This window comes from Atractosteus spatula, chromosome 7 (assembly GCF_055471065.1).
Source record: "Atractosteus spatula isolate fAtrSpa1 chromosome 7, fAtrSpa1.hap1, whole genome shotgun sequence".
NCBI classification, from domain to species: domain Eukaryota; kingdom Metazoa; phylum Chordata; class Actinopteri; order Semionotiformes; family Lepisosteidae; genus Atractosteus; species Atractosteus spatula.
This window is the reverse complement of record NC_142712.1, coordinates 54,431,625-54,503,713: the sequence shown is the minus strand read 5'-3', so window position 1 is coordinate 54,503,713 and position 72,089 is coordinate 54,431,625. Positions and strand designations below refer to the sequence as shown.

General features: G+C 36.1%; 2 protein-coding genes across 2 annotated transcripts; both read right to left on the bottom strand.

Moving 5' to 3' along the window:
- Positions 1 to 19,367: 19,367 nt before the first annotated feature.
- chrna3 (cholinergic receptor, nicotinic, alpha 3) lies at positions 19,368 to 34,655 on the bottom strand. Its single transcript, XM_088921838.1, has 6 exons — positions 34,595 to 34,655; positions 32,298 to 32,437; positions 27,903 to 27,947; positions 22,019 to 22,128; positions 19,970 to 21,086; positions 19,368 to 19,496 (listed from the first exon to the last, which is right to left on the bottom strand). The coding sequence occupies exons 1-6, from the start codon at positions 34,653 to 34,655 to the stop codon at positions 19,368 to 19,370; spliced, it is 1,602 nt and encodes a 533-aa protein (XP_088777964.1).
- Positions 34,656 to 46,406: 11,751 nt separating this feature from the next.
- On the bottom strand, positions 46,407 to 54,898 carry chrnb4 (cholinergic receptor nicotinic beta 4 subunit). The gene is made up of 6 exons (XM_088920025.1): positions 54,850 to 54,898; positions 51,966 to 52,111; positions 50,854 to 50,898; positions 50,164 to 50,273; positions 46,997 to 48,005; positions 46,407 to 46,547 (listed from the first exon to the last, which is right to left on the bottom strand). The coding sequence occupies exons 1-6, from the start codon at positions 54,881 to 54,883 to the stop codon at positions 46,407 to 46,409; spliced, it is 1,485 nt and encodes a 494-aa protein (XP_088776151.1). The 5' UTR covers positions 54,884 to 54,898.
- Positions 54,899 to 72,089: the final 17,191 nt, after the last annotated feature.

Sequence of the window (72,089 nt, the reverse complement as noted above, 5' to 3'; positions counted from 1 at the left end):
AGATAAGGCATCGTTACACCTGGCCATCTGCATACAGCCAGTTCTTTAATTAGCCCCAAGTCATCAGCTTTGCTCACATTTCAGAGACACTTCCACTCCTCCGTAACGAGTTCTGAGTTCTGATAGGAAAAGGCTTTATAAGTTCCACTCAGCAACAGAATTGACAGAGAGGACATTGGGGGAACAAGGATTGTACCATTTGACCCAGGAGGGGACTGTGACACCAGGGACTCAGCAGGCGGCAGTAGACAAAGGCTCCAGCATCATGTTCCTCCGCTCCAACCTGAGGCTGGACTCGGAGAAAACAGGGTAGGGGGTAGCATAAGGGTGCACATGTTTCTGTATGGCTGGGCCTGAAGAGGATGCCTAATCCCAAAGGACTAAACAGAGTTTCATCCCTTTCTTTGGCACGGTCGAAGGAGGCACATCAGGTCAATGACTGGATCTGGTTTTTACGATAATAATGGTGCTGAATTTTTGGGATGTTGGGTTTTGGTAACTGAATCCATGAGTGTTCATGTGCCCCTTGTGGATACTTTGTGTCATGTGTTCTGTGCAGGGGGTAGACAGTGATAGATATTATTACTGCTACATTAGTAGACTGTAATACCAAGATTATCTTAGATATCTGTCTTGTCTGGTCTACAGTATGTGTGCAGTGGTGGTTTTAGGATATACTGTACAGTATAAAGAACCTGTTGCAGGGGAAAAGGGGTTCTAGCACCCTTAAAATTGTTAGTCGGGATAGTCAACTACAAAGTTCAAAAGCAGTTCCTGGGTCACCATCCATGTCATTATTTATCATGAATACTCTTTTCTTGTATTAATTTTAATGTGTTAATATTATAGTGTAAGTGTATAGATTATAGTGTTTATTTAGTTTTGTTAGCTGATTTCTCCTCATACTGTACCTGCTGTACAGTTTTAACAAACCTAAATCGAAAATTAATACATAAATAACAAGTTGAAACTGGACATCCCATCTACTGTTACTGATATAAGTAAGTGCTACTATCAATTGAAGCTAATTTTGCCCAAATTTTCACACAACCAGAAGTCTTTAATTATCTGTGTTTGTTGCGTTCAGTCATGGATGTACAATAAGATAAATGTTTAAGTTAGGATAGAAGTCACCTTAGAGGAAAATAACAGGGGGAAATTGTGGTTCATCACTGTGCCTGATTTAAAAGTGTCCTCCACGCTACACCAGTTTTTGTTTCACCTTAAAGCAAAATAATTAATATGTGGCTCTAAAAAAGGACCATAATACAATTTGATATTAAGATCTAATCAATTTAATGACAAAGACTAATAAATTGACAAAGCCATCTAAATAGAATGCAAAACATTCTGGAGGAAAACATTACATCATAATTTTATTATTGATTCAGCTGGAAAAACAACAAAGAAACTGTGTAAGAGGATCCTGGAGATAACTAACACTCATTTATCAGTGATATTTACATAAAATCTTATATTTACAGTTTTATATTTACAGATAAAACTGAAATAAAAGAATCTTCAATATTTATGAAAATGCAATCCAACAAGCTTTTGTTTTACTTGAATATGTGGATCAACATAAATACAGTAGGGCTCATGTACACTTATGGTTTGTCTGCTTAGAATGGCCATTGAGTTGCCTGGATTTTCCAAGGCCCCTCTAATAATAAAATGCATTTTCTAAGTTGTCAGTTTATTTTCAGGCTCTGAATCCTATGCTAATATTTTAATATTGTGTAACTCAACCCTTTAACAATTTTAATATAAGCAGATGTGTGAGGTTACCCAGGTTTTGCCTATTGTGTGTTAAAGCTATGTGGGAACATGTGATGTTAGAGACAACATCATTGCAAATTCAAAAACAAGCTGCATGCAGAGTCCAAAACATTTCTCACAGGATCCAACATTTTGTTGACCAACTATGTGATTCCTCGAAAGGTTTTTTCACTACTGGTGTATCTCTTGCATGGCAGTCTGTAGAGTACGATTCTTATAGCCTATAACCATTTCCATTGTGTGACTGGACCTCTCTATTTACATATTTACATGCTAAAGAACATTTTAATGCAAACTCACAAAAAACTTAATTGAGAACAAATTGTCGTGTCGTTTTGTATAAGTACTGTTTTCTTCATGCTGGTCTCTTTTTTTTTTGGATGTCCTCGTGTGCATAGTAACTAGCAGGTAACTGCTGGGTCACCGAATCTGAAAATAATAATAAATTGAAAAGATGCAAAGCTATAAGAGACAAACAATGTTTTTTACAAGCAATTCACACAGGTTTGGCTGTAGTTCCAAAATGCTACTTTGCAACCTTAAACCTTCAGAACATATGGAGTGAAGTGATATTGACAGACACAAAATACCAGACCATTTTATTTCATGGCGCAATCAATGCAAAACAGTTGTTTTTCAGTTTCTTGAAAGTATATTAAAAATATAAAATAGAGTTTTATAGCATCAATTGACACAAACTTGGAAGGTATACTACTCATTATTACTATCTTCAATATTTTACATGTTTTTGAAAATCTTTATTCTTGTAAGAGTGTGAGAGGGGATTTACCACAAAGTGGTATTTGTCAGTCATGAAAAATACTGGCATAAAATTCTATTTGCTATTTGTTTGAGGTGAAGGCGATAAAGAGTTGTTTATTTGTTCTCAGATTCTAAGTATGTCAGAGTTACACAATCACAATGTTAGTACGTCATTTTTGGATACATACAGTAGGTGTGTGGTAGATTTTCTGCTTGGGTGGTACAGTGTCAAAGGTAGCACCACTAGTTGCCACTAAAGAAACCGCTCAAAACTCTTTTCTATTGTATGTTATTCACCTCTGACTGATTGCTAATTGAACATTTAATGGGTCGGAATTAATTGTTTGATTTGTCACATGGGGTTTGGTTTGTATAAAAGGTTGTGTTTGTGCTTTTCATTGTTAGATGCAGGATTGTTGGAAAAAAAATGTTTTTAGAAAGAGGCCCATTTCAAGTGTAGTCAGTGCTCTAAAGGAGCAAAGTTTTATTTTTGAAAGTAAAATATTTTTTCAACCAGAATAAATCCAGAAAACAACATGGACTTTTGTGGGGAAAATCCAATTAGTGACCTTTAACCTAAGCAGTTTACCAAAAGGAGTATAAAACCTAAACCTTTTTGTTTTCTTTTACTTACACATTTAGTGAAAACAAAACATATAAACTTATAGTTCAGTATGATTTTTGAGTATTCCATTTCCTGTGGGACAATTAATTTATCTTTGAAACAGGCTGTGCTGTGTTGATATGTTATACATTTTACATACTCACATTTGGTTACTGGCTACTGTTTGTCCTGTGAAAACCAAGAAAATCAAGTGAGACAAAACACGATTGGTGCAAAAAATACATTTATACCAAATCTGTATTACAGGACAACCTACCCCAGCAGTCTGGAATTTCGCTGTATTGACCCTCCTCATGGTCATATATGGTATTGTCTTGATCCCATGTATACAGCTCTAACACAAGGGAACATTAGAGGAGAATGAGCATCACAAGAGTAAGGAGAGTAAAGAAAAGGAGCAGCCAAATAGCTGGCAATAGATGAGCAGAGAGGATTTAGTAAAGAGACATAAGGGATTGGAGAGGGAAAGGGGAAGAGTGATGAGGTGAGTGGCAGGTTGGTAAATTGATCTTTAATTGGATACAGCCAGAGATTGGTACAGTAGCTGCTGAAAAGTGCTCAGCAGAGGTTTTGCATGAGTCAGAGCTGATAGATTCAGAATACAAGGAGGTTAGATTGTTAGACATTTACAATTTTCCAAAGCATAGAAAACAAGGGCTTTGAGGAGGAGCTGAGTGGATAAACTCGTTGAATGGGAGCAGATATTATAGATATTGATTAGGCAGACAACAGGAGTATACCAGAGAAGAAATGTGCTGAGAGTAGAAAAGAGAAGGATCTAGGATAAAGCCATGTATTTTAGGGGCAGAGAAAGAAAGACAGTTTAGACAAAGATGAAAAAGTCAGACAATGGGGAGGAAGTGATAATGAGTATGTGATATTTTAAGAGGATGAGTTTGATATGTGCATCTGGTAAAAGATTGATTATCTGCACAGAAATTTTAGAATTATAAAATAAAAAATATGCAAGCCTATTGCAGCTATTGCAGTATATATATTACTGTATATTGTCCAAGTAATTCAAAATACTGTTATTTTCTATGGCTTGGTACCTACTCACCATTGGTCTCCATTATTTCAGAGTATGCACCTAAGGTTTCTTGGATGTCACTGCAGTAAAACAAGCAGTTAGAATGTGTTGTTTGTATTAATGGACCCCAATAAAGAATCACAAAAAGCATGCATCATTTAATACAAAAACAATTTAATAAGATCAAGCCACTATTATACAAACATAGTTTAATATATATGTTATGCACATTGTAATTGTCACATTAGTGGTCTTAATATGAAATAAAAATGAAATATGATATGTTTTTAAAATGTGAGCGGAATATGCTGGAACAAATAATTGAAAGAGAATAACATAGACGGCATAACATGAACTTCTGATATAACTTGATACTTCTGGAGAAAATCTTTTTTCATCATTGTGCTGGTTTCCCATGCATTGGCAACTGCCCTACTGTGTTCTTCATTTGTCACATTAACAACTTCTTGATAGATAGACCAACTGATACATTTCCCTCTTCCGGCAGATTTCATGCATAGTGAATTCTCAGATGAACAAAATCTGCTTACCATTGTTGGTCCACTCTTAGTCCCTCTGTATCTTTATAAAAAAGATGAAAAGAGAAAAAAAAACGTAATTCAGCAAAAAAGCTTAAAATTGCAGCATACAAATGATCTAATAAAATAAAAAATCTTACAAGATGCATCCATTGTGTGAGAATTGACTTCATCTTCATCCCTAAGCTGACTGAAAAAATACAAACAGCAAGTTGGCCTCTCACATTTTACTGTGAAGGTTTCTTAACATTTTGATGAACATTCACACTAAGCAAACTCACCTTTGGCTATCCACTTTTGTACACCCTGGTAACAGAATAAAAAAATAAGTATTTTTTGATTACTTATTTTATACTTTTATACTTTTGACTATTAGTCACATTAATACACATTAGCTACATATAAAAAAAAGATTATTTTCCTTCCAAAGGACCCCTAAAATAAGATTGAGCTACTGAGATGAAACTACTGTGCAATAGGGATTGACCATAACAACAAATTCCTATGCCTCACTGTCCAGTTCCTGGCACCTTTGATCCAATCGGTAGAGACCTCCACATAATGTGAATATACAGAGTCCAGCTAAAAAGTGAGAAACTGCTCCCAGTTTATCACTTAATCTCTTTAGCTTCACTCAGACAAGCCGATCAGATACATTTCTAGTACTGTTAGATGCCAAGACTGAATGTATAACAGAATGTACTGTATGTGATCAAGGAATATGCTTGTTTTGAGTGCTGTAAAAAAGAAAAACATTAAAGTATTCTTGAAATTTAGCCTACCTTGTTTTGAGTGGCACCTGTACTTCCAAACGATTATCAATACTGCCAATATTGGCAACTGAACAAGAGTACACAGAGTCACTCTCAGTGCTTGGCTATCTGCTAAAATATGAGAATGATATAATCAATATTTGAAACGTTTCTGATATATGTCTATCACATGTCTACTGTATTGTATACGTATATGTTTTTACTTAGAATGACTTCAGAAACTTATTTTTATTTGCAATGAAGGAAGACACTAGCAATAATGGAATGTATATTATTCTTCACATTGAAAATGTAAAGGAAATTTTCAGTGCAAGATAACTGCGTAAATGATAAACAAAAAATTACCATGTACTCCATGCAAAAATGCCATTTTTAAACAGTACAATATAATTTATGAACCTTAAAGTTACAGTAAAAAGCAGCAATACAAACCCAAAAGGTCACTGACTGGTTGCTTTGTGGTGGTCCTTTCTCCTACAAATAATAAACACATAGAATAAAAAGAAGAATAAAATATACAGAGAAATATTTCTACCATATATATTGGAAGTTGTGAATTCATCTTCTTTTAAGTTTGTGTCCTATAATAAGAGATTACGTATTGAAATGCTTGTACAGTAATGATTAATTAGAAGGCACTGAAATACAGTAATAAATGACACGGAAATTCTTTTCCACCTCATAAAGTGTATATTATTTCTTACATAACATTAAATGAATATAATAGTGTTTAGCTGTTTGTTCTTAGTTTAATATTTAAAATGAGAATAATTTTATACATGCTAATGCTGTTACCTCCATCAGTTTCTGTGTGGTTTTAGTTTCTACTGTAAATATACAAACACTCAAAATACATAACTAAATTAATCAAAGTTAAAGTTATTAATCAAATTCTAAAAGGTGTAAACATAAAACAGAGCAAAGTTATAAACAGTATACAGTATATAGTGTTGAAATGCTGGAAATAATTACAGAAGCAATGGAAAAAAGTATATAATATAAATTATACATTAAAATACTATAAAATACTATTTTATAGTATTTTAAAAATAAATGTCACTTAACAAAGTGCTATATAGTTCTATACTGGTATATGTAGAAAACCATTCATAAAGTGCCACACACCTTCATTGCTTAAAAGTACAGTAAATTGCAGTATATCATAGTTTCAACCATGTGATGGCTCCGACTGGGAACAAATCTCACAAGATGAAAGAAAAGTAATCAAACAGATGCCTATTGATAAAGTACAAGCCCAGCTTCACATTTCACCCAGTCCTGTCATCATTGGCTATCCCTTGTGGCCAAGGATGATTGATTTTGAAAGTGACTATTAAGACAAACACAGGGCTTTGGCAGGTTGAGGAGGTGTTACTTTGGTAGATATCTTGTTAAGTAATGTGCTAGCATACTTCAATGCTCCCCAGTCCTTTAAAGCGTTTTCTTTATGTTATCTGTGTTTTAATGCTTCTGTAAGGTAGAAATTATGACTACACTGTAGACCATCAGTTATGTATATTCAGTTGTAATATCAAGATCTTCAGAAAACCCACACTCTCTAAAGCAGATGTCAACTCACTCAATGTAAAGTCTCTAATAGTGGATCCTTACAGATCTTAAAAATAACTTTGCTGATGCCACAGGAGTTAATTTGTTTTATTATAGCATTATTTTACCTGAGCATACAACGGTCGTAATGGATATATATACAGTATTTGAAAACCCCTTATTCGGGGTTCAGCACATGGAAAAATCAAAATATGCATTTTGAAATTCTCATAATATACTAGCATATGCAGGATGTATACATTTTTGTATCTGGATTTTCAGAAAATGAATTTTTACTGAATACTTTTAAAACTCAAATCTATTAGAATTAAGGTTGTTCATTGAAGATTGATTCACAACAGGTTCCACCAGAGGACTGAGGGAAATAAAAGAAGAGAATAACCATGCTTTGTTGGAAGTGGAGTCGCATAGGGTTCAAAACTGAATCCATTGCTCTATATTAAAATAAATCTGGGTGTCAGGAGCAAATTAGTGATTAAATTTGCTGATGATATGAAGTTGAGGGAAATAGCTAACATCCAGGATGTAATTAGGTCCATGTATTCATGCATGCAGCTCATATTCAATTCTGAGCAATGGGCAGAAAAGCACCAGAGCTACTCTTGACAGAGCAGAGTAATGAATCTGGCTCACTTCATTACTCACAGTTCACTTCCTCAAGGGAACCTGGAATCAAACTGTGGGTGATGCAATTTATAGATCTCAATCAAACCTATCCTGCATGTCTCTGGAAGATGGGGAAAAACAAATGTACCCAGATAAAACCCAAGACAGGGAGAACATTCTGATCCCAAAAAGCAGCTACCAATATTAAAATCAAAACTCTGACTGTGGTTTGTGAGAAAGCAATGATCAGTAAATTGCCAGCATGCTGTCCAATTAAATCAAAACAGATTTATTTAGTTGAGGTTCAGAACTTAAATGGCCAATGAAATTAAATGTACTGTATTAAATATTACATATTGTATGAAGATCACAGAAATTTAATTCAAGAATTAGAAAACTAAATATAAAGGAAGTTTATGGGTTGTAGTACCTTCATTTCTCTCAATGTCTGATTAATGGGCAGAATAGAAGATAAATATAAGATGTAATATATAGATGTTATGCTGAAAATGTAAAATGCTGTAGTGCGACCACATCTGGATTGCTATGTACACTTCTGTTCTCCACATTAAAGCACAGATAAAGAAGCCTTAGAAAAGATCAGAGAGGAGCAACAAGACTCACTCCAAGGTTTAAACTTGTGAGCCAGATCGAAAGAACTTCAAGTTTCTCAACTTGTCCTTTCAGTTTCAATGAAGAACAAAAATCAAAAGGGGGTTTTAAAAAGTAAAGGAAACAAATTAGGAAATTAGAGAAAGAAATAAAAATACAATTCCTGTAGTTATTTCAAATGAAGTGAACTGGAAACGTGATAAACAATTTTGTGACGATACAAGATGTGAAGATGTGAAGTGCTGGAATCCTTCAAAAAGAAGGGTACTGAGAACTATTTAGTGTATAGGAAAAGGACAAACAGTGGTAGGCTGAATACATTTTTCTTAAAGAATTACATTGGAAGAGCTGCTTACAGAATCACATTTTACTGCATTACAGCTTTGTTAGTGTAACAAATAACAGGCCTTACCGACCACTTGAAGAAAGACAAAATTTTGTCCTTCTGGCTTAGTCACATTGCTAGGAGGCAGTTTTTCATGGCTGTACACACAGCTGTAATTACCAGAGTCTGCCCTGCTGGCATTTACAATGACAAAAGTGACTCCAGTAGAATATTTTCCCCATTTTAGAATTTTCCCTACTCCGTCTTTGCAGAGATAGAAGTGTGTGGTGGAGAAGTTTCTGTATTTCAAATCAGATATTTTACATTTGAATTCCACTTGATCCCCTTCTTTCACTGCTGTCTCTTTGAAAAAAAGTTTTGCAGGAGAGATGTTTTCTGAAAGAAATAAATGATAAACATTAAGAACACTGAAGCATATTCATGACACGTTTACTGTATCTTCTTTTGCGGCACCAACATTTGCATTCACTAATAAGCAAAAGCATTTATTTCACTAATTATCACTAATAATTCACTAATTATCACTCTAATTTGTCTGAGGATCATGTAAGGATATCAAAAGATATTTATTTACTGTATGTACAGTACATGTGTATTGCAGTTTCATTAGGAGAGAAAAATACAATATTCTAAGACAGCACTGAAGCACTCTTTAAAGCAAGGGTGCCATGAACTGGAACAGCAAGAGTACCATGTCAGTGAAAAGTGATATTTTAAGTAAATTAAAACAAATGGGATGACCTTACCTATCACCTGAGCGATTTTCTGATTTTCCCACTCACATGGCCTCTATGTAGATTTAATTGGCTGTACACATAGCTGTAATTCCCAGAGTCTTTCTAGCTAGCCCTTTTAATGATAAAGCTTACTCCAGGATTATTATTCATGTAGCGCTCATTTTCCCTGCTGCGTCTTTTCAGGGGTAAATATAATACAGTACGGTAGTTAGGATTGTGCTTTCCACCTTAACTCCACTTTTTAACTCTCTTTTTCTCACATAAAATGTGTGCAGGGTGAGATCTGTAAACTGTAAAACAAGTTCTTTTGTGTGTTTTTATCTGAGTTCTTTACTTACATGTAAGAAATTTGAGTTGGGCAGTTACTGTAGTTCTCTACATTATATCTTAAGTATTAATACAGAACAGTCTTTGCTTATCAACAGTTATGGATTATAAATTAACACAGTGCTGGGAAAAACAATTTACCTTTGTTACTAAGACACAAAGCTCATGCTTCTAAAAACCAAATCAAAACCAAAATCATATACAGTAGCATAGCAAACCAAGATAATTAGTCTATATCAGTAAAGCAATATATTAGTTAGCAACTACGGAAACTTATTAATGCCACAGAGAGAAAAAAATAACTAGTTTATACGAGGTAGTATCTCATTTATACGAGACAATTATTGCGTTTATATGAGAAACATATCAAATTTATACCAGCAAAAATATTCTGTTTGAACACCAGAATTAATTAGTGAATAATGTTGCCTACTGTATTAATACTTTATAACATGGATAGTTCTGGTCCTGAAATCTGATTGGCTGACACGCTTTCGAAGCCGTGCTATATTCTCTGATATACGCACACCCCGGAAGGAATTTGGACTTTTTACTCTGTGATAAAGAAATATCAATGCGCTGACCGATAAATAACGGTCAATCAAATTAATCGCATAGGCTTTAAAGACTACTTCTTAGCGTAGATAAAAAAGCTTGAAATCTCAGGTATTTGATACATGTATCTTCTTCTGCTGTCTTTGTTGCAGTCTTGAGGATCCTTGTGATTCTTTGTGCTCTTGTTGAATGATAGTGTCGCATAGTTTAAATAATTTTCATTCTTAGAAGTGATCAAACACTCAGTTTAAAGCAAGGGAGATTATGTCTGTTATAGTGGACATAAAAACGAGAGTTTGCTACGGTGTTATTGGAAACCCAATTTTAATGACAAAGCGCTAAAGTGATATCCTGGCAGGCACTGAAACCAGCACCAGTGGGAGCACTCCCACAGCTAAAAAGAAAATGCCTGACGAACTAGGGATTGGACAGTTTTTCACTGCTTGTACAATCAATGGAAATGTTCAAATAAAATATACTTTATTTCCAAAAACAACATCTCGCAATAGCAACATTCTTGTAATTAGTAAACATTCTAGTAAGGTTTAAACTTAACACGCAATATATACTTTCGGAACAGGGTTGATTGTCAAGTGGATGATGGGGCTAGATTTGCTCAATTTAAGTGTCCTGTACAGGGCCCAAAGTCCTTTCCAGCGCTCCCTCACTGTGGAGAATCCCCATTTGGCGACGTCATGCTTCATCTTCCTTCTGAGGTCCGCAAGGAAACACGTGTGCCGGGGGCAATGCGGATTCCTGGTGAGCGAGTGTCTGTAAAATACCTCTCTGGTTCCCAGCCTCTTGTGTATGGCCATCAGCTGAGGTCCTTCAGCTTGTTATCCAATTCCTTTGGCTGCGTTCTTTCCCAGACTTGTCTGGGACTTGTCTGGGAACCTGCAGCCTTTCGCCGGTGACCAGTTGTCCTCTCACCTTCTTGTACAGGGCTCTGTGGTTGGTAGTCTCGTGGCCTCATATCTCCTGCTCCACTTGACAGCGTGGGTGTAGAACTCTGGTCACCTCTCTGCCTTGGGCCCAGTGATTGTCCACTGGACCAGGTGCCTCATCGGGATGGAGAACCACAGCCTGACAAAGTACTGGTACTTGTGGCTGATGGGCTCCTGCAACGCCAGGCAGAGGTTGCAGAAGAGGATGCAATCGAGTTTCAGGGGGAAATGCAGTACATCTCTCCCCCCTTCCTCGAGTCGCTGGTATATCTGGTTCCTCGTGATGTACTCGTACCTGCTGCCCCAGATGAACTTAAAGACCAGGTACAGCAGGTACACCACTGCCAGGTAAACCGCCAGGATGTTTGCTTTCAACACCATCACTTTCCCTGTGAGGGACAGCGACCGCGTTTTCCACAGGCCCGGCTTCTGGCTCACTCTGGCAATCCTCTCGGTCCAGTTGATGGTCTCATTGTCCTGGCTGTGGAACGAAACCCCCAGTATTTTGAGGGGCTCCTTGCAGAGCTCAAGACACTGCGCGCCGTCGTCCTGTCCTTCCAGGGTCAGAAGAACTTTAGTTTGCTATTTCAGTGGTTGAGCTTCAACCCCAAGGCCTTGGAGTATTGCCGGAGTATAACCTGCACAGCCCTCTTCAACCTCAGAAACAGTGTCATGTTGTCTGCATACTAGAAGATCTTCAGAGTTTTCTCTGAAACCCCCAGGAATAACCAGACCATTGATGACTATATTTTATTACCACCACAACAGCAACGACAGTAGAAAACAAAAACAATGTAACTTGCCTATAACAGATTAGCATCACTTGGGGTACAGGTACATAAGTATAGGCTGGTTAAGTGGGTACAAGTATAAAAGGGTGTAAACCGGGGATAACTATTTATATGACAACCCAACAGCCCACAACAATGTGCAACTGCACCAGATGATCAACCCACGCTGTCCAGTAGCTCTCAGTCTCCCCTTTGGCTCCTCCTCCCATCATGCCCTTCTCTGCATACCTCAGCCGGGCGCTCTTCGGCCACAACGCCAGGTGAGGGCGCCACAATATTAATATTGTCCCATGCAAAGTAGCATGTCAGTAAGCATTCCCAAGTTAAACACGTAATGTTTTCGCCGTTTCTCTGACGAGTAGAAATTACACGGCTTTCCAAACATATGTTCTTCTTGATGTGAAGCAAACTGTCAAGTCATCATAAATGTACTCCGTTCAATGTTTAAAGAGCAAAAACCCATGTACAGTAAATGTTTGTGCAGTTTCACGTGTTCTGTCTTTTGGATACATGAAGTAGAGCGTCAGAGCATCACTGAGTTAAACACGTGTTTGTCGCTGTTTCCCTGACAAGTAGAAATGACATGGCTTTCAAAACGTATTATAGCGCTCTCGGGTTCACGTGGGTATGTGCCCTCGCAGCTGCCGCCTCAGGTCGGCTCCCTACCACTGGGGACTCGAACCCGAGCTTCCAGCGTCACTCAACAGGGACCCAGCCAGTTGAGCTAAAGGGAAATCTTCCCTCAGCCCAGCGGTTGAGGTCCCTGCTATTCGCAGGGAAGGGCGGTGACATCACTGCACTGGTAAGCCAGCTCGCACAACCTCTAATGTCGGCCGTATGTGTTACACTATGCTATTCTTGTGAAACTGAAGAAACATACTCTACGTGGGTGTTTGCAGACTCTTTAAACATTGAATGGAGTACATTTACTGTACGATGACTTGACAGTCAGACATAATACCAACTGTTGGCTGTTACTGTTATTGTTTGTCAATCGTTAAATCCTCAAAAGCCTACAGTATATGACATCAAATGCATTTGAATTTGAAATTACACAGCAAAATGCAGGAAAAGTATATTTCGAAGGGAGAAGAAACAATATTTATGTGCCCGGTTGCACAGACGTGAATGTAAAGAGATAGGGTGATGCCACACAAAAAGAAGAATTACAGGACGGCACACAACCCCTTATACAGTTTGTACGTTGTTGGCTTGCCGTTTACCGTTACCAGCAATAACAGTTGGTATACATCTTACTATCAAGTCATCGTGAATGTATTCCGTTCAATTTTTAAAGAGTAGGCAAAAACCTACTGTACTGGATGTACAAGACATGTTCCTGCAGCTTAACATCAATAAGAACATGCGCTTGGAAAGCCATGTCATTTCTACGTGACAGAGAAACAGCGAAAACAATGTGTTTAACCTGGGGATGCTTACTGGCACGGTGTTGTACTTCATGTATACAAAAGATAGAACAGGTGCTGCTTTAGATTTTCTTTTTCCAAAAGAGGCATGTGACGATATTCTGCTGTTGTTAAAGTCAATGCATCTTTGCACAGGACAATATTATTGCATATACAGTACAATGCAATGTACAGTATTAATACAGAAGGCAACATTGTTCAATAATTAACTATTGCGTTTAAACACAATACTTTTCTCGTATAAACGAGATACTATCTCATATAAACAAATTATTTTTTCTCTGTGGCTCTAATAAACTTCCATAAGAAATTACACATGATCAAAGATCAAAAGATCTTTACAAATACAAATCAAAAGAAAAAATCTGAAACATCTGCATGACTGATATTCATTCTAATAATAATAATAATTATTATTATTGTAACGCTTACGGCCGACAGGCACTGTGTAAGAGCCGGCGTACCAGAGCAGGTGACGTCACCGCCCTTCCCTGTGATAGCAGGACTACAGCTACTGGGCTGTAGAGAGATCTCTCTTTAGCTCACCGGCTGGGTCCCCGCTGAGTGACGCGGGAGTCCCGGGTTCGAGCCCTGGACGGTGCGGGGCCGACCTAATGCGGCAAGGGCGCCCGCCTGAGCCCCTGTGGCGTTACATTATTAACAAAAACAACTTGTATTTATAAAGCGCCAAACCTAAGGACACTGTACATCATGAATAAAAGAAGACAAAAAGACAAAAAAAAGTACAATAAAAGTAAATGTGAACAACTATTTTCTGCTTTCCAGATGAAAAATTACACACTACAATAGGAAAATGTAAATGGAAATTTCATTTTTTACATTTTTATATTTAAAAATTAAACATTCGCAAAATTATATTGAAATTATTTTCTTTATAGTGCAACTAAAATGTTTATTGCTATTCTGATGTACCACAGCTAGTGTGGGTTTTTTCCAGCTAGTCCAGTTTCCTCTCGTTGTCTGAAGACACGCATTCTAAGTTAATGTGCATTTCTAAATTGTCCTCCATTTAACTTAATTTAAATCAAGTTTCCCAAAGCTATTTGGGGGTTATTTTAGGATGGAAAAAGTTTAGCAAATTAGACAATGTAGAAAGACCGTGACAGTTGATATCACAGCAATTCCAAGAGAACCAATAAGCTTGTTTACTAAAGAAACCCAAGACAAACATACTGTATATGTGCACAACATAAAATTAAGTAAGATTCCATTCATACCTGTAAAATTAGTTTCCACGTGTTTTATAGCTGTAACTTTGAGGAAAAGCACAATGCAACATTAGTTCTAACTCAGTTTAACTACTGTTAAGTACAGTTAAGTACTGTTGAGTACTGAAAGAATACTTCAATGTGGTGCATTGACAACTATTACAAATATAAGAAAAAGGAAAGGCAAGGCAAATCTATCAACGAAAATAAACAATATTAAGTATATTTAATAGAATATATCTTAAAGACAAATATCAAATACAATACATTTCTTTTTCTATTATATACTACATACATATACACTAAATAAGGCACATATGTATATTTTTCTATTAATTCCCTTTGTCCTCTGGAACAAATGTCTTTAAAAAACATTCTCCCCTAAGTTAATTTTATGTAATACTGTATGTAATTATTACATATATATGGATATAAAATCTATTTTCTGAAAATATCTATAATATATATTTAAAAAGTATTAACTATTGTAAAGTATTAATGCATTATATGCACATTATGCATTATTAATTGTAACATTATTAATAGTATCATTGTAATAATAAACTAAGATCTCTAGGCTAAACAAGAAGCACAGTCGCTAACACCAAAACTACAAATTTCATGCATGCATTTTATTTTTTATTAAATATTTTGGAATGCTTTTGCTTCCCAAGTATCTAAAAATCAGATCATAAAAATAAGTTCTTTTAAAAATCATACTTCTTAAGAAGATTTTTAATATTTCAAAATCACTTACAAATCATCAGTAGAATCAGAGTCATTGCTGATGTAGGTGATGTGAAGCAAATAGTAAGAGACTTCTCAGAAAAAGAATAGTGGTCTGGCTTGAGAGAAAGAGGTTATGAGTATGTGTTCTATTTTAAAATAAATAGTGCTAGATAACAATGGACAGGAGTGAGGTAAAAATACATATACAAAGCACCACACACATTTCATGTAAAAGGTCAACTGACTTCCTGTTACAAAGTTTATTTGAGTTAATTTCTCAGAGATGAGGCCATAAACATTAATAGAAAAAGTCCAGCACAGGAACCCACAAATCACAATCCTTAAACATCACCAAGTTAAAGCAGTTTTGTAAAGGGAAATGGGCTAAAATTGTTCAAAACTGATGCAGGAAATGATAAACAGCAATATGAAATGTTTCAAGTTAGCATTTGAATGAGTAATCTTGCTTTGTGAAACAGCCCTACCTTTATGTGTGATATTTAACATACTGTCCTGTGATATATAAAACTGATAAAAATGTTAATAGTGTAGAAATTAAATTTGATTACTGGACAAAAATTATTCCTCATGGGGTGAGAATTGGCTGGGATTCTGACCCAGGTGTTTCATGTGACAGCCAGAATTCTTCCACCTGCCACAATAAGCATTCACTGTGCCAAATGGCAGTTTTAGAAAAGTAGTGCATTCCTGCTTCAGAATATTAAAAAAAAATTAAAGGCTGTTGGGCATTACAACACGTTGTAACCCAGCATTATGCTTTGCGCATTCTGACTGGATGGATCTGTAGATATTTCCTTTCCTTAAAAGCTTGAACATAAGAAATTAAGAAATGCCATAAACCAAATAATACAAACATGTTACAACACAATTATGTTGTTAGTAGATGAGTGATCCCAGGATCTGTTTCTTGAAAGGAACCAGGGTATCAGCCTCCAGGTGATTCAGAAGTCCACTTGTTTGACTTGGGCTTGTCCTCGAGGATTCTGAAAACTCAAATCAGATCTTCTTGTGGTCTTCTCTCTTTGAAGACTAAAAAAGTTCAATTATTTTACCAGTCCACATGGGCCTTTCTTTGAGCCCAGGAATACAGTATACAGTATCCGGTTGCTCTTATCTGCAGTGATTCCAGAGCAGGAATATATTTTGTGTACTACAGTATTTGTATGTGTTACTGAGTACTTGTTTTCTTTTTATTTAATCACTGGCTTCACTCAAGCTTAATTCTGTCCTTGAGTTATCAGAATGATTTTAGGATTTTCTAGTTCAACATAATCATTTGATGCTGTTTCTCTTTTGTACATTTACAAATACAGTATGTGCACATCTGTCTGTAGAATAGAGCCAACTAATGATGGATGTTAGTCATTTTTGATTAGAAGTAAAGATTAATGTTTTCAATTATTTTGCATAAACATTGTGTATTATAACGTGTATTATAATTGTGTATACACTGTGTTTAGATATTGTGGGACTGAGATGTTAGTGCAATAAGTCATAATATTTTTTATTTCTCTTTGCAACTGGGTTTTTTTATACATAAATAGGATGGACACAATGTGCTTTTGGAATAAAAAATGCTCTTCATAGTTGTTTTATTTTTAAATGAACCAGAAGTACAGTGTTTTCCAAAGATGGTCATTTATTTTTTCACTAAAAAAACCCAGGTTCCAAAAGAAAATGCTAAAGTTTTAGTCTTCAGGTTTTAAAAACAACATTAGTTGGATAAAATTTTGGATAAAATATCATAAAGTTTTGGGATATTTAATGTGAAGATAAACTGATTGGTCATCCAGGGCATGTTTGCTTGTTAAAAGGTGAATAGAGCCTATACATGTATTGCAGTACATTTTTAAGAGATACAGGTTTTAATATGCCATGCACAGTTTCAGTACAGACGTGAAATATATTATACTTGGTAGAGAGTCCCCCTCTGGTGGTGGCTTTCATGTATTAAACTAATCCTGTCATTTCTGATGTGACCTACTGTATTCTTACAGTGCAGAATATTACTTTACTCTATATAACTGCGACCAGTGTACACCTTCAATGTATAATGTTCTTGTTAATTCTGTATTATAATAAAAACCACTTGTGTGAAAGATACACCATATTTATTATTGAAAGAAACAAGTCTTTTGCTCAAAAACAATGCTGTGCACTTGAAATTCTGACAATACAGTATACAGTACAATACCTGTATTGTGCGGTTTACTCCAACTGAAATAAACCATTCATTTATTATAATGAAAGTATGAATTACATTGAGTTTTTATGTTTTGTAAGAGGAACATGTTATATTATCTATAGAATGTTCTCCATGTGGTGGTGCACCCCTTTCCCACGAGTTTACACGTTCACATTTTTCCACTTTGTACAGCAGCAGATAATCTATTGGAAAGATGATCACCTGGCTATAAAATATTAAATTTGCTAACACAAATCATACACTAAATAGGACATTAGTACACTAACTGGTAACATAATATATTCAGCTTGATCTGTGCATTGTGTTCTCATTTTCTTGTGTTTGATGTAGTGCACTATTCTTGGAAATTCTAAATCAAGTTAATATTGATTTCCTAAAGCAAGATTGGGATTATTGAGACTAGAAACAAAATTAGAAAAAAATAACCCAAGTTTAGATATTTCTTGAAAACCATCAGTTATTTAAAAGCAATCACATTAAGAAACATTTAGGTCTACACCAAAAAGTAAGGCTGATTTGCATGTTTGCATTCAGGGTGCTTAATATACAGTATTCCTCACTTATTACTCGTATTTATCCTTTTGCTTACTCTTAAGAAACACCATAATCTGGGAATGTAACCAAGGTAAGATGTGCAAATAAGGCTGCTTCAATGGTAAACGTCTAGCCACATTATTCCCATGAGCTCTAAAAAGTGCAAAACATCTCTAGAACATGTCGTTCTAGCTTTGTAACATGTTCAAAGAGGATTCATTTTCATATGCATTTCATGTCATATACAGGCTTGCATATACTGTAATTGTGCCTTTTCAGGCATCATCCACTTGAAGTGTAAGTGCAGAGAAAACAATGTCTGTCTTAACTTGTAATGGAGAAAAACGATTTATTCTCATATTTATGGAAATAAACCTGACTTTAGCAACCAATTTCATCAACATAAAAATGCTCTGTTCCTACCTTTTTTACTGTTCAATAACTAGTATCAACAACATGCCTTTATATGCACTAAAGGTTTTGCCACTGCATATTAATAATTGTTTACTGGTAATAATTGAATAGTGGATTTTATTATTTTTAGGCACATGATACATATTTCTAAGTACCAGGCTAGCACGGACATCTTGCTTTTCAGTAATAAGAAAACTAAGACATCAAATGTTCATTTAAAGCATTCGCAATATAAGATAAATTCCAAAAGTAAAGTATAGTGCAACGTTTTATATAAATTTCATCGCAGACTTCAAAGCCCTAAAAGATAAGGCAAATATTATTTCAATTTAAAAGCAACAAAAAAAGCTGAGAATGAACCTAAGCAAATAAAAAACATAGCTCCTTTAATTACAAAATCAGAACAGAGCAGCTTCATGTTGTGCCTAAAATGCTTTATGCATACATATTGAATGATGTAAAAAAGTAAATAAAAAAATATTTAACACTACAGAGTGCACAAAAACTATAAAAGAGGTAACACTGACCAATATGATTTCAATATTAAGTGGGATATAACATCAGAGATATCAAGTGTATGTATTTTTAAATGTTTTTTTATATAAAAAAAGCCCTTTGAGGAGCAAAGTGTTAAAAGTATGATAGCCAATATTTCAAATTTTAATTTGATTGAAAAATGTAAAATGCAAAAAATGAATTTCAGTGATGTCTTGCTTGTAGTTAAAGCCCCTGCTTCTTGGGATACTTCTAATACAAAATCTGAAAAATAGAACAAAGTAGAGGGAAATATACTAATAGTACAGCACAGACAGTTAACTATCGTCTCCTATGAGCAGTGGCTGGAGGAAGAGGCCAGCTGTCCCCAGGATGCACACCAGTATGAAAACCCACAGGAAGATGCGATCTATCACCATTGCCACATATTTCCAGTCATCTTGGATCTAGATTGAAATAAAAAAAAAAAATCAAATAGAATGGTCAGTGCTTTTACTTAACTTGGTTCACTACCAGGAGACTCATACTGACACTGTGGAGATGAGACTGTATATGTTTTGCCCTGAAATGTCAGAGCCATCTGTCAATTTGCTTTACCACCATGCCAGTGGCACCAGCGCTGTTGGTATGTCCAGACATCTGCTGATACACTGGCCAACTTGTTAATCACCACTTGTAAAATCCTGACCTTCATAATCTAATATACACAATGCCGACTAGAACATGTGATTCTGAACTACAATATAGGGCTCAATGTGCACTTTGAATAAATATCTGTACCACACGATCCCTCAGGTTCTCAGTTTTGGTTTGAAGTAGAGAATGTGCATACCTGACTCTAATATCTCCATTTCCATAGTCATGAATGAATATTTTTTTCCTTTATAGTAACATGGTGGCTGTGCTTGCCTCTGCTCACCTCCTTTGCTTCATTCTGTAGCCTCATGTTCTCAGCAATGTATTTGACACTCTCAATGGCATCACGCACTTCAGGTGATAGGGCTGACATGGAGATCAGGGCATCCAGGGACTCGGAGCTGGAGTAGGAGCTACCAATATCACCACTGCCTCCTCCTAGGCCTCCATCAGCTGGCAGTTTGGTGGTGCGCTGGCGCCAACAGCAGTTGCAGCGGCCTTCTTGACAGAGGTATCCATCCTTAGTGCTACACTTGGAGTCTCCAATGCCAGCCAGGTTGTTGAGATTGGATAGCTCAGTGCTGATGAAAATGCGATGTCTGTGATGGGTGGCATTGGAATTCTGCTGCTTCTGCTGGTTGTGGGTATGAGGGTAAGGCTGTGGTGGGAGATATTGGCTAGTCTTCTCAGGTTCTCTCTCTGGCCTGGTCATGAACATGACTCTTGGGAGGATGCCAAGAAACACGGTTCTCACCCATTGCGGCATGGTGTGGGTCTTGGGTGTTCGGTAATGGACGTTGAGCACAAAGACTGTGATGACGATGGATAATGTGACAAAGATCATGGTGAAAAGAAGGTACTCCCCAATGAGAGGGATGACCAGAGAGGTGGAAGGGATGGTCTCAGTGATGACCAACAGGAAGACGGTCAGGGAGAGCAGAACAGAAATGCAGAGGGTTACCTTCTCACCACAGTCTGAAGGTAAATAGAACACAAGCACAGTGAGGAAGGAGATGAGCAGACATGGAATGATCATGTTAATGGTGTAGAAAAGGGGAAGCCGCCGAATGTATATGGAGTAGGTGATGTCAGGGTAGATCTCCTCACAGCAGTTGTACTTTATATCATGTTTGTAGCCCGGAGCATCTATAATTACCCACTCGCCACTCTCCCAGAAATCCTTGAGATTGATGGTCGAGCCAATCAATACCAGGTCGATCTTGGCTTTGTCATAGGTCCAAGAACCAAACTTCATGGTGCAGTTCTGATAGTCGAAAGGAAAGTAGGTGACATCAATCTTGCAGGAGCTCTTAAAGATGGCTGGTGGGATCCAGGTGACATCTCCGTTGTAGTGCAACAGGGCTTTGGTCTTGTCATCCACTTGGAAATCCCCCACCGCACTGTGGAAAAAATCAGATTAAAACAGTAGAACACACCAATTAATAGGGATTACAGAAATGCCAATTAAAATGATTGGATCTGATCTACTGCTGTACAGAAAGTAAATGAAAAAGTGAAAACTTTAGCATTCAATTTTTTCATTCATATTGCATTGTATTTGGCAGAGGAGCCGAGAAAAACACTAAGGTACTGTTACAATACCACTTAAAAATACTTTTATGCATGTATACTGCTGTAATTAATGTAAGAAGTATATGATGTCTGTTTACAAATGTTATCTTTTATGCTGCAATTAGTATCAAAGAACTGTTTTTTAATTGAAACAAACATAAGTGACTAAGAAAGGCCAAATGGTTTACTACCAAAGTATACCTTAAAAAATTATTAATGATGCCTTCAAATAGGATTTATAATTGATTGTATTACTAGCTGTAAAGAGAAAGCAGATAGCACATCTACTTTCACTTTTTACTTTCACTTCATACTTTTTAACATAGAATTGACTATAATCGTTCCTTTACTACCATCTACTTTCCTTTCTTCAGCAAATCTTTCAAAATTAATTTGTTCAAACAGAAATCATATGCCCTTTAAAACACATTGTGTAAAGAAACATCTAAACAAATAAACTGAATCAATATATTAGATATTACAATTTCAGAACCAAAGCATTAATGTTCTTTCTATGACCCAAACAATTGTCCTGCTGTTAGGATAGCATGAAAGGAAAATGATAATACATCAAGTATGGCAATGCGTATATCCTTATAAAACATCACTAATGGCCTGGGAAATGTTTCTGTTAGCACAGTCTTCACAATGATTCACTTACGTGATGGAGAAGTGTGATGGGTTGAAGTATAACAGACTTTTTGAAAATCAAAAAAGCTACAGAAAATGGATCCCTGTGGCTATGGGAAATTCTGCTTACTTGTTATATAAGACAATATCAGGCTTCCAAATTTTATTTGAAGGCACTCGGATGAACTCTACACCTCCAAATTCACTGGGATCCCACTTCAGTTTATAGTCATTCCAGATCTGTGAAGAGAGAAAATGAGATTCATCATTTTCTACAGAAGTGTAGTTATTTGCTTTTTCATGTATTTTATACATTTCCAAAATACAATAACTCATTTGTTATTACATTTTCTTGTTTCCAAACAGTGTGATTCATAGTCTCAGCATAACATTTCCTATCACAATGTTAAAACTATAAATATCTCAGTTTCTCGTATAACACTTGTTCATCTTTTTTTCAGAAATATTCACTAGAATTCACTGTTTTCTGTAGTGTAATGTAAATGTTATATTATATAGTACAGAATATGAAATGGCATTCTTCCTTTGGCGGTAAGTCTATTCTACTGTTTAGTTAGCTGTCACGCCCGACATCCCTCCCTAGAGGGCGCTCCACTGCTCCCATTATTGTCCTTGTGATTGTTAAGCTCCCCAGGTGTACCCTCTTAGGTTTATTATTTATAGACTAGCTCCTCCAGTCCTCAGGGCTCATCATTAGGGTAAGGATGTCGCGAGGCCCGCCTGGCACCACGAAACCCTACGTCCGTCTCCTGACGGCATAGGCCTCATCCCTGACAACTCCCGATTCCCGAGCCCGGGGTCTGGAGGATCTCGCCCCGTCACCCTTGGACCTCCATGTTTTGTCTGTCCGTGTGTTCCCCCCTCCCGGGGATTTTAACCTTGTTGCGTCCCAGGATGGATCACTCGTTGATGGACTCTCGGACTGTGCCCTGACCTGCCTTTGGACCCGTTTGGATTTGGATGCCATTCTTTGTCTTCCCCGTTCACTGTCTCACGGATTGTCACTATTATTTTGTGCACTATTAAACCCCTGTGTGTTCCCTTTTACCACGCCTCCTGTTTTCTCCAGCTCTTACCGCATCGCATAGGGTCTACTACAAGATCTGACACGGATCTCAGTCTGTGTTCGTGACATTAGCAAGCCCCCCTATGCTTCTTCTGACTTCCTAAGCATGTAGCATGAAATCAGATTGAGCTTATAATACTTCCCCATAAAGTTTGATCAGAAATAATGTCCATTATAAGATCATGCAGTCCGTTTGTTCCACAGTTCTCTCTGGAGTTTTTGACGGATGTAGAGGAAGTCAAAGGCCAGTTGGGAATAAGCAACCAAAACTACCCTGAGCAATTCAGTTCTTTGTGCTTTTTACTAAAATGTTCTTTTCAGTGCCTCCTGGCCTCAAGCTTTTAATACATTTAATAACAGATAGACATTAAAATTTCTGGGCAAACCTGATCTTTTATTATCATGGGGGCAGAGATATTTTTGCTCTGATTATTTGCTTCAGAAATGAATATTGTCATTTGCAGAAAACCACTGTAAAAAAAAAATACAGCTTTAGGTGTCATCTAAGTGTTCTCCTTGTTTGGCTTTAAAGACCCTTACAACAAAAGACAATCCCCAGTGAATAAATATACAGTATAGTATGTATACACTTTCTAACATCAAGTTATGCATAAAATATATACAGCATTGTCATGGGATAGATCATTATAATAATTACAATATATTGAGCACATGCATGTCATTTGGAATTTAATTCCATATATTGTGGAAGGCTGTATAAATTAGAGGAAAAGTTTCAAAAGAACCGCAATGAAGCAAATAGAACTAAAGTTGGCACACTAAAGTTAAAAGTTAAACATGCAGAATACAGCCTGAGGGTCACTATTCACTCAACAGTGAATTTACTGCTATTTAATCCAAATGGCAGCCCATGTATGACCCTAGTAGTCCTGAATTTACCCTTTTTTCTGTTTTTTTTTCATTTTAGTAACATTGAGCAGTTTATTTCAGATTTTTTCATGAGTTAGTATATACTGTACAGTACTTCTGTACATTACTTTGTTAAAAGAAAAATTAGAATTTGCACAGTGATTTTAGTTTCTCCAGACGTCTTTTAAATTAAGAGTGCATTACTCATTCTCATTAACCTTTGCTTTTACCATGAATGGATATTCGAAAAGAAAAATCTTCAGTTTCTACCAATCACCAGTTTTCTGGGGGCATACTGTATATACAGCCTCTAAACCATTATCTTCCATCATTCATCACACTATCACCCCTACGCCATTCCCACTGTCAATACAGATGAGGTGTACAGGTACAGGAATACAGGTGAGCGATTCTGGCTTCCTCATCCCAATGACCAAGTGTTCACCCCTCAAACCAAGGAAATTAAAGCCAAATATATCAATGAATGTTGTTTTTACACCATTTCATCACTGGGACTTGATGGCATCATCTTAAAGTGTATTCAGTGTTTTTTCCTCTCATATGATAAAAAAGGAATCCTTTCTGCTTTATGAAAAAGAACCACAGTAATAACCCTTACCAGAACAGGCCACATTAAAGCATATAATATTGGAAAAGTGGAAACTGGTTCATCTGTCAGGGGGAAGATGTGCTCAAAATACTACTATAAATTTTTAACATTGTACAGTATAGAGCTGTAACAGTCGGAATCATCAGACATTTCAGGAATAAAAAGTGTCAAATTTGGTTTTGTAAACAAGAACTGTCAGTCTAAGTAAATAGTAGAACCAAGCTAGCCCGTTGACAGATTTCAAGAGGAAAAGGGTCAAAGTGCAGAAACAAAAAGTCCTTTATATTCTCAGGAATCATGAATTAAATAATTTCTCTCTGTCTTCTCCAGGGATGTCAGGAAGGACACCAAGGGTAAGAAAGGAGAAGACAGGTGGCTGATTGCAGGCAGGTAATTGAAAAGGACCTCCATTTCACTTAGGGATTCCCTGAACAGGCTCCATCAACATGTCTGGGATGAGGAGGATGAGACGTAAATAAAATGACCCACGTCGTATATCATTTGCTTCAGTCTGAGGGATCCCAGAGATTTGACATTTTTATTCACAGCTGACATTCCCATTCTACAAAGCTGTTTATTGCTTTGACCTTTCACTGCCTCCTCATTGACAGTTCTGCAAGATTCGATTAAATCTGAAGGAGAGCACAAAGGACATGGGGACAAGGCAGAGCCGATACAGGGCCATAGGGCCATTGAACCCTTTTCCCCCACAACCAGTCTTCTTTATGCTTCATTATACACAACATTGTGAAGTTTAATAATTGGAATTAGACAATCATTTCCAGATGCTGACTTCTGTTATACAGTAGAAACACTTATTCCATTAAGGACTCTGTCTGCCAGACAAACATTTAAATAAACTGGGTAGAATAATCCATTATTTTAGGCAGTTATTGTCTTACCTGAGATACTGAGGTAAATATTCCAAACTGTGTGAACTTCTGCATGGAGAATTAATCCTTAAATGTGTTTAAATGTAACAAGCTGGGACAAACAGATTTGGATCGTGTATACCGCTGGAGTAAAGACTGAATGTCTAAATACAACGTCAAGTCAAGATTTAAAAAATTAAATTACCAACATTATAAGATGATTCCTGTAGAATTTATCTTTAAATAAGATACAAAGTGTGATAAAAGCATAATTACAAACCTGATCATCTGTTTTAAACTTTTAATTTTGCAGTGAGACAAACCTACTGTACATCAACACTATAGAGAGGAGTGATTTTTTCACTAGAGAGCATTAATCTGTGTATTATTGCTTACTCAAAAGCCAGGACTCTAGCCTTTTCCCATTCTCTTTGCTGGTTTATTCAACTAATATGCAAACAGTATATTTTATGTTTTCACTACGTACAGTGAGAGCTATAACAGTCTTGCAATTGCAGCTAACAAATCTGGAAACTGTGTCATCAGTCTAACTAGATCATTCAGTCTTATTTATCTATACAATTTATTTAATTTAAAAATTATTCTTCATTATTCTATGATTTGATCATTCACAAATAAGATAGCAAATATTTTCCTTTTTGCATGTTCTGTTATTCATCAGTAGATGGCAGTACATCAGAGAGGCTGGCCATGCAAATCTGACTTAATTCTACTGTAGCTGCAGAGGTTTACAAAGTCTTGTGGGAAGGACATATTAGCTGAGAGATTTAAATGCCAGTATTTTTTCCCTTAAAAAATACTGTATGTATGCAATGTGGAGTAGTGGGAAGGAGCTTTGGACTTATAATTGGAAAGCTGTGGGTGCAAGTATTGACTGGGATACTGGCATTTATTCCCCAGTGAATTGGTCAGTACTTAACAGAGACTTCTTTAGTAAAATGCTCTCCTGTATGAATGAGTTTGTAGCCTATGAGGTTTAGATGAACTGCAATTACTGCTGGTTGAAAACTAGTGGTGGACACTCTGTTGTACACGGAAAGCACATTGAGCTCCGTGGACATGAAAAGTGCCAGATTAAAGCCACGTTGTTTAAAACCAAATTTGTGTCTAATGGATTTATATGGTTAGATTTAAGGTTTATTAATATTGTTATGCATACAGCCTCCATTGCTTGCGAGAGCTGGTTTACCAGAGTGGTGATGTCACCGCCCTTCGCTGTGGATAGCAGGGACCACAGCCGCTGGGTTGATGGGAGATTTCCCTTTAGCTCAACTGGCTGGGACCTTGCTGAGTGATGCCGGAGACCCAGGTTCAAGTCCCCGACGGTAGGGGGCCGACCTGATGTGGCAGCGGTGAACGCCCACGTGAACCCTGAAGCGCTACAATATTATTTAATAGGGCGTCAGTTAGGTCTACTACAATAACATTACAGTTTTTCCCTTGTGTTTTCCACAGGATGAATAAACAGCAATACTAATTCTAATAATAATGTAGAACTGTTCTGACAAAGTTGTTCCACATAGCATTAATTAATATTTAAATAAACTGTCCTGTTATTGCATCAAAATATAAATGTTTCATTAATGATGAAAACTGCAATACCTCATAACTGCTTATAGAAGCTTCCCACCATGCCATTCCAGTTTAAATTTGACAGGTCTCCCCAGAATAATTGCATAAGAAATAGAAAAGCATGTTCGGCAGTCTAATGCACACAAATAGAACAATCGATATTAAAAGATTTAAAAGGTTTGGGCATATTAATTATTAAAACCTCAAAATGCAGCTTTATAGGACAAGAGCATAACAGCTTAGTTAAGCATTTGTTCACTAGTACCTCCACTGATCATCACATTACTGAGACAAGATGACTGTACAGTTTGTGAATCTCTAATTCTCTTTCCTTTGTAAAAGATAGTACTTTGAGATATATAAAACAAAGGAAACATTAACAAAATATTTTCAGAATGGAATATATAAAAAGCAAAAGTTCTTAAAGTTTTCATCTTGGAGTCCATACTGTATGTTACAGGTATTACTGAAGAATCTCTTTACATCTATTGAGTTCACAGGGATTTTGATTTCTTTACACCTTTTTGATACATCTTCACAAAAGTGTTTACAACGAAGTATCCAGTGCATATAATTGAGATTTCCAGTTCTTTAGACAGTAAATTGTATCATTTTTTAGATGATAAAATGACATCAGTTGATATGGAAGATATACTGTATTTGGTAGCTGAATGCTTAGTAGAAACATGCAGTAGACATGAAATCTGAAAGGTAGATTAAGAAACACTGTCAACTGTATTTGGTATGTTTCACTTTTAATATTCGCCTTCAGTTTAAATATATGTTCAAGTAGTTCATATTCAAATTGTGGTATTAGAGATCAGATATTGCAGGTCCTGGCTGTGATGTAATGATACATTAATTTTAATTCCATACACAAAAGGAAGGATTTTATGAATGATACCACCTCTTTTTATGATACCACTTCTTTTCCCCCTAAATAATAATCCCTTAAAAATTTGAGGATAGAAAATTAACTTACATGTCTCAGCCAAAGATTTGTTTCCATGATCTGATTGACTTCATCCTGAAGATAAAATAAATGAAAGAAAACAAACAAAAGACAGTTAAATATTAATCAACTGCAACTTTTTTGTTCATGCTTAGAATGTGTGTTTGAATGTGTCTGGCACACATTTTAATTAGCTCTGTCCTGTTTTCTGTGGTGATTCAATGCAAATATATGTATTATTAAAATGTGACTGTCTGCACAGGGCAAAAGAATAAAAAAGGGAAAAGATTAGAGACAGAAAAAAATATTTAAAAAAAACTATTATGATATATAAAACAAAACACCCATTTGATTAAACTAAAAAATAGAACCAATAAAAAAATGAATTTTAGAAATCCACTGAAAGTTCTTTGTACTTCAGCAGAGCATTTTCTAATGAGGTTCCAAAAAACTGAGACAAACACCTGAGCCCTCAAATCCGTAGGCATTCTTTGTATGAAAAGCATCTGTTTCAAGTAGATAGTCAGAAGAGAATGGGAGATCAAGTGCCACTTTTATACTGTCACAATCCTCTCCGGGAAATATAACTGCTGCTCCCAGACAGTTTTTTTTCTCTACTGACAGGATAAACAAGAGAAACCAGGAGTCAGTAAGTCCTGGAGAGATTTTAGTGCTTTGAACTGTGAATAAACTGGCGCCACGTGGCTGTCTGATCCAGAAAAAAACTTTAACCATTACAGCAGTTTTCATATGAGTTACAGTAAAACTTAATTTCATCACTGAAAATGGTTTGTAGGTAGAGTAAACTTTTAAACCATAAAGGAAAGGTGTGCCAGAAAGTCCAATAGTGCACCAGGATTTTTTTCTGGAAGGATTAAAAATATGGTGTGTGTTGCGGTATCAATTGAAAAAGATGCACCTTTTCCTCCTGTCAGGTCCTGAAACACAGTCGCAATAGAGTCCAGAAGTAGTTGGTCAATGGTAAAGCAATGTGTTTACAGGAAGTGATTTGAGTCCTTGCTTTGAAAACTGCTTAATTGATTAAAGAGACCTTCGTCTTGGAGTAATAGCAGAAATGAGATTTTTTGCCATCAAAGAAGATTAAATATTGATATATTAAGAATATAATCTTATAGGGCTTTTTAAAGCATAAGCTAAGGCATCATAAATGGAAATGGTTTTACAAGGAGCTGACTGTAGCTGAAATCACTGTCATTAATCAAAAAGCGCAAGCCACAAGAACACCTAAGGTCAGGAGCCAACATCTGATTGCTGTTTGATGGAAAGAGTTTTTTTCTTTTAGCTTGGGAAATTGGTTAGAACCTTGAAGAAGTATGGTTGAAAAGCAGTTAATATTTTGTCAACATACAAAGTTATTGACGAAACAAGTGTTTGATTTTGACATTTTTACAGGGACTATTTGATATTTTTTTGTGCTAATACGTTGTTTTCTACACTTCTAATGTTTCATGTATAATGTTCATGATTTCACTTTTAAGATCAAAGGAGAATCAGAACACATAGGCTTCTACCTTATTCAATCAGAGTAACAACTCAATTAATAAAAATTAATAACAAAGAGATCACAGACTAAATATCAACTTCTGAAAGTTTTTTTCAATAGCTAATGCTCTTTCATTTGGTCTCTCTAACCAGATTCAGACCCAGACAATGTGATAAGAAGTTATATGTTTATGCACTCAATACATAGAGGATTTTCAAGTAATGGTAAGCATACTGGTAATTCATATTAGGAACTACTATTGCTGTAGGTTTAATTATAAGAATATTTTCCAACCTTATAGAAAAGTATGTGCTAATTGACAGTAATTAGATGGTATCTTGTATAAGCAGCTTTCTAAGCTGTTGTCAATACATACACAATTCCACACAATTTATTTTTTCTTTTACTAGCTTCAAAATGTCTGATACCCAGAATTTTCACTATGAACATCTTTATTTTATTTTCTCCAGCATATGGGAGCATATGCCGTGTGCTTATTAAGTAAAAGCCCTCCAGTGTTCACTGCTGCAATGCAGTGTTCATTTGAAGCATTTACATATATATCTTATTTAATTAAAGTCCTCTACTTCAGGGCACTCTCAGTCGAGTACTGAGATGGATGCTTTTACTGAACTTGACAGAGTAAACAGTCCAGTTGATGGAAGGAGTATTTATTTCGGGTTTGTTCTGTGTTCTTTATTTTATATCACCTGCACTAAACACACAACCTCCCCATCTTTTCTTGTCTTGTCACATCCCCACACACCGTTCCCTACCTGCATCACGCTAACACCCATCAGAAAAATTTGAATCCAACAAGCACTGATGCATAGTTCATAGGTCCTAATCAGGTCAACATACCCTAAGGCCTATTGAGATACATACAGATGTACACAGTTTGTCTCCAGCCTGGAGACTTAAGAAGACAGTTCTTATCATAAGGATCCCAGATAGGTCTTCATTTTATATGCAAAATGGCAATAAATGTTTCCTAAAAAGGCCACCGGCAGCTAATTTTTGAAAGGACTTAAACATTGAAAAGCAAGCACATAATATGTGATATGTGATAATATGTGATAAACCAGTTGTCAATTCAAGTTGCTAATAAGAAGTGTACAGTACGGCTTTTTACTTTTATAAGTAGTGTATGAGACACTGAATTGAGCCAACAAGCAGAGTAAATTAAATGCTTTGCCTTCTTATAACAAAAAAGACGTTGCTTCCTAATTATCTAATCAATGGCGTTATTTTAGAAGTAAAGCTCAATGTTGTTTCTAAGTCTTGTAAGTAAATTAAATCCATCTGTACATATTAAGCAACAAATATTAGTATTCTTATTTATTCCACTGCAGACTACACTGTATTTCCCCTGTGGCAAGGAGTGACTAAAAAGGCATACTGTCTGAGTCATAAATATAAAATACTAAAAGAATGTTTTCAAAATGCATTTATACATATTCTCTAGTTTAAATTTGTCTTGCATCAGGCAATAAATGACAGTACTATCAGCAGAACATATTAGAATACTACTGTAACATTAGCAGAGTTATTTACTGAGCTCATTTAAGCTGACGAATTGCAATAATTTATTAACACCATTTTGCTTTTTGCACTTAAAAAAATCATACTATTAATGATTTAAGAAAATAAAAATTATTCTCTGTTTTAGATAAGTCTACGTGTTTCTGAACAAAAGCAGTCTCCTGCACCTACTTCTCCACACTTTCTGTCAGATCTCTTCCATTAATTATTGTCTAGTCACTGACCTACACTAATCCATTAGCTCTTAATGGTCAAATTCAATATCTCCCATTCGATGGCCTCTACTTATCTGTCACATAACATTCCATTGTATCATATCAAAACAAACTAGACTATATTCCTCTTCAGTCACTAACTTCTGACACCAGTCTGAAGAAAAGCATACTTCTTTAGGAACTAACACAGTCTGGGTTACGTGTTAATTTAATTGATTTAATTAAATTAAGCGGTTTCAATATCTTTGAATGTTAACTCGGATACTTTTAGCAATTAAATATGAGAAACTGAATGCCCTACTGATTATACTTTAAAGACTTAAAGGTGGTTTAGGCTTGGAGGCAGTTTACAATTCACTGGAATTTTCAGAAGCAGCCTGAAAGGTACAGTATTTGAAGAAGCATCAGTCAAAGTTCTGCAGGGAGAAATCAGTTTAGCTGACAGTAGTTGTTTGACTATGATGGATTAATTTTATGTAAGACATTGAAATCCAAAAAGTAATAGGCTGTACTGGGCAGAGCGGTGACTCTGTGGCTAAGGATTAGCGCTTGTGGCTAGAAGGTTGCTGGTTCAAATCCTGCAGCCAGCAGAGGAATCCTACTCTGTTGGGCCCCTGAGCAAGGCCCTTAACCCCAACTGCTCCAGGGATGCCGTACAATGGCAGACCCTGTGCTCTGACCCCAGGCTCTCTCCCTGTCTGTGTGTCTCATGGAGAGCAAGCTGGGGTATGCGAAAAGATAATTCCTAATGCAAGAAATTGTAATGGGTTAATAAAGTAATGTTGTTGTATGTTTATGGTCCTCTATTGTAAGCAGCAGTATCAAGCTATCCTATGTATTGGGATATTTAAGTCCTTTAATTCCCAGAAATCATTACTCTACCTTAAAACACACCACCTCATAGCCTTTGCATTTTCTGCTAACATACACAGTGCCCTTTCAGCTTTTTATTTCTTGTGATGCATCATAAATCAATGCATATTCATTTAAGGAAGTGCATCACTATGATAGCACTCTCTGGATTAAGTCAAAAGCCCCAATGTTTTATTTAAGTAATGATTTGTCATAGCTACACATTCCATTTTCTCATAATATATAGTGCCATTCAAGACAAAAGCCACCTGCATAAGCCTGACAAAGACAAATCAGAAAGTTGATGCCTACCACTTTAACCAGCTGGGACATGGACACTTCAAACTGCACAATGACTGGGTCGGACACATTTTCCACAGGCCGTATGTACTGGTTGTAATTGGCAAAAATAACAGAAAACAACCGGTGCTCTGCTTCAGAACATGTACCACCTGGAGAAAAAAGAAGAGAAACATCGTCACACTGCACGAAATAACAAAAGGATGCACCGCTTTCTCATTGATATACAGTATACTTTCTCTTTGACTGTTCCAAAGCTGTAAACTTAATTTGCAGCAGAAAAAAGCACTACAGTACAATACATATTTCAGAAGTGCAACAGCCCTTTAAACAACAGCAGTAAAACAGATTTACACCTTATTAACTAGTGTATATTGACATCTTAACCTCTAAGAGTATGTGGAAATATAATAATTACCAACAGCAGCATGTAATCTTAAGGGGTTACCACCTTCCAGAGTCTGGAAGACAATGCTTCCTTTGTTTTTTAACTTAACTTTTTTTTCTTTTTACCTAGCTACATCATTTTTTTCAGTGTTTAAAGCTGGACACATACATTTTTATTATTTCAGAACGGTCCTAAGTCTTGATATTTACTAATCCCTCTAATTTTTTAATCCGGTTTAATTATCTTTTTAATTTATCACATGCAAATAGACAAACACTGCAAAATAATATTTACATGTCAGCCTCTTGCACAATATTTAAGCGGTTTAGTGTCAGATAACCCATTTGGCAATTTAAAACCACATTCTATGAATAACTAAGGAATTATGATCTTGGTGTGCGGTCTATCCATTATCAGAAAAACATTTATTGCTGTTAATTGTCGTGTCAACCCTTAGTCTATGCTGAAAGTACAGAGCTCAGGGCAGGACTGCACATTGAATGGGATGCTAGTCTTTTGCAGGGCACACACACAGGCATAATTTACCTCAATTAGCCTTTTCGGCATGGCTTAGGAAGAAGGAAGGAAAAAGACGCATCAATGTAAAAACCCATATAAAAATGAGGAGAACACGGTAACTCCACCAAGAAGGCACTCCAGGCCAGAATCAAACACCTAGAGCTTAAGGTAGTGGCTGTAGCTGTCATACCACTGCACTGACCGAACATTAAATCTCCTAATTGATGGCTTTCATCTGACGACGGAGGCGTAGCTACAGTACAGTAAGCTCCTGTCCAATATCTGCCGCTGGTCCGTCCCGCTAGGCACCCAAACGTCACTTCGAGAGCAAGATATCTTTCGCAGCAAGGAAAGATGCCAACAACGTTATCGTTAACGTTAAGCATCCTTGTTCATTTTTAATACTACACTGGACCCCTGTACCCTTAATACCTCCACTCTCAGAAGGGTATAAAGTGAACACCTTCAACCCTTCGTGCCCTTTTTTCAGAACAGCTTAGGACACGTACTGTACAGTACAGCTTCTTTTGCTTACCGATTTTAAAACAAACCGTGGAAGAAAGCCAATTTGTGTGTTTTAAGTTATTAATGCTCGTGAAATCTCAGGTAAATGTGTGTACTGTAATTCGCTGTTTTAAAGTAACTGAATATAGCAGCATATTCCCTTTCTTCTGTTATTTGTTGAAGTAAAAACGCGATATATAGCACTTCTTTCACTTGATGTAAAATACAAATTGAAGTAAGGGAGCATTCCGTTGTCTATTTGCAGGTAGGGCGTGAAAATTGTTAATCGGTAATACTGAAAAAAACAGTTCAACTGAATGAACTTACTATAAATGATTAATAAACGGACACATTTGCTGTCCTTTAAATTACTGTTGCTTTTAACTGTAACACGACGATTGTTTTCTTCTGTTTAATGAGATTAAATTACAATTACATTTTAACTGTTAAAAATATCATCCCAGTTACATAAGAATAAATGATCTTAAATGTGATCATACCTTAACTATTTTCTGTATCGTGAAAACACACTGGCTAAATGCTGACTTAACACTAGAATTCTATTTTCAATTATTTCCTACAACTGCATTATAAAACAATGAAAATGTATCATCATTTAGAATCATTAAATTAATCTATACATGTAGATTTGCACAAGTTTTCATGCTTGTCTCAGTATGTCGCTGTTAGTTTCCGAAGAAATGTATTTCAAAGTTTGGTTTGTAAAAAGACAGCTAAAAGTTTAATACCTTCTTAGAAAGCTAGTGCGGCACACATAGGTTACTGTAGGGTGCCATATGTACTATAACAGGTTACAGCGTATTAAATAATTCCCTCAGACTAGAATCCTAAAACGAAAAACACATGCAAATTTAGCTCAAGGATTTGCAGTACTTACCGGAGAGAAGAAAAACAATGTAGGAAAATGTAAGTAGAAACACAAAACACTTGGTTTTCATTGCGGGGTCTGTAGGATTTAATCCTCAGAGCTTCTGAGCGCAGACTAAACGGTGAGAAAGTGGGAGAAAGGGAGTGTTGTTATAGCTTCAGCACTGCAACAGCCTGAGCAGGGGAGAGAGCACGGCGAGGGAGGGCTAGAAAGCACGTTAGTCACAGCGCACTCAGTCCAAACAGGGTACGGCCTGCAGACTGCAGGTGAGAAACCTCGCTGGGCAGATGTATAAATCGTGTTCATTTAAATATGTGAATATATGTCCATCACGAATCTTGAAAGTAACTAAAAATAACTTTTATTGCAATTGAACGCAAGCAGGAATGTTTTTGTACATGACTTTTCGCACGGGTATTAAGAGAACGTTGTCTGTTTTTTAATTCGAAAATTCTGTACATTAATGAGTATTTCGTGTGTTGAGTATCGTATCAGCAACACCATGACCGTACTGTACTACTGCAGCCAACGTTGCAACCAACAATAATTTTCAACAGGCCTTGAACTTTCAGCACTCTTAATCCGAGCTCTCTGTAACTATGAGAGATAAACTCCAGTACGCCAAGAAAAAGTATGACATGTGTAGATGTTCTGGTATACTTTACTGTCCTGAAGAAAATAACCTAAAGGTTTGTGTACAAATTTGGAATTTATGTAGAAAATTATTGGTTGTCTATAGGCTATCTTCATAAGGGTAAGACCGTATCATCACTCACACGAAAATCACTGGAAATCAACACATTCCGTTACAAACACTTGCATATTCATCAGTGACTGAATAATATTCATCATGCCTTTCAATATGTCGAAGTTCAGACAGAGGCAAAGGAAACCCTTGTTGACTGTTTGGCCTGAATTAAAAAAAAAACTTACTGATTATAAGGGCCATACTGTGCAACCAAGTTTATTGGAGACATGGGAAACATCTTAGATTAGAGACCACATTGCTGTTTGGGATCCATTTAGAAGGTACTAAACAGCAAATTATACTCAAATACGATATTTTTCATTTTCACTTATTTGCATTTTTATTCCTGTAAAATAGTCATAATGCTTAGTTTAAGAGTCATAATGCTCAATACATGTTTACAGGTCTGTATATATATATCCTCTATTGCAGACGACAATATATTCCATGTAATACTATACTATAATACATATACAATACACCACCATTTCTTAAAAATAATTCTTTCTGAATTTGTAATTCATAAGGCAAATGATGTTGAATCTAATCAGTAAAAATTAACCTGATCATGGAGAAGTAACAAGTTTTAATTATTTTCCAGTTCAGTTCAGAGTAATATAAAGGACATACCGGATGAGTAAATCTGTCTCCTGGGGGCTGTTGTACAATACTGGTGTTGATTTTCAATTTAAAGGATTAATTCAGTTTCTTCTACAATTGAAATATAAACCTTTTTACTATCTGAGACCAGCAGTAGATGGTCTGACCCCACAGCATCCAATATTGATTTCAAATGACCACTGCATGCCTGACAGACACAAGACACTGTCAGTGCAGATAGAGTTCAAAGGATCACAATTAGAAATATTTACCACAATCCCCTCTTCCTCCACAGTTGTCATGTGTGGTTGACTGTGGAACATTTGTTTTATTCTTATTGACATAACTGCCTCCTATTATGGACCATAAAATTAACCCCCTAAAGCCCACTTGTCATAGTTTGTCTTATAAATTCAGATATCTTACTTTTGTTGGGTATTTACTACCATGTATGTTGATTGCAAAAATGAAGTGTCCTGTTGGTCTGAAATTATTTTTCTTTTGGAGAAGCCCTTTCTCCAAGCCCTTTCAGTCATGTTTTGGGGTTTTAAACGAAAGCAACTAAACTGTTATTTTTGTCAGTGAAGGAAAAAACAGAAGGGTAATATCTGATTTTCAGAAGGCACACTTTTAGGGGGAAAACATATTATAAATTGACTTTATACCACCATGTTTTGGCACCTAGTAACATATACATGTTTACACAGGGTGGCAATTGATTTCTTAGTTCCTTAACAAATAAAAGAATGATATACATTTTTATTTGACATGAAATTTAGTGACAAACATTAAATAAGTGTCCGAGGTCTCATTTCATTATAATGAGTTAACTGTATACCGTTATTGGTCTACATCAAGTACTAAAGACTAGTATGTTTAATAACATACTATAATGCGATCAAACAGAACAATATTAATTTGTTTAGAATTTAAATGTTAATAATAAAAGAATGATGATTTTGTAACATTCTATTATGCTACAAAATACATTTTTACAAAAAAAACCCATAATACAATAAAGGACACCTAACCACTGTAGAAATAAATAGAGAAATCCTAATTGCTATTCTTTCCACCCTCACTCAGGACAAATGTACACAAATGTGGATTTAGCTTTGTAACAACAAAGTTTTTCTGTTAATCATTTACAGTACGCTCATTATTGTTTATTACAGCTACTCATGGCAATGTAGTTGTGTCCTTCAGGCTCCATAAATTCTATGGTTCTACAGCTAAATATACTTAATCTTCCAAAACTATTATGTTATGAAAAAAAAATCTAAAATTAACAGTTTATTATTACAGTATAAAATGGTCTGAAATGAGGCAAAATTTACATGGTATGGACCTAATAGAATATTCTTAACCCTAGTATTCCTTATTTATTCCTTAAGAAAAACGTTTCTTGCTGTAATTATTGTAAGTTCAAATTGTCTACTGTCATCATTCATTTTTAGTTGTTAGGCATCCCTGCAAAATGTAGAGAATGAGAAAAAACAGCCATTACTCACCCATTGAAAAATAGCCCACCAAATACATTTTCATACAGATTGAAATACAAATTCTCTAATAAAATAAAAATGAATCTAATACAAATAGAGGTAGGGTTACATTATTAATTTAAGGGCTTATTTAACAATATAATGCGTATATTAAATTACATTTTGGTGGGATTTTTAGCTGGTGGGCTTTAAATCTGACTAGCTGTGTTACAGTTGTTTTGTTTTTCTGGTGGAGTACATTACTGTATTTGTAACTTACAGAAACTGCTGCTTGGCTGGAATAGCTCCAACCCCCTTCAAACAGATGCAAAATGGTGGTATTTCCGGTCAGTAAAGCAGGAAATGCAATTAAACAGACAGACAACTGAAAGAAAAGAAGGTTTGAAGACAGTTTTTCAACACTCTTGCAAAACTGAAAATAAGACATTGTCTACATTGTCTCGAGATGTTCTTGCACCAGAAAATGTTCTTGTTTGTCTCATCACTGGGGTGACATTTGAAATGGAAAATTGTCATTCAAGGGTGATATTGTTTATATCCAGTTTCTGAAGGCAATGACAGAACCTGGGTAGGATATTTATTCAATCAATATGCAGGACTAGTTCAGCTTCTAAACTGGTAGCATTAGTCAGATAATCATCTGAACCCTGCAGTTTTTATCTAGCTTATTATCAGGTTTTGCTCTGCCAGATGGCATGTAATTAACTAAGCAGAGGTTCTGGAACAATAATGATATAGCTGTTGATCTTTTACTTTGCTAGTAACTCCTTTGGCTATGAAGAGAATTCCATGTGGTACAAAGAAAAATCTTTAAAATGAGATTGTGTGTAGGAGGTACTGAATGAACGTAATAATAGAATAATCTAACAGAATAACAGAAAATAATAAAAAGGAGATCTTTTATCACTGTCTTCTTTCTGTTAAAAACAAAGCACATGTGAAGTATACCGTATATACTCAAAATAAAAAGAAATGTATCACTGTATTTACTTACATTAATTAATCACTTATGCCTGATCATGACACACTGAGTTGACGTTGACTTTAGTTTAAGTACTAAATCAGCTCATTAGTAAGAGAGTTGATCAGGCAATGAGATAGTTTAACCTGTTAGATGTCAAGCACAGTAAAAAATAAGAAACAAATACAGAATATGCTGAGCTTATCAGGGGAACAGTATGTTCATACCCTCTCTATATTGGAGGCTAGACAAAGTCAGCACACTGTTCTTTACAGTCAGTTTTTTTTTTACTGAAGTTGCAAGACATTACATCCAAATAGTATGTCAGTCCTTGACCATGATCTGGGAGACCAGAGTCACTTCACATTGCGAAGCACGATGCATTAACATGTTCCATCTTTGTGATAACTTTCACATTCCAACTTCCACTGTATCAGAAAGACCAGGTCACAGCAAGTGATTTGTGGAAACCTGACTGCACAACATTGATCAAGTCTTGAGGACTCAACTGTTGTCCTTCTTATGAGATCATCCTAACATGACAGAATTCCGGTAGGTCCTTGTAACAATATCTAACTTACTCGATGAGAATATTACATTTATGCTATACATGCCCTATTCCCTAGACTTAAGCCCCCATGGAACAAATTGTGTGATGAGGTGGGATGACAGGTGGCGTGTGCCATTGAATACATAATCCCATATGAAAACATCTGCAATCTGCTTCAAAGCATGTGTCACAAATGTACAGCTTGTATTACTTCCAACAGTGACCACACACGCTGCAGGGCTGTGACTTTCATGGTAAACCCCAATGACAAATGTTAATCAGCATACTGAAATTACCTATATCATGTCCGTTCAATAAAATGTGAGCCTGCCACAAGAAAGATTGTGCATTTTTCTGATAATGCTATAAATGTGTTGTAGCTATAATAGGTTTCTTTTGCGGCTCAGTATGGATATCACCTTAATGGGTGCCACAGCAGATACAAGTATTTGAAACTTAAAGAGCCATCCTTTGTTTCTAAGAGTGCAACATTGAAAGTTTTAACATTTAGAGGTTAGAACAAGGAGCTGTGTTGGTGTGCATTGGCTATAAAGCAACAAGTACAGGTTAATTTCTTGTGGTAAAGCAGAAGGAAAGAAACCACTAACTAAACATTCTTCAGGTATTTTAAAACTTAGTTCTGAATTTATTTAACAAGAAAAATAAAATGCTGCATTATTCTACATGACAAAAGCCTCAATGTTCTGTTTAGGTATTGGTTGTTGATATTGCATGTTTTTTAAGAGTTTAGGTTCACATTTTCAGATGAAAACCAGAAATGAGCCAATCATGAAAACTGTCCACCCTGTAGGCAATATTAAACAAAGAAGATACATGTAGCTTCTCTCAGTAATCTGAATCATCTGAGAATCACAACTGAAGACATGAGATTGTGATGATAAACTACAGTACATGAAATTGGCATACTGCTTTAGTTATTGGCATACTGTCTATTTACAGAATAAATTAAATTGAATATAACTCCTAAATTGTAATTCTTCCGTTACTCATTCTTTAAGTTGTATTTTAACAAATTTAAAAAAATGTAACAGCATCTAGTCTGAGCACAGAATTGTAAATCTTTTCTTTTAAAAGCCAGATTGCATGCTGTATTCATTATGATCCAGCGCTTGTGATGTACTTAGATCTAGTAGTGCTAATGGAACTGTGACTAATAACCAGTGAGACTGCATGTACACTAACAATGGAATGACTGTGTCAGATTATACAGGCAGTACTGCGGAATAAGTGAAATGCAGTTCAGTTTTTCTTCCTTTTTGTCGCTCTTTTTCAGTTTTGTAGTGTGGATAGGTGAATAGGATAAATGTAAGAAACTTCAGTCTTTTTTGTTTTAAGGAAGGTTTCATAAATAACTAATATATAATTTAATATGCAAGGCACTGCAAGGGAATTTGATTCTAGAAGATAGAGACAGCTACACAGATTAAATTAAAGAACTTACAAAAGAGAGTGCTTGGTGTTTTATTGATATACGATGACAGAGGTTTCATCTGGCTTCTAAACAGTACCTGATTATCACTTTCCACAGGGCTTAGCAATACATGTTTAATGAGTACAGAACAATCCTATCGTCTTATCATTAACAGACAATTTGTCAATAAAAAACCATTAATAAATGCAAAGCTGACTAATCAGTGGTTCTGCTCCAGGATGAAATAAAGTTGAACTAAATGATTTCATGCAAATATTTGCCATAATGCACAGTCTTGATGTTATGTGAAAGAGTTCATTTGGTAAGCGCTTAAGTAATTTGAGTTCTTGAAATCACAATTTATGAGTAAAAAAGTCCTAAAAGTGATTTGTATGTTCAGTATTGAAGTAATTATTCTGATAATCTTATTCAATGTGAATTATTCTTTATCTGTACCAATTTACAAAAACGGGCATTTTACTGATTTACTCTGGGCAAAATACATTGCTCAGGGGTACAAGGTTGGATCACTGAGGATTTTAGCCCATAGCCTTCTAATTCCTGTGCTGTTCCACATCACTTTCTGTTGTGCAATAGGAAAGAGGTAGATAGTTCTACATTCAAGTCACAATGCTCCAGAGATTATCCCTGGGACATCAGTCCATTGTCGAGCCTACCTCCATCAATCACAGGACCCCATTCACACAGGTGGGTGGACTTGAGCAAACATGGTAAAGTACCTTACTGAGGGTACAAGAGTACTGTCTGCACCTGGAACTTGGACTCACCACTCACTCACCGGTTATGAGTAGAGAGACTTACCCACTGTACTATGCTGTACACACCCTAATGATAGGAAATACTCAGAATAAAAACATGATCTATATTCGACCTCAGTAACTGACAGCAAACACAAATTTCAAAGTGAACATTAATTTTAAAGTGAAGTTGAACATGGAATGTTACCTGGTATATCCAGGCCTACCAAACAGACAAGTGTGATAAGGTAGGAAATCATTTTTGTAAATATGGTTAGAATACTCACTGTGGATTTTTTATACATTGAAGTTATAATGAATTATGTTAATCACTTGGCCTTCTATACCAGAGCAAACATTATTATTCGTTTTCGTTTTCTTTTACAAAGGGTGCAGTTGTACACCTAATATGAAATATTCTATTACTGTACTACAAACTGTACTACAAATTGTGCAGGCTGTAGTGTTGTCACTCAGTGTTGTGTACAGTATAACCAGCAGAGAGCAGCAATAAGCAGTGCCTTTGTTTATACTTGTCAAAGAGAACAAGCCACTACTAAAGCATTTAATCGGGATTTTTCAAAATGATCATATTCCCTAATGCATACAGTATGATATCGCTGGGGTAGTTAAAATGGATACGGTAGCCATATTGTGTAACCTGAAGAACATAAAAAATTAGGAAAGAAAGGACCAACTATGCTGTCATGCTGAAATGTATTACATGCCCACAAAGTTAGTTTTTCACTGTCATGTCAATCGTATTACCAGTCAGTGTCTTAATTGTATTGGGTTGTCTATAACAAATAATGCATGTTCAAAAAGCCATCTTGAAAATTAACTAGTGTGTTGGTATATCTATTATATTGCAATGGTACACGTACTCATTCAAGACACAACAATTTAGCAGTAAGACAATTTATTATCACATTAATCTACATGTGTTGGCCCATCTCTTAGTCACCTATTTCAATTTATAACCCATCAAAGAATTAACTCTGAAATTTCAAAACTATCTGTGGACTAAATGCAGGATTCATATTGCAGAAAACAACAATAATTTTTTTTTAGATTTGTTTAGTTTTACATATCAAATCCAGTAATATGATTTTATACACATGAAGACAGTAGAGCCAGCAGAGAGCAGCAATAAGCCAATCTTGTGTAAGCAAATTGCTTTTTCTCTATTGAAAAAATTACTTGGGAGAAAATGTAGTTCATTTGATTATTGTACCAAAAATATATACAACAAAAGTCAATTATCTATTTTTAAGATTTTTTTTGTCATTTTATAACATCTACTGACTTGTTTAAATAAGGAAGGCTGATGGATATCAAGGAATGTGATGGATACGAGCCAGTCTCGAAAAGAACCAATGTCTTCTGTGCTAGCCATGCAAGACTATATGTAAAAATGCATCTGTTACCAATTAAAAATTAACAGATCATCAATCTATGCTCTTACCAAGCAAATAGCTCATTAATTGCAAATGCTAGTGATTTCTGATCTTCATTAGTCTTTCAAAAGAATGTTTGGCAATAATGCACAGAAATCCACAATGTCATTACTTTGCTTACGTCTTTTATGATTAACAAATTAACAAAGCTTGAAGATTCGAATCTGCTTTAGTCTTTTTAGCAGTTCTGTAAAATTTTAATATGTAATCATAGATTTGTTTTTATGCATACTGTCATGTACTTTTAAAAATATTGGGAACAAAATCCGAGAAATAGTAACTCCTGACCTTTTTGTAAATCAAATGGCATCTTCATTTAAATGCAGAGTGACAAAAACATTTCCATCCTAATTGGAGTTTTATTTGAGTGCATTTTCATATTTATAAGAAAGCACAATGAGAATCAGTAGAAAAACTACTCAAAGATAGGAATATAAATAAGGCAGCACTCTGGTAAATTTACTAACAGAACAGACATAAATATTGCATAATGATTAATCACCTTCGGTTTTGCAAGATATACCCTTACTTGCAATACAGATAGCTTATTTAGCTCACAGATCCTTTTGAGTGATTGTGCTCATATTCACTCTTGTGCCATACTGTATGAAGAAACTATTCACTTTGCTGTTCCCATATGTTGAAATATAGACTACATCTACTGACTGAATTCAGATGTTTAATATACAACAAAACGGCATCCACCCATAACTGTGGAATATAAAACTGAAAATAACTCCACAAGTATTTCTGAAAGAATTGACTGTTTTTACAATTTAAAGACTGATTTAGTTCAGTATTCTTTATAAAAGGCCAGTTTGTTGATTACAATCTATACCATATGTAAAAAAACAAGAAGTCACTGTCTCCTTTTGCAGTAACAAAAACAATTAGAAAACAGATTTATTGATATACTGTACATGTAGTCACAAAAACACTGTCATGGAAACAGTTTTGAATGTTAATATAGATATTCAATTACATTTCAGCATTTTTTGCTTTAATTGAGTTTTGTTACAATTTTTATTAAAAAAACAAATGCAAACAAGCATTGTTGTTGTTGTTAATACATTGCAGGATTCAAACCATAATATCCCACAAAATTGGTTAAACAAAACCAATCATCATCAAAAAAAGTTATGAAACTATGGCTACATCTAACCTGCATTCAATAATATTCAGCTACTGAATAAAAGGCTTAAAATTATTGGAGATTATATAACTGTGTGCATAGCCTCTGTACATATAGTAACACTTCATTGTTCGGTGATGTTTGATTGCCTTTGCAATGGCCTAAAAGGATGTGTGGGTTTTGTTATTCCACTGAAGCATTTTGTGTTGAACCCAAGAGGTGATAAACGTCCATTTATTTGTTAATGTTAATAATTACATTAAGCAAGAAACATTAAACGTTTAACTACAATCCCTGGCTAACTGCACCTAATACATCTATCCAGCATATACTGTGCTCTCAGTTATACACTAAAGGTGTATCAATACCAATATTGCCAAGCTACAAGCTTCATTCAATTGTTTGACAGATTTCTCTTCCTTACAAAGATCATCAGAAAGCCATTCATTTCTGGTAAACTCAAACTAGGAAGTAAGCATAAGGCGCAAGATGGGAACTACACTCTTTATGGGACACTCTGCTGCAGATCCATTGCAGGAAACACAGACAACCACATTTTTGAGACATCAATTAGCCTAACCAGTGTGTCTTTAGAAGGTGGGACAATACTAGAGCACCAAAAGAATTCCCATGTGCACAAGAGGAGAACTTCACACAGAAGGCTCCCCAGGCAGATTCAAACTCAAGACCTCCAGCTGTTACGCAGCAACATTAATTGCCACATTGCATGTCAAAACATCTCTTTCAATAAAGTTTTAGACATTCCTTGTGGAAGCCCTTTGTGACCTATAAAGCCTCTTTGGCATACAGAATATGGCTCTTAGACACAGATGTAGATGCAGACATGATGTTCTTACAAATAAGTCATTTATATAAAGGAGTTAACATTCAGTGCATCACCAATCTCTCAACAATGTTCTCCATCTTTTCTTTAGTAAATACAACAAGGTTTAGTTTAATGTTTTCATTTTAACCTTTGCTTTGTTCCTGTTACTATTGTGAGGTGTGTAAAAGCACACAATTAGGTTCCAATCACAGTTGTTTAAATGCATTACAGTTCCGCTGTATAGGAATATGCCATTCATTTTGAATATTTTACTATTCTCTGCTTCATTTCACTGGGCATCTGTCTTCAGTCTCTTCAAGTTTGCAAAAATAAACATGACAATAACTTTAATAAACCTTTACTTTAAATACAGTATATCTGACATGTTAGTAATTTCTGAGTTTCTGTTTTTCTGTAATACTATCTGCATTAAGAAAGCAGGTTAATGAAGGAGTCACCACCATCTTAAAACACATACATTAGACATCTGACATTGCAGAAGCTTAATAATCTTTTCACATAAAGTTACTGCAGTGGTTGTGCAGCTTACATGTTGAAAAAAAGAAGAAAAATGATACCACACTCCAAACAACCTTTTTTAATTCAGGAGATTACTCACAAAATGAACTTTTTAATTAACTGTAGTTTTAAAAACATTTTAGTTTGATAACTTCTAAAACATTTGAGACCTTGCATGCACTTTGTTGGTATTTGGCATTTTTCAATTTGGTGAAGACTTATTGAAAGACATTGTATTACAGTTTGTTAATGCGATAGATTTGGGGAACTAGTTTGTTAAAGTATTGAATATTCAACAACAGAACAAAATAAGAATACAGTAGTATAATACAACTCTGCTGCATCTCCCCGATAGCAGTTTTATCCCCCTCCAAGTTTACAACCAAAGGACAATAACCAGAAATCAGACAGTGCTGATGCCCCCAGTACACACACATCCTCCAACACCATGGATCTGAGTTGTAGGAAGGCCCATATAAATGATAAAGTGGTCCTATAAACTTGACACACCATGTTTGTTTCTCAGGAGGTCTGAGATAAAACATGGATCAGATGACAACAGGAAAAGGGCAGATGTTGTTGCACCAGGCCTCATAAGACAATTCTCATGTTGGCATACAAACTCACTATAATCGGCAGGGCAAGAAGGCAAAACTAAGCTCTCATCCCATGAGAGACGCATTGTGGGACGTTGGTATGGGAAAACGGCAATCACCAGCCCTTGGTTCATATGCTTTCTGGATCGTCAGTTTCTCAGCAGCCCATCTGGTAAATTTCAAATGGCAAGAAAATGAGCAAAGCATTTTCATGTGTTGAATATGCTCGTGGAATCTGATGAGTTAAAGAATATTTTGGAATGGAAAATTAAAATTTAAAAAGGTAATAAAAGAATACATTCTCAAAAATGAAGATCTTATGATGCAATTTGTTCTTGTTTTTCTTTACTGACCTTTCATCTGTTTAAGGTTTTCCATATGAAATTCAGGGGAGCTTTGCCCCAAGGCTTATAATTAATACAGATAAAATTACCATCTGGTATGGAATTTAGTAGGAATGGAAACATTTTTATTACATTTCATATAACTTATGTGCCACTTTTCTTATTGAGTTTCCTTACATTTAGGGGCAGAATGAACGTATCCATTAATTTTGTTATGAGCACCATTTTATGTCTTTTAGCTTTGACATTAAATACATACTGTACCATAATTCTCTTGAATTAGAATCCAAGAGTAAGGAAAAGTTTAACGAGTACATAAATGTACATTTGTGCAGAAACTGACACATCTCTTAATTAAAAAGTCATTCCTAAACAGGTCTGATCTGCTGTTTAAGCTTAGTAATGGCTGACCACATTCTGGTTCTGAAACAGTGGCTGTAGAAAAAGTCCCAGAGTCCCTACAACGCAAACAAAAACAAAAATCCACAGAAACATTCGGTCAACAACCATGGCCACGTACTTCCAGTCTTCAATGACCTGTAAAAAAAATAAAAATAAAAATGCACAGCTCCTAAAATACACAAAGATAAGACAATAAAGTATATGCAGTGATCAACATCTTTGATGTTTCCTTTACACATAGCTTCCTTTAAAATGCAATTAACAGTCATTGCATCTTCACTAGATCCCAGTTTAAGAAAAATGTCCTCTGGTTATAATATGTTAATAAAAAATATGTTTTTATTAGTAGTCACTATAATTGCTGTTTTTTTATCATTATTCGCCATAATTACTGCAACCGTGTATACAGTACATATACAGTATCAATTGATAAACTGATAAAAGTCTCAGAAGGATTCTTAGAATAGTAATATTTTATCCTACAAATTGGCCATTAAAATATGTATAACATTTGCATATATGAACTCTCTCAAGAGTCTTCAATTAGGTTGACCAATCTATTCTTAAAAGTGGCTGTCACTCACACTTTGGTCATCGTCGTCGCCTCTCATGTGGTCAGCCACAAACCGCACCCCGTTGATAGCCTCCTGAACATCAGGTCTGAAGTAACCTGAGCTCTGTTGCCGGAAGTCCTGAGGTGCAGGGAAACTGCTGTGGACATCTGGTATCCGCAACTCACTCTTTCTGACCGAGTTGATGAAGGATGCGGCGTTTTTGTAGAAGTGTCGCGGGGAAGATGTGGAGGAGGAAGACAGAAAGGCAGAGGGTGGAGCACAGCCCAGTGCAGTCTTGCAAGCCCTCAGCTGCTGCTGCCGAAGCCTTTGCCTGGCAGAGTTGTTGTGGGGCCTCTTCATGAAGAGCAAGGCGGGGAGTTTGTCCAGGAACACCACCTTGACCCAGGGTGGCATGGTGTGGGTGCTGGGGGAGCGGTGGTGGATATTGAGCACGCAGACACTAGTGATGATCGAAAAAGTCACCAGTACCATGGTAAACATCAAATACTTCCCAATCAGAGGCACATCCAAGGATGTGGGTGGAACAATCTTTGAGATCAGAAGCAGAAAAACAGTGAGAGCCAGTAAGACTGAAATGCAGAGTGTCATCTTCTCACCACAGTCAGAGGGCAAGTAAAAAACAAGGATGGCCAGCGAAGTGATGAGAACACATGGGATAATGAGGTTAATGGTGTAGAACAGGGGCTTCCTCTTGATGATGAAGTCATAGGTTACATCTACGTATGTTGGGTCTAGGGGGTTGACAATTCTCCTTCCAGGCAGAGCCACTATGTCCCACTCACCGCTTGGGGTGAAGTCATCCATACTAGCCACATTATTCTTCAGCACCAGGTCAATTTCTGTGTAGTCGTATGTCCAGGACCGGAACTTTAGAGTGCAGTTCTGCTGGTCAAATGGGAAGTGCTTTACTTCGATTTTGCAGGCGCTCTTGTAGATGGCTGGTGGAAGCCAGAAGATGCTGCCATTAAACTGCACTATAGCATTAGTAAAGAGGGACACCTCGTATGTGCCATCAGCACTGATGTGGGAGAGAGATAAAGACAAACACTTTTGCAGTCACTGCATTTCATCAGTAAAGCTTTTGTAATCCACTAATGATTCTGTGCATTACAACTGTTAGACTGTAAAGGGTTTGCCTTTGGCATAGGGTTATCACCTGGTTAAATAATCCAGAGAGGCTTCAAGATGAATTGAAATTTGAAACTCACCTCTCAGCCACAAATTAATTGATTTTAATCAAAGTTGTGTAATAACTTCCCTCACCCAGACATAAATGAGCTGTTCAAAGATTCACTGAGCAAGACTAAATGGAAAAATAAGTACTGCAAAGGAAATGCATATACAGTACGTAACCTCAGCATAAATATTACAATGTTGTCAATATAGGTTAGCAATACAGCTTAGCAATATAGCATTTCACTTGAATAATGCATAAGCCTGGAATGAATCATAAAATAAATGTTTGAAATAAGATTAATTTATCAGTTAATGTGAATCTGAAAAAATAAGATTATACTGTAAATACATGTTCACAGATTATTTTCCAGATTTATATTCCTTATCGGGATTTGTAAGTAGTCACACATTGATCCATTCACAAGAAGTTGTAGTATATGTAGTTAATTTATTGGTGGTGGTGGAGGGGAGTCCCCATTACCTATAAAGCGCTTTGAGTGGAGTGTCCAGAAAGCGCTATATAAGTGTAAGCAATTATTATAATTATTATTATTACTTGAGAAGCTTCTATCTAATTTAGCATACTGTATAACAATCCATCCACCCATCCATTTTCTAACCAATTAATTTCATATGGATAGTGGGAGAGCCAGAGTCTGATCCAGCAAGCAATGGGCACAAGCAGGATATTCCCTGGATGGGAGAGCTACTCCATTTCAAAACACACACACATTCACAGCAGGGCCAATTGTCCCAGAAGCCAATTAACCTACCAGCACAGCGTTGGACTGTATGTGGAAACCAGAGCACCCAAAGTAAGCCCACATGTACATACAGAGCTGCAAGGCAGCAAAGCTAAACACTGTGTCACCATGCCACCCACAACATTACTGGCTTTTCATACTATTTTTATATTTCCATTCTAAACGTGTCTGCTTCTTTCTTCATTGAACTCTCCTCTTTTGCCACCAAAAACTAACAAAGTCTATCATGGACAGTAGTTTGTAGTTCACAGTATGCAGTTTCATAAAACTCTCTTGGAATTAATTAGCCAGGTGGCTGTACACTGTCAATTTACTATACAGTATATACTGTCAGCGTGACTAAATAAATTACCAATGTTATAAGCCAATTATAAAGATATATAAATGTAAAGATCTTAGAAAGATTTACAAAAATGATATACATCATGATGTACTATAGTTTTAAATAATATTAGTTCCCTGTACATGTACAGAGTTTTCCAAACTAAAGAATCACAAAGCTCTACTAAGTAAAATGTGGGAGCCATTACGCATTACTAGCTCCAATGGACAGCTGAGCAGTGGAAGACGTGAGGTATTTTTATTCCCCATTTGAATCAAAGGGAATCTTTAAGTAGGCCAGATTATGCAAGTTTAGTGTGGCACTTTCATACTTATAATTAATAGTGCCATGGGATCCTTAATGACAAAGTAGTTATAATAAACCTCAGTTTAAAATCTGAAGGATGGTACTTCATACAGTACAGTGTACCTGGTCACCATACTGGGGCATTGGTTTGGAAGTTCTGGTCCAGAGGGATGACTACAACCTCATCCAAAATGTCTTACAGCAGCAAATTGACTTTCCTTGGAGGTCTCCCATTCCATTACTGACCAGGTCTGTCCTTACATAGTTCCTGAGAACTGGTGAGTTTAGGCTACAAGGTGGCTATACTGTTGTCTCAGCAGATGAAAAAATACACAAGTGAAGTTGTCTCATATTTCATGCAAATATTATATTGGGGCTGCATCAATGCTTTTGAAGTTGTACTGTTTCAATAGGTAAACCTCTCCTCACAATCAAAGCATTTAAAGCCTTCCCTCTTACATTCTCAAAGACGTTTACCCCAGCCAACAGTCAATCAGACTGAAGAAAATATTTATTTTCTGTTTTTTTGTTACTTGTCTTTTTGTTTGCTGTTAATCCCATACAAACCACATACAATATAACACAAGTGTAGCCTAATCTTTACCTACTTGTTATACAACACAATATCAGGAAGCCATAGGTGCCGGGCAGGTATACGTAGTTTGTCTATCCCATCATATTCTGAAGGATCCCAAGAAAGTCTGTAATCAACCCATAGCTAAGGAAACAGAAAACATTTAAAGGTCAGACTTTCTTTCATTTGTTAGCAAAGTGCATAAACCCAGGCCACAAATTAATAACACCTTGCGCACTTTAAGTGTAGCTATGTTCACACCTTTTGTGTTGCTTAGTGTAAATTATGTAATGGCAATAACATTTAACATTTATAAAGTGGCAAAGAGTCACTTCTGGTCACCAAGTTAAGTGACCTCTTTGAGATTCAGGCAAACGATCACTTTACAAAACAGTTATCTGTTAAGTGCCATTTTGTATAGCTATGTTTTTTTTTTCATCAAAATGATATTCAGATAAAAACCCCAAACTAAAATATGACCCTGTTTCAGTAAAGTACTATGCAGTTACACTGCATAATACAGAAAACAACATCTGTAACATCAAATATTACATAATTCATTTGATTAAAAATATATTTTTTCAAAATATATGATAATGTGTGGTGATATGCCTCTGGATGATGAATGACAAGACCCTAACTCAAAGGAATCATATTAAACCACATGTGAATTTAAGTTTAATAGACTGATTATTGAATCTTTCACTTTGATCTTCATACATACCTGGTTTAGCCAGACATTTGTGGTCATGATTTGTTCTCTCTCATTCTGAGGATATAGAAGACAGCCACATTGATCAGATTTACAGACAAAAACCAGTGGAAAAGTCTTTAATAACAATTACTTGATTACAAAGTGAATAAAAAAGTACACATAATCTCCTCTGTTATGAATGCCCAGCCCACCTCCGTTTAGTATCACCCGCAGAAAAGGAAAGAGCCTTACACACTTTTCTTTCCTTTTAAGAATGCCTGTCCAGAACTTTTTAAACCAGTGCCCACAATCACACCAGAAGGTGGCTGAGCACTTCCTGTACTAGCTGGGCTTTATTCATTCAAGGTTCTCTGTTTCCTCTGGATCCCTCATTCGCTGTCTGATACAACAGCAACTCTTGCGACCTGACAGGTGTCTTAAAATTAATAAGGTGAGTTTACCGTGATACATTTTCAGTGCTCATCCAAATGGTTGCTCTCTCTCCTGTAAAAAACTGTCTTTTATGACAGTATGTCAAAAGGATTGATGCTTAACAGTTAAGTATATAGGAGGAATGTGTTCATAGGTCCTCTAAAGCTGTATGTCTCCATCAGTGTTTGTTGTCATACAGTACATCTTAGCTGATAAATAGCTGGAGATTATAAAAGGGATTGCTAAGAAACAGAGAATAACTGACAAATCCAATTTTGAAAAAAAAAATTCAGATGGGTGGCAAATAATCTGAACTGAAAAGAAACAAAAAAGTGAATCAGGCGCAATATATTATTCAATAAAGTGAGAGGCGAGAGAAGAAATAAAAATCTATATTGACTGAAGCAGATCCTAATCAGCCTTATGTGGACGTGCAGTACAAGAGCAATGCTGGTACCCCGACGTACTGATTGATGTGACAGTTTTCAGTGAAAAACAAAAAGGTACTCATAAATATTGCACACGCACCAACCGCTGTGCTGCTAAAGCTTGTCAAGCAATCATAAACCAGGCTTAGAAGTCCTGTGCTTTTTCTTCAGCTTGTTCATGTGTTTTCAAATGAAATGCTAAAGTTTCTATTTGCTTCCGTAAAAAGCAGAAAGCCTGGTGAGAAGTCCACCGCCATAGAGTTTGCTGCTGGACCTGCTTACCACGCTGATGAGCTGAGCCAAAGACACCTGCAGCGTGATGGTCACTCGCTCTGAGCTGTTTATGGCTGGGCGAATCAGCTTGTTGTAGCGATCCTTGCCAAGGAGGCAGTTCATAAGCCTTTCCTCTGCATCTGCTGAGCTGCACTCTGTAAAAAAGAAATATTGTCAAGATCAAGAATTGAAAGTTATCTTCTAATAATACCAACTCGATTATTTTAATATCTTGTTTGTTGTTCATTATATAATAATGATACATGATTATACAGTACAACAAGAATATTATATAATGGCTTCTACCAATATGCAGTAGATTTGTAGGTTGACAACATATATAAAACGTACTATACATAATCAGTTGACTTTGTTTTAAAATGAAAATGTTAGGAACAGTTTTGAGTTTCTAGACATATTTCAAGATTTAAAGTAATGATCTAACCCTGTCACTTGAGCAATTATTATACATTACAAATTGATTCCAGTTTCTCTGACAGTGTAAAAACCAACAATAATAAAGTTGTTTATTCTGGCATTTGGCATGCCTATCAACTGCTGGTCAAGAATAATTGTATTGTTTTTTTCAATAATTACAGACTAATCACATTATATTATGGCTAGTTAATATTCTGTTAATAAAGTATTGTATGAATTAGAACATGAACTTCTAAAAAGGTTCTTTGAATTCTAATTCACAGAATTAACAGAAATGTTAGATCAGAAATGCAACTGTCCACCATCATGCAGAATTTATTTTGCATGGCACGAGCAGAACTCACTGTATTTTGAGGAGCGGTGTCACAGATAGGGATGACCCCTCAAATAAGAATTATTCCTGCCTCACATACGACTATGCCACCCAGCAATTATAAAGGGTGCCCCTTACTTCCTTGCTGCAGGTCCTATGCATCCTGCTAGAATCACCAGTGCATCCACAGACCACACTAGAGAGTTACAGTATCATATGTCCTATATGATATAGGACATATATCATATAGGACTTTATTTAAAGCAAAGAATCTTCCCTTCACATAAAACCCTTCCTATAACACAGGCTTCCTATGACCACTAGCACAATACACAAATCACATGACACAGCATACTCATAGAGTTATCCAGCACCCCGGTTTCCAGAAAATGACCCAAGGAAAAGTCCACCCGCATTATTCTCTGAGCCCAGCTGAGGTCAGAGGCCTGGTGTGTCTCATTATGCCACAACGAAGGGAGACCTGGTGTGTCTCATTATGCTACAGCGAAGGGACAGGGAAATTCCAGACTTCCTCCTCAGTCCTGACATCCTGAGCAAATGAGTCCCTCTCCACTCTGTTTATCTCCGAGTCCAGTTTGGGGTAGAAGGGGGAGACATATGAAGCTGGGGTCTTGCTCTACTGCCCCTAGTCCCTGCCATCTGAATGCTCTCCTGAGTCCAACTGCCACGATCTGTGCCACAAACCTTCCCTTTTCCAAAGGTGTCAATTTTCTGTCCTGACTGGGGCTTTTCTGCCTTCGAAACAAAAGGCTCTTAACTCTGTTCTCTTTGGGGAGGAAGCTTTGAGTGCTCCTTCAGGAACTGGCTGCAGGTATGCTAATGCATCATTGTGTCTCATCCCACTCTCGGGCCTACCTCCCAATCACAGGTCCACTCAAAACTGTTTGGTAGTCCCCATTGTACTGTATGTTACCTGCTGAAAGGTGTAGTAATTGTCCAGTGTCTGTGTTAAGAGGGCCTTTGATCAGGGCAGGAACTCAAAGAATAGGGCATGAAACTGAATCAACATCAAGATGTCACTGGTGCATCAATGCAACCCACAACAGCACCAAACACCCATTCTTTCTAGTCTGTGACAGTAGCACTGTGTGTTTCTGAAGTTGGAAATGGAGGTGATGAGCAACACCGAGTGCAAAAGCAAATTGGAGTTTAAGAGCTTATCAATAAGCATGTATCAGTACATAAATTGATATGTATTGTATATGTACTACTGTATATGTACTGTACTATAGGACATATCAAATGAAAATTCTACCTAGAATCACAGTCTCAAAAAAGATAATATCAAGAAATAACCAAGAAAAATGAAAATATCCATTATCACAGTATGTGAAACACATTGTCTATCAAAATACAGACAGTATTTGATTCCATAAAACAAGCAAGTTACTTAGGTCTTTAACAAACATCTTGTATCTAGATTTGTATTGCTATAGTTGAACTAAATAGCAGCATATGGGAAATCCAGAGCTCAAATTAATCTTGTACTGACAGCAAATGTCAAGACAGGTTATTATAACCTTCTTTTGGGCTGACATGTCTTTATTTCACTTTTTAACTTTATAGCGCGTATTTTACTACCCTGTCTCATGACTTGTTGCTGACACAGCAGCCATGCCTGGTTCCTGGAATGAAGCACTGCATCAAAATGAGCAAACAGCAGCCTGCAGTACAATGTTTGAAACAGTTTTCTACCATACCAGTTTTTAACTATTACTGGATGATGACCACGTCTCTAACAGTAACACTTTGCAACCCCTGCAAATCAGACTTATTGTCAGATCACTTTTTTTTGTTCAGCTTAACCATTGTGCCTCAAAGTAACTGAATTTGTCACCTATAACATCTTCCCAGTTCATTAGTTCTACAAAATAGACCATTTTGTCAGCCTTAAAAACTGTAGGGCAGCTACATTTTTCTTGAATTACACATTTAAAATTAACACCAATCTCAATCTATGTCTTGCTATACTTACAGTACATTTAAATTGTTGGAACGTGGAGAATACCTGTATTCTCTGAGCATAGGTACTGAAATTACTGTGCATATGTAAGCTGTAATTATATACTGCATTTGAAAACAAAAAGATGAAAATATCCTATTAATTACCCCTCTTTTTACCCTTTTGTACAATAGCTTGTAAAAGGTACAACATTGTGTTCTTGGCTGCAGGTCTGAATAATGAACATGCAAATACTTTACTCACAAGTACTACTATTAAGGACTTTTTCTATTTAAGGGCAATGGTTGGATAAATTTGTGTCACATCTGCTCAGGCTAGCAGAAAAGAGGAATACAGCAGGAGGTGGTTAGAAAGCCTGGTCTTGGAACAGATTTCTGTTAAAAGACAGAACGCCAGTTTAGTGAGAGAAAGGGGCAAGTAGCTCAGGGAGGAGGAGAAGAAATGATAAAGAGATCTAGAAAAAAGATTTAGCAGAAGGCATAGTAGGTCACAGCGGAAATGTTTACACCCGAAGACGTGTAAGTCAAGTTTACATCTGAAGAATACTCCACAACCAAAATGTGTCTCTTTTACTTTCAGAATAGGATAAACCTTTACCTTTGACTTTTTTTTTAATTAGGCAACGTACTAAGCTAACAGCCCTCTTTGGCCCTTACACTATCTTGGTCAAACTCTAATTTATGTGACATGATGGAGAAGTTTACAGGGATACGGCATTTAGAGTCTGTTTGGTGTAACCCCCCTGGCTGAGGAAGTGATGACCGCATCATGAGGTCAAGGCTGAAAGAAGCCCTCCTGCTTCGCGAGGTGTGAGCCAGGGAACCACTGAAAGGTGAACATGGGGTAGGGGGAGGGGAGCGAGGGATGCACAAAAGGGTGCTCAACAGGCAGGATATTTATGAGTAAGACACCAGTGAGATTAAAGCTGGACCTCCTTCCGAACCTCTGTTTAAAACCACCATCATGGCTTTAAAACCTTAGTATTATGTACACACTATCTGAGGTGAAAGGAGCGCATCACACTGACAACTGCATGATCCAACAGCACCAATGGAATGACAGATATTCTGAATCATTGTGCACTGTAATCACAGACAACCCAACACTCACCTTAAATAAAATCTGGTAATTGCTTCCTGTAGTTAATGGTCACCGTGGTGTTTCATTATTCCAAAAATCAATATTGATTTATGTTACCTCCAGTACTTTTGTATGTGCATTGTCCCTGTGGTCTTAAAATTTTAGTGCTAATTTCGAAAATGGTACTCCAAAGCTCACCTTGATTGATGGAGAGGAGTTACCCCTTGTCATTTTGAGGCTATTTTGACAGTATAATGATCTACAGCACCAGCTGCAAGCAGATGGCATATACTGCTGTGTAGATAAAGCCAAAGATAGTGTCTTCTTTGGAATTCTGTGTAAAGTATGCATTTTTTATTATTATGGGCTGATATTATGATTTTTTTTGTAGTCAAGCCTAGTTTTAATTTTTGATGTTGCTATCGATGTTTTTATTGAGTAGGTTTGTAGCTTTCAAAATGTATTTTTAAAACGCAGATTGTTAGAGTTCATTGTGTTATTGCTTTACAGCACATTGTTGGATAATAAAGGTTTTTTTTAAATCCGTCTCTCTGTATGTCTCCATCCTTCCACCTATCCATCGACTGGTAACAGTGTTAACACACTTTCGATAAAATGTTATGGTATTTTAGTCAGTCCTGTCATTTTAGATCTAGATCTAGATCTTCTTTTAATTGTAATAAAGAAAAAAAAAATCCAACCCTCATGTAAAATATGAAACATTTAATCAAGTTACACATTATATTTGCCCACTCTGTGGTGTACTGAATACTATACTATACTATTGGTTTTTCCATTTAGCACTGACCCTTTATACTGTATATTGTATGGTATTCCTAGTGTTAGCATGTAAAGTTTAAAGAGAACATTTCATTTCTTTTCATAAAACTGTTAACCAGCTCACATATTCTGAGGGAGTTTCAATAGTTAGCCCACTTCACTGGTCATTTCTTTAGAGTTAACAGAAGTTCCTGTGGAAGCAAATTTAAATTTTAAGAATACAGCAGTTTCTGGTGTAGCCTGCATGTGACCTCTTTGCTTTTTAAAAAAATCAGAGACTAACTAGTCAATATTATGAAGTTATTTCACTTTCAGCATTGTATTTTGAACCTAGTGTGCAAATGTATACATTGTACTGTTACTGTACTTAGGACATGCATATAATCTGAAAATCAAAATCATAACATACAAATTCTATTTACTATTTTATTTCTTAAATGCTACTATGAACACATTTACAGTGTGCTTTGATTTGAGTCAAACCTGTATTCCTTGTTCTCCAGAAGTTGATGTTACTGTCCAAGGAAGGAAAACGTGAAAATTGAATTAACTAGATTATATATCTTATTAACTAAACATTATAGATCTAAAAGAGGAACAAATCTGATACTGGAGTTTTTCTTTACCTGTTATGTTGCATGCGTTGATGAACTTATTATTGATAAGAGTTACATCAATCAAGTTGTTGTATATTTACAGTATACACGCCAATGCTTCACATAGAAGTCTCAGAAAATATAGCCTCTAAAATGTTTTATTTTATTAGTATTATAAGGAGGGATTGTGTATTGCTTATGTTTATAGTTTTCTAAATACAAGTTAAAAGTTACATTTTCTAAGAGGAATTTACAAAAAGGCCTGTTCGCCTACCTACTACATCACGGTACAAGTCCAACCTGACTTTATCTTTTGGATGTATAACAGCGTCTTTATACCGAAACTGACACATCGTTTTACAGAAATGGCCTAGATGTCTCAACGTTATTGGGACATTTCTATAGAAAACTTTAGATACTTTCCATATACTATGGTTCCATATACTGTGAAACGGAACTCAAACAAGGTATTAATCCAATTTTGAAAACTGCTTCGCCAAATTATAAACTGCAAACGGTAAACTAAACATCCCCACCACCTTTACATCTGTTCTTTCACAGCTAACCTGAATCTCCCCGAAGCAGCCAGAGAGCGCTATGAGCGCTATCTAGTTTTACGCGTTGGGGGACAGGTTCTGTAGTTTGGTTCACTAAGCTTTATATTATTAGGAGATTGTGTTTTACAACGAAAGACTGTTACACAGTATTGTTTAATCTCAGGGGAAATGGCTGCAATAGCCTATTTGTACCCTCGGGAAACTGCAATAGCCTATCCGGGTGCACACTGGTGTACCTTGACCCGAGCCATATGACATACTGTACATACTGTACTGTATTCAAGTGTAGAATCACCTACTGTACTCGTGTTTTCAAACTGTGAGCAAAAAATAAAAAAATAAAAACTTTCCGTGCAACGGCTATTTGCACACTCAAATCACTGTCTCAAAACTTTCCGTTAAATACCAAGGCAATCACTTACAACGGAACATACTGTATACGGTACAGTACTGGTATATGTACTATTAGGGCATACCTTGGCTGTTTTAGTTTGAACATTTTACAAATGTTACATTTTAATGCAAATAAAAATGCATTAATCGATGTAGAAAAGATAAAGAAAAAATGGCATTGTACTCACTTTTAATCAAAGTTAAGAAGCAAACACAGAGTGCAAGAGTCCGTTTCATAGTTGGTGCCATGAAATCCATCCTCTTAGACGCAGCCCCATTCGATTACCTTAAAAATAAGCATGCCGTGCATATTTAACTGATGGGTGCTAAGCACAAAAAGGGCTATCCATCCCATTCGGTACAAGCTAAAGCCAGAACTCTTTCTTCTTTTGAAGTTTGTTAGCGTTTCATGTCTGTTGGTAAATGAAAGCGCAGGGAAAAAAAAACATATGTCACGCGCGGGGAATCAGCTAGAGATCTCCATGGGGTGTTCCGCTCCAAGTCTCCGGTGCTCTGCAATGGCACCCCCCTCTTACACATCTCCGGCTCTGTGACTGGTGACCGCCGCACACACCCTAGATACCCTGCGTTAAATTATTGTCTCCCGTTATTTTGTGTAATATCTCCCGCTGAAACTTTCTGCTTTACCCGTAGTTCTGAAAATTAATACCAGCTTCGGCTGAAATAGAGACCACCATGCAACTCTTAATATTTAGAATAAGAATGCCACTATCTCGCCTATTATCGTAACTTTTCCTTTGATGCTTAGTCAATGTTAGTATTATGTAGCATTTTTAACAGGTCATATGTGGTCATTTCAGAATTAACTGCTCCAGCTTCAATGCCATCATTTAAGAAGGAAAGTAATTCTGTCTGTAAAGCAAGAGAAAGCGCCATTCCGTGAGCTACAGTAACTGAGCGATGTGAATTAGCAGTGTTGGTAAGAATTATTATTTTATAGTATGCAAATCACAACCACACTTTGATCATTTTTACTTCAATAGAAATGTATACGAATTGATTTTCTGATGATACTAAATGCTGACTGAATATTAGCGTTATGTCCTGAATTTCATTTTTGTCTGCAAAATGCAAAGCATTACTCTACTATAGGACAAAGGAACACTGTCAAGATTTCATTCTTTAGGAATAAAAATCAAATATATAACATTTGTTGGTTTAAAAAATCTTAACGGTTTTTTCTTTTTATACTAACTTTAAACAAATATAAGGCTGCATATTACACTGCATGGTCTATAGTTCAAATGTATTTCCCGCCTCATCTGATTTCAAAGATGTTGAGAAACCATCCAATTTTGTTTAACAATCAGGTCATATCCACTATTAGAAGTTAATTGAAATACTTCACTGAAAAAAAACCCCAGCTTTGATTAATTATGGGTCTTGGGCAGTCAGAATTTATGCTGATTCCCAGTGACATCAAATACGGAAACCTACTGAAAAATTAAACATTTATTTCCGTGGGATTTGCCAGTTTCATGTTTTGCAAGCTGATGCTGGTTTTTCTGCTCTTTCTAGGCCAGTCTAAACTATACAGTATATGTTATTGGAAGGCAAACAAATGTAAAATCTGGGCATATAGCTGTCAAAGCTGGCAAGGCGAAGCTGGTAAAAAAACACAATGCAAAGCTTCAGTTTAAGAAGAAGGAAAGTCTACATTTTTCATTAAATTCTATTACAGAATATTATGGTGGCCCTGGATCTTTATCTCACATCATTAGTTTCTGCACTATTTTTCTTCATTCATTTTTATGACAGAAACAATAAAAAATCAATTATGTCAATGTTTATTCATATTTTTTAATATTTTATATAACATGTTCTAATGTAATTTTACATTTATCACATTTGTTTCACATTTGTTGGATATGGCAGGTGGACTTAAAGTAAATACTCATATTGTGGGTAAAGTACTTGCATTTTGGTCCCAAATGATCTTTAAATTGGTTAAAATTAATAAATCACCTACTATGCTATTCACAATGTTCAATGTCTTTAGAAAATGATGATTTAATAGTGACTTATGCTGTTGTACTTTGACTCTCCAGGACCATGGGTTTGTTAAGCAATTGGATTAAAATATTTCTACCAGCTGGGTAAATCAATGAGATATGAAGGTACACTTGCAGAATCTCTTAAAAATACCTCATCATAAAACCATATCCTCATTCTTGTTTCTCTCTAGAATATTCCGTAGTTTTTTTTAAAAATCAAGAACACCATCTAGTTGCTTTTATTCAGGATATCAGGTTTCCAAGACCAGAAGCTGTTTAAAGGAGGAGCTGTTTGTATAAAAGAGACAAACTGCTTTGAAGACTGGGCATGTTATTGGCAGGGGCAATATAGTTTGAAAACAGTCTGAAAACAGGAGTGTTATTGGTCCTGATAGTCTATTAGCACAGTATAACCTACCATCGGCATTCTCGCTTTCCTTTTTTCTCTTAACTGAGGTACGGGAGAGATAACCACGACAACTCAACCACTCACAGCTGTACCAAATCACCATCTTTATGGAAATTAGCTCTATGTATCGAACACAAGCACTTCCCTTCAGATTGGTCTCAAGCATCCCTCCTCCACCTCATCTCCGCCTTGAAGCAGCCCCTTGTTTCATTCCTCTCTGAACGGGGTCCGGACCTCCTCGTCCTCTGGCCAGGAGGCTGCCCATTAACCTCTACATCTGACCTTTATAGAAGTGTTGTAACTCTTCTTCACCCTCTCAACACCACAGCCTTTTCTTGATTCCTTGAGTTAGATTACATTTAATGTGGCTAATGTAAAGACTAATACCTTCTTCTAATATTCTCTGTAGTTTAGAATAGGGAGACCATATTGTAGATCTTGCTCAAAAGTATTACACCTTTTCATACAATAAACTGTATAAGATTTAATTGTACTCCCTATACAGTACTTTATTACTGGGGTTTCGTGAGGCTATTGGTAAGGTCTGATGTAAACAACTCTTCAAATATAGCATTTGTGTAGTCCCATGGCATTATTGCTTCCTACACAAATACTATTACAATTTTACACTTAAGTACCCATTGTTATCTTCAATATTCCTAAAATAATTCATATACTATTCTACAGTATATCTTGTGTGATCCATTTCCTAATTTTGTAGAGGAAATATATGTCATTTGATTACAGACAACATAAAACTGCTTAAAAACATATAATAATTGAATATTAAAAGTGTATCCAGATTTTGTTTGGGAAGTTCATGGAATTTCACAATCATATTGACTCTAAACAATTCACTATATTATTTACATTGCATCTTTATGTCAGGATGCCTTTATGGTCATTGAAAGATACTATGTCAACTTGAAAAAGTTAATTTTCCTCACCTCATGTAATTCATTGGGAAGCCTTTGTAATGATCTTTAAGACAGTAATTCATGGTGAAGCAAACATTGTGTTTTAAAGACTGTTGTTGTGAAGAAATTACTGCTTTACTGAGATTCTTAAAACACTCACATGAATGGCACGATTTACTTTGTTTAGAGCTCCTTCACTGTCTGAGATTTTGAAATGGGCTTTTTTTATCTTGAAATTGGCTCCCTGTTTAATTATTCTAAGCACTGTTTACAATTTATTGAGATGCAAGTTGGGAAATATACATTCTCAGCAATATTTAAGCAAGTTACAAACACATTGGCAGTAAGCCACAGTTCCCATTCTAATCAGAGCAGAATACTGCCCTAACCTGTTTCTCAGCCTTAAATTAAGAATTTAAACTCTCCTCATTAACTGTTTCTCCTTCTGAAACATTGCACTTACTGCAACATGTTGTTTACCAGCAAAACAATTCTGATTCCTTAATATGTATAATACTGTACTGTATATACTCACCAGTCTAACTCAATTTTAAATGTGATAGCTTTCAGTTCAGATGAAAGTCTACAACTGAGGAACTGCCCAGAATTCTCAGATCTTTAAGGTTTAAGCATATTTTCTCTAAGGAATTCCTTTATGACAGTAAATCATAGATTGGAAAGCTGACCATTATAAATCAATTTGGGATAGTCCAGTTACAATATGCACTATACAAATCTAAGTGATTGTTACTGTTCACTGTGTTTCTGTGGGACACTTGTGGCAACCTGGAGTTAAACCAGTGAGTTTTGGTCCAGTATTAATTAATTTATTCAAACACGATTAAGTGTACAGGTATGTGTAAAATTGGAAAATAATTCCTGATTCTATATAAAAAATAAACAATTACTTAATTCGATTTTAAAGGAACTAAATAAGGATGTATGCCTTATTTTTGTCTGTGAAAATCTACTGCTAACAAATCACTTTGGATCGCCTGTTTTGCTTTTTGTATACTTTCTGTTCTCTCCTTTTGACAAAGGGTGTTTATTTATGTCATTATATCACTTTTTTTAATTCTGTATTTCAGCACTCTGGTGTCCTCTTTGAAATGCGGCCTAGTCCACATGTCACATAATTTTATCACTCTAAGGAGACATACAGTGCTTGACATCATATTCTGGGTTGACAGCAAATAAAGTTTCCTGAATTGTGAAAGATTTCAGTGGCATTTGCAAACAGAGATGGTAACATGTACTGCAAAACTGCTGTTGTAAACCCTTGTGGAAGGAGGTCCAAAAACCTGTGATAACTCCTTGCTTTTACCAGCATACACCCCACACTGAGCTTTATGGTGATCTTCATAAATCTAATTTTATGAGCTTCTTGTAGTGCCAAGTCTTTCTTTTCTAAGGCTCATAACAGACTAGTGTGAATCAGGTCTTCATAAGTCGAATGTTTCCTATATAGCTGTCAACTTCAGAGCACAAATCACTTTCACCACCTCCCAAATGGTTAAGAAAATACGTTTTAATGCAATAATTGAACGGTAATTTTCAAAACACGCATTCTGCATTTAATGATCTTCACAAGATCCACTGAAAACATATATTATAGTATATATTATAATATATAATTCATAAAACAATTAATAAATAAAACATAATATTTAATTCTCAAGGAAGGAAAGGAAAGTTTTTGTGACTCTTGATGTATTATAATGGGCACTGTACCTCTTTCTGTACAATCCTTCCTGTAAGGAAGTCTTTTTTAGCTTTTTATGATATATTTTTAGTCTTCTTATGTACTGTAATAAATCCAAAATCAGTAAACCATTTCTGGAGTAGAACTTTTACCTAATATTAAAACAATACTGTATAATGATATTCAAAAAAGATCACTCTTCATGCAGGTATGTTTTTAGAAAAATAATGTATCCATATTTTGGATATTAATTAAATGTGTTTGGCATTGTTTTGATATCATTCATATCAGACTGATAGGCTCAAAGTGAAAGCACTCAGCCACCTCCTTTCTGAGAAAGGGGATTGGGCATACAGTAGGTGGTGATTTGATTTAACCGGTTGAATTTTACACATTCAAGAAGAAGAATACAGAAAATAATTTCTACCCTGCTAATCACAAAAACAATGATTTTGTGTCACCAGAATGATGCAAGCTAAACTAAGTCACCTCAAGTGGACTCGTGGACTGGCCAAGAGTAAAGTCATCTTTATTGATTAATCAAAGTTTTGTTTAGACCAATGTAATGCATCTGAAAAAGTTATTTTGATTCCTTGGGGGTTTCCGTAGTTGGTCAGTTAAAGAATGTCATTGATTGTAAAATGGTATATATAGCTTTGTGAATTAAAACTATTTTTAAATTGCAAACCCATTGCCTTGCAAACTAATCCGCTAGTGTCAATACATAACGCCCACCCTGATGAACATCAGTGGGAATGACACAGACATGGAGAATAATATGCTGTTGTCCGTTGTACACAATAGGAAATTCCAAGTGTGATGATTGCTATACAGAAGCTCGTATGCTGTCATGTGCCAAGTGTAAAGGTGCTGCCTAGACAGATAGTGAACAGTGAGCAGGACCCTGTGCATGTGCAAACAGCCAGAGATACTGAGCAAATGCTAAAATACTAAATCCTCATTCAAAGTCCAGGAAAAGGCCACATTCAGAAACTGTGAAGGCAATCCAAAGAAAGGTAAAACACAAGAAGCAGTTGAGAGGAAACTAGGAGTAACCAGGATCAAATAATGAAAAAAAAGAAGAAAATAAACAAGGACTCAAATAGAACAGCAATAAGATAAGATGTAGGAAACTTAGCTCAGGAAAAACTAACCAGGTAAATGAGGTCTAACCAGAGGTGTATTAAATTGAGTACTGAAGAAAATGAGAGCTCAGATTATATGGAGCTAAAGGAGGCATGTGTGGAGCCCTGAGTACACAGTTTGTGATTGGTTACATCCATCTGCATGGTCTGCACCTCTGCTGCACAGTCGAGCCAGCAACCAGTGCTTGAGGTGCCCTCTAGTGGCGATAAGATGGAATCGTAACATCAAGTTGCTATAGAATTCCACTTACAGTGAGTGATTGAAGGGAACCCATAACCACAGTGACACATCGATTATGTCCTGGGACTACACTTGCTGCCCTTCCTGTAGGATCATCCTGACAACACAACATTCAAGCAAGGCAAAGCATGTCCACATGCTGCTTGTGTAAAACATGTCTTATAAAATAGGCATGTGACAGTTAAGTTGTGGATGCCCTACTCACTAAAACATGAGCTCCACTGAACATTTTGTGGGATGTGCTGGGCTGTCATTTGGCATGCCAGACTCAGAAACCAATAATGGTTGTCCAAGCTGTATGAAAGGAATGGAACACAATCCCACAAAACAGCATCTGCATCTTGGTGCAAAGCATGTGTTACAGATGTACAGCTTGTACTGCTTCCGATGGTTACCACACACACAACTAGCTTGACTTCCACAGTAGACCCCTGCTGATCAGCCTTGTTAATAACAAATATTAAGCAGCATAATGAATTTTACCTGTATCATGTCTGTTCAATAACTGCCTATGTCAGTGCATGTGATACCCAAAAATATCTACAGTCCTTCCAGCTAATACCTTGATGAATTTGTTGCAATTATAAGTGATGTGTTTCCTTTGTTGCAAAGGCTGGAAGGCAAATAAGGGTTAAGAGATACAATCTGAGCCTACAGCATTACCTCCACAGTGCTGTTTGTATTTTATTCAGAGCAAAAATACAAAGCCAGCATTACTTTTTTGTACATCAGTTGGAGATAACACTTACTTTTAATTAACAATTAAAGTGTATTGATTCTATGCATGTGGGCTACTGCGTGAAAGATATTTGCAGTAAAGAAGAGGTCTTTGACACTTAGTTCCCACTGCAGTGGTACTGTAGCTGATGGGACTTAGAGATAAACCTATTCAACACCTTATTATGCACGACCTTCTTATCAAGTACACAGAACACTGTACACTTTGGAACATGCAAGGCCTCATTCCATGATGAAAGGAAAAAAAATTAAACACAACATGTCGGCAGTGGAGTCTTCTTCAGTTGTGTGCAAAGTATGAACATATGAAAAACGTCCCAAAGAAACTTTTCGAAAAACAGAGGTTAAGCAACTTTAATATTGGTGAAGCACTGGTTGCTGGCTCGACTGTGCAGCAGAGGTGCAGCACTGGTTTACTACAGTGCTTTGTAGTAATTCTGACTACATCAGTTGTCTCTGATTCCCTGCTATTTAGACAGATGTATTTGATTGCTATTTAGACAATTAGATTTGATTTGAATACAAAAACATAGTATAAAAAGGGAATAACAGTAATTACACATTTTGTTGAGGAATACACAACCTATCATCATCAGGAGAAAAAAAATAGTCTATCAGCTGGAATATCCAGCCTAAATAAAAACGTATAAGAACAAATATGGTCTAAAAAGCACAGCAATCACCTCACCTCAGACAACATTTTAAGTGTTTAGAACGAGGGTTTGCAAACAGTTAGAATCTAGGCAAAAGTTTTTAAAATACTTTGAAGGGAATATTGCCAGGTTGTTTGTTAAAGCCCTAGCTTAATTTTAGATAATAGACAAGAACAGAGAAGAATTTTCAGGGCATACCTCTGACATCAATTTACCAAAACATATAACTCAAGAAAAACAAATCAAGAATAGGCTTTGTAGGCTCCAGTGAACTTTTTACTAATATTGACTATTTCTGTTAATTTAAGTGTTATGTATGCACTGTATATACAGTATTTGACCTATATAGATTTTTGTGCTTTAAGAAATCCAAAAAGAATCTGAAACACTAAAGTAAAAAAGACTACACATGAAACATTTTAAATACAGAGGAAACATTTTAATAGAGAACAACACTTTGCATCTGTGTGCATTTCTGCTTTACAAATCAATCACAGATGGCATTCAGTAAAGAGTTAACAGGGGTTGTTTTCAAATGGTCAGCATATTCCTACTGGACTACCAATAGTGTTAAGTAGCAAATTACTCCCTAACACTGATTTCAAAACATTCTAATTGTATTACAGTGGATTAATCAGCACATTCGGCACATTCATGTCATGTGCAGATTAGGATGTTATAGAACTGGAAGGTTGTTTTATGTTATTTGGGAACCAAAGTGTTACTTTGGTAGGGTGGAATTTCCACCTGGCTTGAGCACTATTAAAAACAAATATTTAATGTATGTAAACCAGAACTATAGCTGTAAAATGAAAAAAAATAGCATAAAGTTGAATCCTCTCTTTGGACCCCTTCATTATTTGATTATTTCTTTTGTCAGAAGCAGTTCACATTAAATATGAAAATATCTAAAACTGAACTTCCAATCAAGACAAATATACTTCTACAGGCTGTGAACAACGCCTATATTCCAAGACAACAGCTATGAGGAGTCTGCACAGTTGCCCACAAAATCCTATCTCATTAGAAGTAGTTTATTGACTTATGTGAATAGGAGTATAACAAATACAATGGACTCTGTGGAGTCTGACCCACAGGTCATGAGTGATATTTATTTATAAATCCTCCACAAATCCTACCTTTGCGCCAATAAGAGGATTTATTTCAGGTGCCCAGTCAATCAATAGGCCAGGAACATCGATCATGAAGATGAACTGAAGTGCTTGAGGCTAATAAAGTACTTTGAAAACAGTTAATTTTGTGAAAGCATTAGTGTTTTGGCAGAGTAAGAAAAAAGAAATGAGAAAAAGCAGAGAATGCAACTACATACAGTACAGTAGGTAATCTCAGCAGTTCATTTCGACTCTGACCTTGTATCTCTGATACATCTCCATGCTTTCTAGAAATTCAAAAGCAATATAATTATATTATTGGATTAAAAAAGTTAACTAAACTACTGACTGATGGAACATACATTGTGTAAGGCTGCTATTCCTGTAAATAAAATGTATCCAAAATTGACAATTTGTGCTCCACCATAGCCCATTCCAGGAAGTATTGTTACTGAGATACCCTACTTTCCATTTTTAAATGTAAGAGCACGTGGTCCAGAATAAATTATTCCCTGCTGTATTTTTCATAACAAGTCCTAATTGTTGATGGAATGCATAGGTTTGACCACAAAACAATTGAATTTGATGTTCAATGACAGCTTAATGTCATTATTACTCAAATCAATACTCAAGATGAGAAGAAAAAAAATGGTTACACTTTTCAATGAATATTACAATACCCTTTCTCGGCAGTGGCAAATGCCGTTTAAGACATGATACCAGAAAAAATGACAGATGTAGGCCTTACAACTTCCGTTGTTCTTGTGGTGTCCAATAAGGAGACTTTAACCTAACCCTAGTCCTCCAACAGGCTGTCCATTTCCCAGTAAGAAACTGGGCATCCAATAGCACGGAGTCACAGGTAATTTGTCTGAAGGGGGGGGAGGGCTGATGGTAGTGGAATGACTAATCAAAGAATTGCTGCTATTGCATCGCTCTGCAGCATCCTGTTAGCCCATAGCTTGGAGGGGAATATATCAAACAGGCAGTTCATTACCTGGAGTGCTTGGCTGAAACACTAGTGCATCTTGGGTTGTGCCAAGCTATTGATTACCTTATATCCATTGCCTTTACAGGCACCCGCTATTACTGAACTCTCCCAGAAATTTAATGCCCTGTTGATGGTGAGAAATAGATTGCAGCCACGTGAATACAAGATATGTGGTTAAAAAATTTGTGTAGGCAATTTGAATTGAGCTCAGTGTTCAATTTGAATAACACCATCTAGCTCACACTGCTTGCTTCCTCTGTGTATTCTGTAATGTTTTACAAGTCTATGAATGAGACTGCCTTTCTATCTCACACAATGCGATGAACTGAGTGCAAATTATAGGACAATGTTGGCAACCAAAAACCTGAAGAAAATCAGAAGAATAACCTAGGAAACAGGCTTCTTTTTCCCTTCTCAACAATGTTTTTGTTTTATTTTTTCCTTCTTTGTAAGTGTCTACACATATTAAGTGTCATATGTTGAATCCAGATTTTATCACCATGAGCAAATCGTCTGTGAATGCTAGAAACTATAAACGGACCCTGAAGTTTGCCTCTTTTATGGTAAACTTCAAATTCAACGCTTGCAAAAAGAGAATTAATTGTATTTCCTTAAAATATCTCATAATACCTAATACCTTTTAATTATACCAAACATTAATTGTAATGAACTGATGTAAGACTGTGTTTACTGTTTGAAATGTAGACACTGCTCCTGTTGAAAGCTGAACAATCTTCCTCTCACAAGACATCAGACAAAAAATTTGACCCCCATGCAGAACTGAAGATTAGGACTTTGAAGATTTATAGTTATCTATTTCACTTTTCTTTTTTGCCTATATTTCTAGAAGATAACACCTAAAATAGCCACAAATTCTTGACAGTAATGTCTAGAAAAAAAGTAAGAGGTGCAGTCTTTTCATTCTTACATGCTATTCAGTGTGAAATGACATCACATTCAAAAAAGCAGCGAGAAATCATTTGAAGTAGAGCTAAATTCCATGATAAAGAATACCATATAGTATGACCAAATCTACTGCTGGAAATAAAAACGTAATTATACACCTAGCTAATCCTGTGCTGTGAGCTAAATTACCAATAAATTGTCATACCTTACTAAGATGTACTTATCTAGTGTCAGATGTTGAGGATATATAACCACTAGTGGTAGAGAGGCTTACAGGTAAACATCATTAAATGTATTTCCCCTTCTACAATGCTTTGGTTTATAGCCACATTGGAAATAAAGTGCATCATCAGTCTGTAAACTACAAATCTTTCCTCCATTGATTAGTTCTCTCACAGATTCCTACTGATAGCGATAGCTGATTTATCGTCTGGCTCAATAACTTCAGTCTTTTCCACCAGAGTGCACTTTGTAATAATAAGTAACGTTCCCAGGATTCCCTAGGTTATTGCCAACAAAGCAGGACTTAATGTGCTGTGCTACTACAGTGTGAGTGCCTGTATAAAATGTTCAAAACGAGAAAGAGAATTGGAGAAAAAAAATAAACACATTTCCAGAAACAGTGTTAGGTGGAGTGTTCAGCAAGGAATAAACCTTTAACTTGTTCCTTTGCAGTCTACGTAAGCTGACACAGCTCCCTACTTGAACTACTTCATTTGAGATATGTCTTTTCAATCATAGAAGCCATTTCAAGGCCAAAACTGAAACAAACTGTTTTATATGAGGAATACAGTTTTAACCCCAAAAAATGAAATAGGAATCTGAAAGCAAATGAATAAATCAAAAGCCAAAACTACATGCAGTAAATGATGAATAAGTAATTGCCAAGAACTGCCAAGAACCTTTTTTAGTAGATATATATATGCTGAAGAATATTTTTAAAGATCTGCCTTTGGTTCTTTTGTTGTGTGTATTTGTAAGTGTGTGGACTGTATCTGAGTCTGTGAGTATCTGTTCACTCCAATCTCATCATGCATCACAAGTCCGCTTCATCAAAATGCCTCCACAGATTAAATGTCCTGTAAAATTGATTCCATCAGGCATGTGCCTGGCCTTTTTCATAACCACCATTTAACTGACAGTCTTTTCCCAATCACAGCTGGCTGGAATCAATCTCTGTATTACCAAGATGAGATCTTAATGCCTTCAAAAGTGTCTGTATATGAGTATGCATGGGGGATGAGTAGTGCTGGTGAGGGAGAGTGACAGTCTTTTGGAATCTTGTATGATTCTCTTAAAGCTACTAGTTCTTTTTCTATCTGTATACATACTGTATATACAGTATGTTATCATGATAATTTAATGATTTACCACACTATGAAACATAAGTTTTAATTTTTTTCATTGTTTTCATTTTAATTTTTTTAAATGCTGTGGTTTACTGTCCTCATGGAATACTTACCATGCACAAAATGCAGTATCATAGGTCATATCTCACATTTAATGCATCTTAAAGCTATAGAAGGGCATAAGAAAAGCAAGGTAATTTGGTTTCATATAGTATAAAGTCTAGAAGACCTTGATAAATTGAAGACTGCTAAAATAAAAACCATGTTTTTTTATAGCCATAGAGAATAGTACTTTTTATTATCTGAGCAAGTAACACTAGATAGACATTCAACTGTAACAGTTTTGTGACCCTGATTCTTGGCCAGCAATTTCTTTTCCATTTCAACATTCAATCACTAGGGCAAAGAGGACCATACTGCTTACCTTTGTTTAAACAGGTCTATGTAGTCCTGTTGACAGTCCTGAAGTTCCTAACACTACAGTAGGTCACTGTGCCTCATTCTGTTTTCTGTGCTCTAGGGCACTGCCTTGCATTCAATTTACTGCTAACGTGGAGTATTGTCAGTTCTGTGACCTCACCGTCACATCTATGTTGTAAAAATCACCCTGAAGAAAAAAATGAGATGTGAAACATGACATTTGTGTTGAAAAATTGTGTTTGTCATTGCCCAAATCCTGGGATGTTTTGGATATGCATGAATGTGTATGTGTGTGAGTTTGGTGTGATGGAGCACAGATTAAATTCTTCTGTAGCTTCTTCCACCTCTTGTCTCCCCAGGGTTGCTGGGGCAGGAGTTTTGAGTGCACAGAGGGGCTGTACAAAGATTAAATGAACCGTTCCCCCTCTTACAAAAGAACATGAAATGCAAGACTGCAGGGAGAGGACTGTATCTTACATAACCAGAGCATCCTGAGGACAATACTGCATTTTTTTAAAGGGAAAATGACGGACGACTTATACAACCTAATTCTCACAAATATTCAGATCATTTTATCTTCTTGAAAATGTTCCCCTTTGCATTAACAAGAAAGACATGTAAAATAGAGACATACCATAGATGACACCTAGTACTAGAGAACATAATCTGTTTATTTAGTCAAAACCTAGACACTTTCCAGTATTTAAATAGCAATGCCAAGAACAGATTGAATTTTTATAGAAGATATTTCAGGGTTTAAAAGCTGATATACAATATAATATTATAATATTAAAACAAAAAGGTGCAAGGTAATTGTCAGTACGTAGAGAATATGCTTATAAGAAATAACAGAGTAAGCTCTCATGTATATTTTACAGTTAGAAAATAACAATAACATGCACAGAATCATATTGTAGATTTAAGATTTCATACTACCTTAGTTGTATTAGTAATATTTAATTCAACTAGACTGGGCAAACACATGACAGCTGTTGTTTAATGAAGACAAGTACAGGGTTTTGCATGTAGGTAATAAAAATATGAACTATAAATACAAAATGGGAAATGCTGATATTAAAGATGCTAGATATGAAATAGACTTGGGTGTTATTCTTTACTCATTGTCCACATCTTCCTGGGTATGTAAGGGAAAAGGCTAAACATAATGTAGAATCTGAACCATGGGTGTTATATTCAAATTGTGCAATGCACTTGGGCTTCATTTAGAATACTGGTCACCTCATTACAAAAAAAAATATTAAGGCTATGACGCAGTCCACAGAAAACTAACCAGATGCTTTCCGGCAATTAAGCTAATGTTCTACACTAACAGACCAAAAGAACCGAACATCTATTGTCTTGAATTGAGAAGATTATGATGAGAACTGATACAA

Coding starts and splice junctions, on each gene's coding strand:
- chrna3 (XM_088921838.1), bottom strand. CDS start 34,655: ATGAAAACCAAGTGTTTTGTGTTTCTACTTACATTTTCCTACATTGTT. Junction 22,129..27,902: donor CAAATCTTTGGCTGAGACAT/GTAAGTTAATTT, acceptor CTCTCTTCACAG/ATCTGGAATGACTATAAACT. Junction 21,087..22,018: donor GATATTGTCTTATATAACAA/GTAAGCAGAATT, acceptor TTTTTTCCACAG/TGCGGTGGGGGATTTCCAAG.
- chrnb4 (XM_088920025.1), bottom strand. CDS start 54,883: ATGTTGTACCTTTTACAAGCTATTGTACAAAAGG. Junction 52,112..54,849: donor ACAAGCTATTGTACAAAAGG/GTAAAAAGAGGG, acceptor TCTTTTTTACAG/AGTGCAGCTCAGCAGATGCA. Junction 48,006..50,163: donor GATATTGTGTTGTATAACAA/GTAGGTAAAGAT, acceptor CTCCCACATCAG/TGCTGATGGCACATACGAGG.